Consider the following 72089-nt stretch of genomic DNA (forward strand, 5'->3'; position numbering starts at 1 on the left):
TGGCAAAACTAAACTTAAGAACTGGATGCATAGAAATAGCGCACATAGAACAGATCCACCACTTCCTAGATTTGCTTTAAATGAGAATGACAAATCTATAACAGTTCTATGTGAATTTGGTCAGGTGGACCAAAAAGTTACATATTGCAGATTTAAACAGACAGATTTTGATGGGGATTCTTTAAATTGCTTATTTATTATGCCTCCAGTGGAGCATAAGGGAGCCTCAAGCAAATCAATTATTATTAATATTATTCTGACAACTTTAATATTTGTTTTTGTTTTGTGCTTAAACATTTTTTTTTTTACTTTTACCCTTTTTCATCATATCCAGTCGGTAATTAGTCTTGTCCCATTGCTGCAACTCCCCTACGGACTCGGGAGAGGCGAAGGTCGAGAGCTATGCTTCCTCAGAAGCAGGCTGGGTTGTGTTTCGGAGGATGCATGGCTCTCGACCTTCGCCTCTCCTGCGTCTGTACGGGAGTTGCAGCGATAGGACAAGACTATATAAAAATATATAAATATAAAAATAACCATCAAGTGCTATGATGAAAGTGGCTCTCATGAGGACCGCCACAGGAAAGGAAGACACAGAGTTACTTCTGCTGCAGAGGATAAGTTCATTAGAGTTACCAGCCCCTCAGATTGTAGCCCAAAAAATTCTTCACAGAGTTCAAGTAACAGACACATCTCAACATCAACTGTTCAGAGGAGACTGCGTGAATCAGGTCTTCACGGTCAAATTGCTGCAAAGAAACCACTACTAAAGGACACCAATAATAAGAGACTTGCTTTGGCCAAGAAACCTGAGCAATGGACATTAGACCGGTGGAAATCTGATGAGTCCAAATTTGAGATTTTTGGTTCAAATCGCCGTGTCTTTGTGAGACGCAGAGTAGGTGAACGGATGATCTCTGCATGTGTGGTTTCCACCATGAAGCATGGAGGAAGTGGTGTGGGGGTGCTTTGCTGGTGACACTGTCTGTGATTTATTTAGAATTCAAGGCACACTTAACCAGCATGGCTACCACAGCCTTCTGCAGCAATACGCCATCCCATCTGGTTTGATAGTGGAACTATAATTTGTTTTTCAACCAAAACACACCTCCAGGCTGTGTAAGGGCTATTTGGCCAAGAAGGATATAGATGGAGTGCTGCATTAGATGACTTGGCCTCCACAATCACCTGACCTCGACCCAATTGAGATGGTTTGGGATGAGTTGGACTGCCTCACACAGGAAGCGGCGCAGGTCCTAATCCAGGCACTTGTCATCTCCCGTCTGGATTATTGCAACTCGCTGTTGGCTGGGCTCCCTGCCTGTGCCATTAAACCCCTACAACTCATCCAGAACGCCGCAGCCCGTCTGGTGTTCAACCTTCCCAAGTTCTCTCACGTCACCCCGCTCCTCCGCTCTCTCCACTGGCTTCCAGTCGAAGCTCGCATCCGCTACAAGACCATGGTGCTTGCCTACGGAGCTGTGAGGGGAACGGCACCTCCGTACCTTCAGGCTCTGATCAGGCCCTACACCCAAACGAGGGAACTCCGTTCATCCACCTCTGGCCTGCTCGCCTCCCTACCTCTGAGGAAGCACAGTTTCCGCTCAGCCCAGTCAAAACTGTTCGCTGCTCTGGCACCCCAATGGTGGAACAAGCTCCCTCACGACGCCAGGACAGCGGAGTCAATCACCACCTTCCGGAGACACCTGAAACCCCACCTCTTCAAGGAATACCTGGGATAGGATAAAGTAATCCTTCTAACCCCCCCCTTAAAAGATTTAGATGCACTATTGTAAAGTGGTTGTTCCACTGGATATTATAAGGTGAATTCACCAATTTGTAAGTCGCTCTGGATAAGAGCGTCTGCTAAATGACTAAAATGTAAAAATGTAAATGTAAAAAGCAGCCAACAAGTGCTCAGCATATGTGGGAACTCCTTCAAGACTGTAGGAAAAGCATTCCAGGTGAGTACCTCATGAAGCTGGTTGAGAGAATGCCATGAGTGTAGAAAGCTGGGGGCGCGAGAGCTCCATACAGGGCAGATCAACAGGTGCAACCAACGGATGGAGCAGGGGTGGCGAACTTGACGATGACTTGCGGGGAGTGGGTTTCGAAAAACAATTACCCTTTTTTTATTTTTATAAAAAATACATTTTTGCGGGGATATTATACCACCACCCAAAAGGGCACTTGAGACTAGAAGTGCATAGGGGCATGTGCTCTGCACAGGTAGCGCCCTATCTGTGCACATTCCTGTAGTCAAGTTCTCTAACAGGGTAATGTTTTCATTCTAGCCATATTATCTTTGGCTCTTTGCACAAATGCATTTATTTACTACAGGTTTGTGAAAAAACATAAAGTAAAATAAATGTATCTTTCTCACTGATCACAGTTCCCATTCCCACCCAGGTGTCAAATAAATACCATTCACGCTACTTGTATACAAAGTGGTTGTCGTAGAAGGTTAGTAGAGTATTTTCGCTAACCCAACCCTTTTCCTAACCGTAACGTCTGTCTCCTAACCTGCTATGTTAATTCTCCTAACTTGCTACAGCAAAAAGTCACTTCGGTATCGATGTGGCTTGAAAACAGTGGCTGCAGTCCAAACATGTTATTTTTACCCCCTCAGCCCTTGCACTATCCACTTTTCCTCAGGGGAATCCCCGTCAAAACGTGATGCAGTTTGATTACCATCTTAAGTGGAGGTCCAACCCACTAACGTTGCCCTCTTAGCCCTCAATTTACTTTGAGGGAGCGACTGAACAACTTTTGTCACTTGCGGGGTTGATATTGCAAACTCAATGCAAATTCAATGCAAACTGTAGTCACATGTCAAACTCTGGTGGCTGTGAAGTGTCACATGTAATCAAAAAGGCTACATTTTTGGCATGTCAGAAAAAAATAATTAAGCTAGCTTGCTAAAATGTAAATGCTGTTGAAGTCAGAAGTTTACATACACCTTAGCTAAATACATTTAAATTCAGTTTTTCCCAATTCCTGACATTTAATCCTAGTAAAAATTCCCTGTTTTAGGTCAGTTAGGATCACCACTTTATTTTAAGAATGTGAAATGTCAGAATAATAGTAGCGAATGAATTATTTCAGCTTTTATTTCTTTCATCACATTCCCAGTGGGTCACAAGTTTACATACACTCAATTAGTATTTCGTAGCATTGCCTTTAAATTGTTTAACTTGGGTCAAACGTTCCGGATAGCCTTCCACAAGCTTCCCTCAATAAGTTGGGTGAATTTTGGCCCATTCCTTCTGACAGAGCTGGTGTAACTGAGTCAGATTTGTAGGCCTCCTTGCTCGCACACACTTTTTCAGCTCTGCCCACACATTTTCAATAGGATTGAGGTCAAGGCTTTGTGATGGCCACTCCAATACCTTGATTTTGTTGTCCTTAAGCCATTTTGCCACAACTTTGGAAGTAGGCTTGGGGTCATTGTCCATTTGCGACCAAGCTTTAACTTCCTGACTGATGTGTTGAGATGTTGCTTCAATATATCCACATAATTTTCCTACCTCATGATGCCATCAATTTTGTGAAGTGCACCAGTCTCTCCTGCAGCAAAGCACACCCACAACATGATGCTGCCACCCCATGCTTCACGGTTGGGATGGTGTTTTTCGGCTTGCAAGCCTCCCCCTTTTTCCTCCAAACATAACAATGGTCATTATGGCCAAATAGTTCTATTTTTGTTTCCTCAGACCAGAGGACATTTCTCCAAAAAGTACGATCTTTGTCCCCACGTGCTGTTGCACACCGTAGTCTGGCTTTTTTTTTATGGTGGTTTTGGAGCAGTGGCTTCTTCCTTGCAGAGCGGCCTTTCGGGTTATGTCGATATTAGACTTGTTTTGCTGTGGATATAGATATTTTTGTACCTGTTTCCTCCAGCATCTTCAAAGGGTTCTTTGCTGTTGTTCTGGGATTGATTTGCACCAAAGTATGTTCATCTCTAGGAGACAGAACGCGTTTCCTTCCTGAGCGGTATCATGGCTCCACGGCCCCATGGTGTTTATACTTGCTTACTATTGTTTGTACAGATGAACGTGGTACCTTCAGGCGTTTGGAAATTGCTCCCAAGGATGAACCAGACTTGTGGATGTCTACAATTGTTTTTCTGAGGTCTTGGCTGATTTCTTTTGATTTTCCCATGATGTCAAGCAAAGAGGCACTGAGTTTGAAGGTAGGCCTTGAAATACATCCACAGGTACACCTCCGATTGACTCAAATGATGTCAATTAGCCTATCAGAAGCTTCTAGAGCCATGACATCATTTTGTGGAATTTTCCAAGCTGTTTAAAGGCACAGTCAACTTAGTGTATGTAAACTTCTGACCCACTGGAATTGTTATACAGTGAATTATAAGTGAAATAATCTGTCTGTAAACAATTGTTGAAAAAAATACTTGTATCATGCACAAAGTAGATGTCCCAACCGACTTGCCCAGCTATAGTTTGTTAACAAGACATTTGTGGAGTGGTTGAAAAACGAGTTTTAATGACTCCAACCTAAGTGTATGTAAACTTCCGACTTCAACTGTATATACATTGGCTGCATTCCAAACACTTTACAGACACCCCCTCTCCCCTCAAATTAAGTGGACACTTCTGATGACGCATCATGACGTCTAATGAGTATACACTTCAAATCAAATTCAAATAAAATGTTATTGGTCAAATGCACATGGTTAGCAGATGTTAATGTAGCGAAATGCTTGTGCTTCTAGTTCTGACAGTGCAGTAATATCTAACAAGTAATTTAACAATTTCCCCAACAACTACCTAATACACGCATATCTAAAGGGATGGATTAAGAATATGTATATATAAATATATGGATGAGCGATGGCCGAGCGGCATAGGCATGGTGCAATAGATGGTATAAGGTACAGTATATAAATATGAGATGAGTAATGTAAGATATATTAACATTATTAAAGTTGCATTGTTTAAAGTGACTAGTGATCCATTTATTAAAGTGGCCGGTGATATGAGTCTCTGTAGGCAGCAGCCTCTCTGAGTTAGTGATTGCTGTTTAGCAGTCTGATGGCCTTGAGATCGAAGCTGTTTTTGAGTCTCTCGGTCCTAGCTTTGAAGCACCTGTACTGACCTCGCCTTCTGGATGGTAATGGAGTGAACAGGCAGTGGCTCAGGTGGTTGTTGTCCTTGATGATCTTTTTGGCCTTCCTGTGACATCGGGTACTGTAGGTGTCTTGCAGGGCAGGTAGTTTGCCCCCGGTGATGCGTTGTGCAGACCGCACCACCCTCTGGAGAGCCTTGGAGTTGCCATACCAGGCGTTGATACAGTCCAACAGGATGCTCTCGATTGTGCATCTGTAAAAGTTTGTCAGGGTTTTAGGTGACAAGCCAAATTTCTTCAGCCTCCTGAGGTTGATGAGGCGCTTTTGCGCCTTCTTCACCACACTGTCTGTGTGGGTGGACCATTTCAGTTTGTCTGTGATGTGTATGCTGAGGAACTTAACTTTCCACCTTCTCCACTACTGTCCCTTCGATGTGGATAGGGGGGGTGCTCCCTCTGCTATTTCCTTTAGTCCACGTTCATCTCCTTTGTTTTGTTGATGTTGAGTGAGAGGTGGTTTTCCTGATACCACACTCCGAGTGCCTTCACCTCCTCCCTGTAGGCTGTCTTGTCATTGTTGGTAATCAAGCCCACTACTGTTGTGTCGTCTGCAAACTTGATGATTGAGTTGGAGGTGTGCGTGGCCATGCAGTCATGGGTGAACAGGGAGTACAGGAGGGGGCTGAGCATGCACCCTTGTGGAGCCCCAGTGTTGAGGGTCAGCGAAGTGGAGATGTTGTTTCCTACCTTCACCACCTGGGGGCATCCAGTCAGAAAGTCCAGGACCCTATTGCACAGGGCGGGGTTGAGACTCAGGGCCTCCAGCTTAATGAGCTTGGAGGGTACTATGGTGTTGAATGCTGAGCTGTAGTCAATTAACAGCATTCTTACATAGGTATTCCTCTTGTCCAGATGGGATAGGGCAGTGTGCAGTGTGATGGCGATTGCATCATCTGTGGACCTGTTGGAGCGGTATACAAACTGAAGTGGGTCTAGTGTGGCAGGTAAGGTGGAGGTGATATGATCCTTGACTAGTCTCTCAAAGCACTTCATGATGACAGAATTGAGTGCTACGGGCGGTAGTCATTTAGTTCAGTTATCTTTGCCTTCTTGGGTACAGGAACAATGGTGGCCATCTTGAAGCATGTGGGGACAGCAGACTGGGATAGGGAGCAATTGAATATGTCCGTAAATACACCAGCCAGCTGGTCTGCACATGCCCTGAGGATGCAGCTGGGTGGGGGGCAGGCCTTGTTAGCGGGCTGTGAAGATGGCACTGTATTAACCTCAAAGCGGGCAAAGCTGTTTAGTTTGTCTGGAAGCAAGACGTCGGTGTCCGTAACGTGGCTGGTTTTCTTTTTGTTGTCTGATTTCCTGTAGACCCTGCCACAAAGACCTTGCCACGTATTGGAATAAATGACCAAACTGTAAAACTAGCTAGTCAGCTATGGGTAACTGTAGCTAGCTACGTTAGCTTACTAGGTTCATTAATAGCTTTAGGTTGGTTGTTTTTAAGCTCAACTTCAAGATTTCCACCAAGGACGTTGCCTCTCCGATCATCACTCTCCCTTGCTTGTGCAAGGGACATTTGGGGTACACTCGGATGTGACAATGTAAAATGTAATTCAAGGGCTGAGGGTTTAGGGCCAATGGCTGCGTTTCAAACTCAAAGTAGACAGCCCTAAACCCTCATCCCTTGGGGCAATCCCCACGGATATATTTGTCGTCAGTACAAAATGTATTTTTATTTAACTCTTTTTTTTACCATGGAGGGTTGACTGAGAACACATTCTCATTTACAGCAACGATGTGGGGAATAGTTACAGGGGAGAGGAGGGGGAATGAATGACCCAATTGTAAACTGGGGATGATTATGTGACCATGATTAGCCAAGCAAGGGAAGTTTGCAACGTAAGCCCCTCAGCCCTCATTTTTTAATAGAGTTTGCGAGTGTACAATTATGTTCACTTCGGGGCCTGAAACACCCCATAATTCAATTTGCGATGATTGTACATCCCCTAAAAAAAGTCTGCCAAAACGGTAAACCTCAATGTCAATATGGAGTCAACATACAAGTGTGAGTAAAAACGAATGTAAATAAGTTAGAAATTGTGCTACTAATGCACAAACACGTCTCATAAAAGTAATGATGTTTTTGTTTGGTTAACGTTTGGAAATTGTATAAATAAAGTTTTTCCTTCTTCAGAAGTAGCTGGGCAGGCTAACTTTAGTTTTTTTTTATTTATTTTTTTAAGTTTGCACAAATCTTTATTTAACTTGCTGTAAATAACAGTAACATGCAAAACATAAACATAACATAACAGCCAGAGGGAATCCAAAGAAATTAGAGAAAAAAACAACAACTATTATATCAAATCAAATACAGACATATATCGAATACATTTTTTTGACATATTGTTTTGTATACGTTTTAAAGATTCTACGTACTGTTCCAAATCAGATAAAAAAATTAAGAAAAGGGGCTTTTTCTTCATAAATTTTGATTTATGGATAAAATATTTTCCTAATAAAATAAAGAGATTTATGACATACTCACGTTCAATTGTGGAATCAGTGTAGTAAAATAATATGTCAAACTTAGTAATATCAATGGTTGTATGCAATTTGCGGCTAAGATATAGTTTTACATCAGTCCAAAACACTTCACTATATAAACAATTACAGAATAAGTGTTCAATAGATTCAGTTTCTAGTTCACAAAAACTGCATTCACTGGTAACGTCAAATATATATTTAGAAATCAAGCTATTACACGGATAGCATCTATGGATTATCTTAAAGGAGATCTCCTTTACTTTATTGGTCACCATAAATCTGTGAGGCTAACTTTAGTTAGCTAATTAATTTGCTAGCTATCATACGTTAGGCGCATATTAATAATTATATAGTTAATATAAGTAGACATGCAATCATAATTGACTGTAGCACATATAAAGCACCCACAAGCTTCCGGTGGCTGAAAACACAATAATCGCGGGATGAACGAGTGACGAATTTCCGGGCAAGGGCGGTCCATTTAAAAATGTTCTTCCTCCCTCGCCCCTTGTCCTGCAAGTGTATACTCGTCAGACGTTATGGAACGTCACTAGAAGTGTCCACTTAATTTGAGGGCTGAGGGGATTGAGTGTGTCTTAAGTGTTTGGAATGCTGCCAGCGTTTCTCGTTTCTGTTGTTCTCGGTCAGCTTTTCACGTCTTAACCACGCCCGTCAACAATCACCCACAACAAAGATGGCGGCTTGCAGGGAGACGAGACGTAGCTGGAAAATTCACTGTGCATTTGCTGTGTTTATCTTGTTACAACTATTTCCTCTCGACTGCATTTCGGCACCGCTGGAACCCGAAAACGGTATGTTTAATATTCACCATGAAGTTGCCATGGAATATTTATGGTTTTATGTTGGGAGTAAGCTAGCTTAGCTAGCTTGCTCACAGTTCCAACACGACCAGCTTGTGCCGCCTAGTGACTTGCCAAGGTGTCAGATGACGAGGAACATATCAGACAATTCTCTCAGAAATAGAAGTTATTACGCGTTGAAAACAACTGGGAACTCAGAAATCTCTGACGAGCTCCGACTGGGAAAATCTGAATTCCAACTCGAACTACACTTATTTTCTCTGAATAAACATAATGTTATTTTAAAGTAAAAAAATTATGCACTACACATGAATTTAGTTTCAAAGTTAAAGTACTTCAAATATATATAAGGTCTGGGGTTACAATTGTACAAACCTATGATAGCATTGTAAGAATAGTTTTTTTTGGTTGACTAATTCTAGAGATTTGATTAAATATTGAATTTCAAGTAAAACTATATTGCATTTGGGGACAGATTTCATATACAATTTACGAGAGAATTAAGGAAGAATTCAGTCGTTTCATTTCAATAATAACATTACATCTTTCATTGTAAATACATGGGTCTTATTTTATCTTTGTTTAACCAGGTAGGCAAGTTGATTTGATATAGAAAATGTGTGGGAGAAACCAAGCTTTCTTCCATTCAATTTCAGTATATGCATTCTAGAAGAATTTCACTCTAGGAGAGATATTGTTCTTGGAGTTAAATTAATCTTAAGAATGTGTTATTACATTTCTTATCCAGCAGGGGGCAACCTAACAAATTGTGCATCTATCTTGAAATGTTCTTTCATTAAGTCCTCAAGGTATTGCTTTGCATGTAGAATTAAATTATTTAATGTACTGGAAGTTATGTTTAAGAACTTTCTATAAGAGTATTTCCTCCTTTATCAAATAAATCAAGGACAAATATAATATTACTTTCAAACCACTTAGGTAAGAATAAAGACTTGTTTTTAACAACAATATCTTTGTTGCACAGAAGTGCCTTGTGTGGGGAGAAGTTGTGGACATAATATAGTTTCCAGGTTAAAAGGGCATGTTCATCAAATTAGCACAGTTTGATGGGTAATTTTGCTGGAGAATAGTTGCATTTCCACAAATTGAAGACCACCCAATTTCATAAAAATGACAGGGAATGAAGTACCATATAGATTCAGAGCTAAGCATACATCCTTTTTATCCAGTTTACTTGAAAGGTATTGTTGTTATCAATTAAATCTAGCACTTCAAGCCCACCATCAGCTCTTTACTTTGATATTAGACGTACGTATTTTTATTTATTTTTTCCTTCAAAATAAAGTCTAGGAAAGTTTTGTTTATCCTTGCTGGTTTGATCAGCTCCAAATAGCGATAGAGCAGGGTAGACAATGTCACAGACCCTCTGCTTTGGACAATAAAATCCTTCCAATAAGAGGTCATGCAGGAATCAGTTATTAAAGAGGGATTTAGTTTTTTCATCTCTGAGACAATTTGAGATGATGGAAAATATGGGTTTTTGCCATGTGCACCCCTAAATATTTCATTTCTATCACTGGAATATTCTCAACAGATTGGTAATTTGAGTTATGTATGGATAATATTTCGCATTTATTGAAGTTAAGATCCAGAGCAGAAGATAATGATTTTATAATATTAAGTGCAATAGCAACTTGATCCTTGTCTTTTAGAAACAGAGCTGTATTGTCTGCTAATTTAGATTTGTATTTATTTTCCAAATATTGAAATTCCTTTTTAATTCAGGGTTGTTTAAAATGCTAGTATATAGTAATTCTACAACTAAAATGAAAAAGAGAGCTGAAATAGGGCAACCCTGAGTATTAAATATTTTAGATGTTTTACGATTAAGCAGAATCAAACTATTCATATCTTTTATAAAACCTATTGATAAGAGACAAAGCTAGTCCCGAAACCAGAAGTATACAACGTATGTTTTAGGAATTTGTGTTCAATTGTATCAAATGTTTACAAAATTCGAGGAATAAAATAATAGCCTTTGAGTCAATTGAATCAGCGTAATCAAGTCTAAAACTAACCTAATGTTACAGCTGATCTGGCGACCTTTCATGAAACACGTTTGGGTTTCATTAATGAGGTGGTTTAGGCCCATTTTTATGTCTTAGCATATGCAAACGTTTATAATATGTATTTAATAGGTCTCAAATTATCTATGAAAAGGGGATCTTTATCAGGTTTTGGTATTAAGGAAATAACCCCTTGTTTCATGGTAGTAATCATCGCCGCTAGACATTCTTGGAACATGTTGAATACTGGTCCCTCTAAATGTCCCCAACAGTGTAAATAAAATTCCACAGAAAGACCATCTGTTCCAGGTGCTTTGCCCTTCATAGATTTAAGAGCATCTCTAATCTATACTACAGAAAACTCATCTTCACATATGGACCTGAATAATTGGAACATGATCATGGACATGTTCCATAAAATGTTCACATTCTATTAAAATTTGATTTATACAGATTTTCATACAAAGAATACACAAAGCTAGAGATGATCTTGGGGGTCTTTACAAGGTATTGTCAATATGAGGTAGAAAGAGATTCTCTTCTAGTTCCTTTTTTCAAGAGCAAAAAATGAGCTTGTTTTTCTAACCCTCAACCCATTTTTAGCTCTTTAGCTAACGCAATGTACATTTGATCTGTTTCTTCCTCTGCTGTAAAGGTATCCCTTTCTAAAAGAACATTTCATTTATTAAGTGTAATGGTGATATCTTACTTTTTAAAATTTAAATATTTCTCAATTACTTTCAGGCTTTGGTTCTAAATAATTTGAAATAAGTCTATGATCAAGTTCTTTATGCTGTTAAAAACTGGATCATTTAGGAGTGAATAATTACGTTTCCGGAATCCTCGAATGCCACTGGATTTTTCAGAACATTCTAAATTCAATAATATCATTTCATCATCAGTCAAAAGAGCATGTTTGACTTCTTGTACATACTGTAAAAGTGGGGGAGAAATGAAACGGATACATTCTGGATCTGGCCATCATTGACCTATTACACCAGGTGTATTCCTTTAAGTTTGTGTTAAATAACCGCCATGCTTCAACCACTGTCAGTTTACTGCAAAATGAGGTGATGTTACTATTGAGATCTTTGAGCTAGTCTAGGTGGAAATCTATCTAAAGAGTTATGAGGTGTTTCATTAAGTCTCCAGCTATTATAAGCCATGTATTTGTATACTTGTTTTGCAGCTCACTAAGCTTATCAGCAAGATTCAAAAAGAAAGTCTTATTTGAGGTGTGAGAATCAAATATCATTTTGTTGGTCACATACACACATTTAGCAGATGTTATTGCGGGTGTTGCAAAATGCTTCTTCCTAGCTCCAACAGTGCAGTAATATCTAACAATTGTACACATTGCATATAATAAAACAAGCATTATTTAGATTGGAGATTAATATCTTCCATATTTGGACACACAAGACTTTGAAATATCACCTCCTAAATTTATGAAGCAATATCATAGTGCCAGCTGAGTGGTTAGACCCCTGACTAATAAATAGTATTTCCCCATTGGGATTTCCAAAAACTAGAATCTGAATCGCAGGAGTGAGTCTCCTGGAGTAGAATGAAATCAACATGTAGTGTTTTGTAAACCCCTGGCGTTTGGAGTTAGAATATTTAGTGCATTGAATTCAAAACGTTGCCTAACCTGACAAAAATAAGAAAACAAATACAGTGTAGCGACATGAATAACTAGTAAGCTAGGTAGTTAGTAAGGAAACCTGCGCTTAGAGAGAACTGGACTACCCTAAACCGAGGTAGTTGTGATCATTCCGATGAACCCGTATTCACATTTACCAACCTGGTGATATAAAACAGGGTGACTATAAAAATGACAATTGACTTATTACTCAAGTAATTTAGCTAATTCAACGTTTTCATTTGACTTAGAAAGAATAGGACGACATAGATTAAGTCAATGTAGCTATATACCTGAGCACAGTGTTTTCAAAACATTCAGTACACATGACATTCACTTGATGTCCTGGCAATCGATCTTCTTTCCATCAATAAATGCAGAAGGGCTGCTGAAAGATGCTCTCTTTCCTTCTTCTCTTGCATTTTTTTACCACCGGTCAACATTTTTCCCTTGCAGCAGCATCTTCTAGAGTGAGAGCCTCTTTGATGCGTAGTTTATTCTCCATGAGAAGCCTGGACTCCTTGGCTTCTTTCCGACAATACTGTAGATTCTCATTGTGAACCGCATGATGGTTGTCCGGAGATCTGTCATCCCTTCACTTTCCCAGGCAGTGCACCACGTCGATGATGTCCGGGAGCTTGTCTCGAATCCTGGGTGCTACTTTGCAGAGGATGTCGATGATAACGCTCCGTATGTTCTTCCCGTCTTGTTCTCACACCCCATGCAGTTTCAGGTTCCATCTCCGGCTGTGGCGCTGGACTTCCATGACATTCTGTCGCAGTTGGAATTCTGTCGCAGCTGGAGATTTCACCTGTTGCAGTTTCTGTATTTCAGCTTCCATTGTCAGTATTTTTTTCACTGTGGGTTGACACCTGATTGAGGAGCTGCTGCACAGTGGCTGAGAGAGACTCCATTGATTTGAAAATAGTCTCTTTTTTCAATAATGGCCAGTTTCTCAAAGATGGCCTTGATAATGTCAGGGTTGGCATAAGAATTTGACTGCCCTGTATTCGCTGTTAGCATCTGAGGGGGGCATACTACCTGCCCTCTAAGACACCTACCCCCCCCCCCCCCCCCGAGATCCCAGTTATTGTGAACACACTGAAGTCAGTTTCCAGTTGTTTTGAAGGCCGCATAATCTTTCATGCATTCTTAACAACTAACTAATCTGATTAATAGGTCGTAATATTTGATTTCAATCACTTTTTGACCTCAACCCTTATTTTAATGGACCTTTCCATTTCCCCATGGTAGAAGTGGGCAACGTGACTTTTTGGACCTGCGTGCCAAAACATTCAGATGGAGTTGCTGTAATGTATTTTTTAAAAAAAAATTTTTCAATGTTTTATTTAACTAGGCAAGCCAGTTAAGAACAAATTCTTATTTTCAATGACAGCCTAGGAACAGTGGGTTAACTGCCTTGTTCAGGGGCAGAACGACAGATTTTTACCTTGTCAGCTCGGGGATTCGATCTTGCAACCTTTCGGTTACTAGTCCAACGCTCTAACCACTAGGCTTCTTGCCGCCCTGTATGCTGGGAGTCGGGAAGCAAGTACAGGCAGAGAATAATTTGATAAATAAACAGACATGGATAAACACAAGCAGCATACAGACATGGAACGCAGAGTCAATAACGGCTAGGGAAAGAACTGACGGGAGGGACAGTTTTATATGGAAGGTAATCAGGCAGGTGATTGAGTCCAGGTGACAGGTGTGCGTAACAATGAGCAGTCTGACTACCTCGCGTGCCGGAGAGGGAGTATATGTGAGAGTTGCTCAATGTTGACCGTTTTGCATACCATGTAAAAGCTTGCAAACATTGTCAATTTATAAAAAAAATGTTTGGGCTTTAACATCAATTATCTAAACACATGAACATTTTTGTTGTAGCTTGGACCCTAATTTACATAATCTGAGGTTTATGTGCGTTGTGCCCACCATTGGTTAACACAGCATACTCTTGAATACAGGGTGGGTGTCATTTCAAAAATAGAAATATAATGCAGAGACTGTTCCTTCAGACCACTGCAATTTAGCTGGTACACGTTAAATTGAACATTTTAAATTACTACCACAAGGATGACCGTCGGCCCACCCACTGTTGAATGTCAAGTTAAATGGAAAGTCTCTTTATTTCTATTATTTGAATCTATTTCTTATGGAATATTGAAAGTGTATTTTAAAGGTAGACTCAGCGAAATGACGTTGCCATGAGCAGCACTGCAGATATTGCGATAAGCGAGATGCAAGACTTCGCAGATTGCTGAATGTGCACACAAAAAATGTCTCTGCTGTAACAGAAGTTTGATCTTGACATCTAGCCATTAATCTAGAAAGTTAGCAAACCAAATGCATAGCCGGAGCCCTGAGTTGGATATAGTTTATTTGACACATCTTAGATTTGTTATATTTAACATATAGCTAATAAGCATGCCGTAGCATGCAGCTCCTGCGAGGCGGGGTTGCCCCCAACCGCACCCCAAAAACAGAATTGATAATCATACTGTCGGTATTTCGAAATAGATCGTTTATACAGTATAACAGGGTGTCGTCCAAGCCTAGTTCATGGTTTTTTCAACCTCTCCTTGTCCCAGTCTTTAATCTCCACATGTCTTCATTCCTGTTCCCAATAACTATAATGCTTCATGCCACAATGACTACCGGCCTTTATCACTCACATCTATAATCATTAAGTGATTTTGAAAGGTTGGTTATGGCACACATCAACTCCATCATCCCAGACATCCTAGAACCACTCCAATTTGCATGCCGCCCCAACCGATCTATTGACAATGCAATCTCAATTCCACTCCACACTGCCTTCATCCACCTAGATAAGAGGAATACCTATGTGACAATCCCAGGCAGCCAGTGGCACCTTAATTGAGGAGGACAGGCTCATAGTAATGGCTGGAATGGAATAAAATTGAGCACGCCCCCATCCACACTGAAGGGGCTGCAGTGGAGCCGGTCAAGAGCTTCAAGTTCCTCGGTGTCAAATCACTAACGCGCACAGTTGTGAAGAAGGTGGAAAAGGTTTGGCGTGGGTCCTCAATTCCTGATGTTCTACAGCTGCACCATTTGAGAGCATCTTGACTTGCTGCATCACTGCTTATTATGGCAACAGCACCGCCCTAGATCGCGTGGTGCTACAGAGGTTGGTGCGGACAGGCCAGTACATTATCGGGGCTGAATTCCCTCCCATCCAGGACCTCTAAATCAGGTGGCGTGAAAGCAAGTCCCGGAAAATCGTTATACTCCAGCCACAGACTGTTCTCTTTGTTTCCGCACAGCAAGTGGTACTGGTGGATCAAGTCTGGGACCAACCCGTTCCGGAGCAGCTTCTATCCCAAAGTCATTAGACTGCTAAATAGCTAACAAAATGTCTACACTGACTGAGTTGGCCGTTTATTTTTGCACCGTCTCTATGCACACTCACCGGACTCTACACTGACACCACACACAACATGCACACATTTACACTGACTACACACACACACACTCCCATACAATCAACATATATGTTGCTGCTACTCGGTTTATCATATCCTGATGCCTAGTCACCTTACCCCTATACATACTACCTTTATCACTCCAGTATCCCTGCACATTGTAAATATGGTATTGGCACTGACCCTGTATATAGGCTAGCTTACTTCTCGTGTTCTTATTTCCTTTATTTCTCGTGTGTTTTTGTTCTACCTTTTTTATTTTTAGTGCTATATTGATTACTGCATTTTTGGGATTCGAGCTAGCAAGAAAGGGAATTCACTGTACTTGTGCACGTGCCATTAACTTGAATCCCAGCTACAGAGAGGTAGTTAGCTAGCTAGTAGCACAATGGATTAGTGTTTAGAATAGTCACTATAGATTACTCTCTTTGGTGTTGACAAGCTAGCCTGTGTGCGCCTTGAGGGTCCTGGACTCTAATTTCAGGTGTGAGAAAAAGAGGGACTGTCTGACCAGGTGTCCCTCACCATATATCTGAAATAATAAGCATCCGTGTCAGTGAAACAGTGTCACTGTTCTCTAAAATAAGAGGCTACACAAGGCTAGACATTTCCAACAAGGAAATTTCAACAAAAATATGACCTTATCTAAGGCAGGCCTATAGCTAGTTTTCTAAGTTTCTTACATTTTTTGGGGGGCGGGGGGTTCTGTCTGCACATGATTTTAATGTCTATGTTTGACTTGCCAATGCTGTATTAGAGATTGATATAAAGCTTGTCTTCATGGGAATACTTTATTTTTACATTTTATTTAACTAGGCAAATCAGTTAAGAACAAATTCTTATTTACAATGACGGCCAACCACCCCCCTAACCCGGACGACGCTGGGCCAATTGTGCGCCGCCCTATAGGACTCCCAATCACGGCTAGTTGTGACATCGCCTGGGAACAAACCAGGGTATGTGTGACGCCTCTAGCGCTGCAATGCAGTGCCTTAGATCGTTGCGCCACTCAGGAGGCCAGGAATACTTTTCCAATAGCCTCCTTTTCGCCTTCTGAAAGTGACTTACAAAAATCATATTTTGAGAAGAGATTGCATTTTGCACACTATCTCTGGCCTTATCGTCTCCTATAGCCAGTCTATGTTCCCTTTGTGTGCCATAGTCGAACTGTTCAGAGTTCCTCTTAGGAGCATTGCTTGATGCCACATTCAGGGAAAGCGAACCCATGTGGCCTGTTTTACAGGCATCCAAATTGACATTGCATGCTATCCAATATCCATAAGTGTTCTCTGAGAAATCTAACCATTCCCAACAGTAGCCCATACACTGTGTGAGGAGATGCTGGGATTGCCCCAGAGTTTCTTGAGTTACAGAAAGGTGCCATCTGAGGTGTCGTCCTACACTGGTGTTTAACGTGTGAGGAGAGCAGTATTTGTGATGTAGGAGAGATTGACAGACATTGCAAGAGGGAAGAAATCGTTAGACTTTGGGACATTTCAGTAGACAACATGTTGCGTATTATTGGGATGTCCCTCCCTTTACAAAGCCGACGGAGGATACTTTCCAGTCACTTACTAGTTAGAGGGTGTGTTTAGTCGCAAATGAATGTGTAACGCGGTCGTTGCGACAAAGGTCTCCCTTTTATTCAATGTTTATGCTGGCAGTAGCCTCAGGAATGAATACTCCCTTTCTTCATGGGGACTGCTAACTTAGGGGCTCAATTCCTCCGACTTTCCATGCCCAGCTTAACCCTCAGCTTGGACGACGCCTATAAAAGTCCCAGGAGTATAAAATCATGTTGACTCTGGTTGAATCGTGTCATTGATTGAGATGGAAGGTGCTAGAACAAACATCCCCCTCATTAGATGCCCGACTGAACATCTTGTACACTTAAACTGCATATAAATTAAGCTGGTATTTACTGTACACTGCACATTTTTACAGTGAAATGTATACTGAAACTCAGAGGGCAAAGAAACTAACGGTAGGTTATCTAATACAAAATCATTCAAAGTGATGGCGCAATGACAAACATTACAGGTCAGACGTAGAATGATAAGATGTGTGTATTGTGTAAAATTTGATTAGGCCTATCACTTGGCTACATTGTTCCACTAAAGGCTACAAAACGGTGAAAGCCCACGACTTGTTCTGAGAAGTGTGGAATGTGAACAAATGTTCAAATGAATGCGGTGATTGTTTTCAATTCCCATCTCTCTCATTTCCAGATTCAGTTGAGGTTCAACCACCTCTGAATCCAGGAGTTGTTGGTTCAGATCACTCCTTGCCTTTGGCAACCGCCAGCAAGGGTGCAGCAACAGCCGACAGCACTGGTACAACAGACAGCAAGGCAGACACAGTAACCAATGACAAAGCTAGAACATCTATTGAGGTTGACACAGCAGTCATTAAGGCTGTAACAGCAGACTTAAAGGATGCTGCTGCTACACCCAATGAGAGTGATACGCCTATCAAGGACGCTACCACACCTTTAGAAGATGCTACCACACCCATCAAGGATGCTACCACACCCATCAAGGATGCACCTATCGATGGCGTAACAGCATATGTCGCACCGGCCACCAAAGGGGAGGTTATAGCTGAATCCCCTGCCATTATTAATAAAAGTGGTGGCAAGGAAGCAGGACGGACTACTGAAGAACTACTTCCCAATCCCACTGATGCAGATGCTGCTGCCACCTTTACCATGGCTGCAGATCCAGCCATCAGCACCATCACATCCAAGCCCACAATGGAGAAACCAAGCTCTGCCTCCAACACCAAGCTTGTCAGTCGCATGAACCCTACAGAGGATGAGCAAGAGGACAATCTAGACTCCCAGGCAGAGACTGACGTGTACGACAGAGAAAATGAGGACGACGATGAGGACGGCGACTATGACCTGGGGCCAGCAGTTAAGGCGCCTCTGAACTTCAACGACGAGGACGACATCATGGTGGACGCAGACAATGACCCGGTGGTGCTCAGACCAGCAGATAATGCTGGGAAGATAGACGTGCATATGAAGGACACCAACATCTACACCATCCAGGATGAGGACTCGCACTTCTTCTTCCACTTGGTCATCCTGGCCTTCCTGGTGGCCATCGTATACGTCACCTACCACAACAAGAGGAAGGTAAGCAGAGGAAGAATACTTTATTAATCCATTCAAGACAGTTGTATTCTGTTGTACTCTTATCTTCAACAAAAATATAAATGCAACATGCATTTACTATGGATTTCACATGACTGGGAATACACATTTATTTTTATTTCACCTTTATTTAACCAGGTAGGCAAGTTGAGAACAAGTTCTCATTTACAACTGCAACCTGGCCAAGATAAAGCAAAGCAGTGTGACACAGACAACAACACAGAGTTACACATGGAGTAAACAATAAACAAGCCAATAACACAATAAACAAGTCAATGACACAGTAGAAAAAAGTCTATATACAGTGTGTGCAAAAGGCATGAGGTGGGCAATAAATAGGCCATAGGAGCGAATAATTCTAATTTAGCAGATTAACACTGGAGTGATAAATGAGCATATGATGATGTGCAAATAGAAATACTGGTGTGCAAAAGAGCAGAAAAGTAAATAAAATAAAAACAGTATGGTGATGAGGTAGGTAGATTGGGTGGGCAATTTACAGATGGACTATGTACAGCTGCAGCGATCGGTTTGCAGCTCAGGTAGCTGATGTTTAAAGTTGGTGAGGGAAATAAGTCTCCAACTTCAGCGAAAAGGAAGGAAAGGCGGCCAAATGAGGTGTTGGCTTTGGGGATGATCAGTGAGATATACCTGCTGGAACGTGTGCTACGGGTGGGTGTTATCGTGACCAGTGAACTGAGATAAGGCGGAGCTTTACCTAGCATAGACTTATAGATGACCTGGAGCCAGTGGGTCTGGCGACGAATATGTAGCGAGGGCCAGCCGACTAAAGCATACAGGTCGCAGTGGTGGGTGGTATAAGGTGATTTGGTAACAAAACGAATGACTGCATCCAGTTTGCTGAGTAGAGTAATGGAAGCTAATTTGTAGATGACATCGTCGAGGATCGGTAGGATAGTCAGTTTTACTAGGGTAAGTTTCACGGCGTTTATTGAAGGAGGCTTTGTTGTGAAATAGAAATCCGATTCTAGATTTAATTTTGGATTGGAGATGTTTAATATGAGTCTAGAAGGAGAGTTTACAGTCTAACCAAACACCTAGGTATTAATAGTTGTCCACATATTCTAGGTCGGAACCGTCCAGGGTGGTGATGCTAGCTGAGCGGGCAGGTGCGGGCAGCGAACGGTTGAAAAGCATGCATTTGGTTTTGCTAGCGTTTAAGAGCAGTTGGAGGCCACGTAAGGAGTGTTGTATAGCATTGAAGCTCATTTGGAGGTTTGTTAGCACAGTGTCCAAGGAAGGGCCAGAAGTATACAGAATGGTGTCGTCTGCGTAGAGGTAGATCAGGGAATCGCCCGCAGCAAGAGCGACATCATTGATATATACAGAGAAAAGAGTAGGCCTGAGAATTGAACCCTGTGGTACCCCCATAGACTGCCAGAGGTCCGGACAACATGCCCTCCGATTTGACACATTGAACTCTGTCTGCAAAGTAGTTGGTGAACCAGGCGAGGCAGTCATTAGAAAAACCAAGGCTAATGAGTCTGCTGATAAGAATACGGTGATTGACAGAGTCGAAAGCCTTGGCCAGGTCGATGAAGACGGCTGCACAGTACTGTCTTTTATTGATGGCGGTTATGATATCGTTTAGTACCTTGAGCGTGGCTGAGGTGCACCCATGACCGGCTCGGAAACCGGATTGCACAGTGGAGAAGGTACTGTGGGATTTGAAATGGTTAGTGATCTGTTTATTAACTTGGCTTTCGAAGACTTTAGATAGGCAGGGCAGGATGGAAATAGGTCTGTAACAGTTTGGATCTCTGGTGTCACCCCCTTTGAAGAGCGGGATGACCGCGGCAGCTTTCCAATCTTTAGGGATCTCGGACGATATGAAAGAGGTTGAGACTGACGTGTACATATGCATCTGTTGGGCACAGATACCTTAAAAAATAAAAAGGGTAGGGGCATAGATCAGAAACCCAGACAGTATCTGGTGTGACCACCATTTGCCTCATGCAGCGCAACATCTCCTTCACAGAGTAGATCAGGCTGTTGATTGTGGCCTATGGAATGTTGGCCCACTCCTATTCAATGGCTGTGCCAAGTTGCTTGATATTAGCGGGAACTGGTACCTGCTTTCGTACACGTCAATCCAGAGCATCTCAAACATGCTCATTGGGTGACATGTCTGGTGAGTATGCAGGCCATGGAAGATCTGGGACATTTTCAGCTTCCAGGATTTGTGTACATACCTTGCGACATGTACTGAGTTTTGTCCTCATCAATCTACACACAATACCCCATAATGACAAATCAAAAACAGGTTTAGACATTGTTGCAAATTTATAAAAAATTCAACTGAAATCACATTTACATGCGTATTCAGACCCTTTACTCAGTACTTTGTTGAAGCACCTTTAGCAGCGATTGCAGCCTAGAGTCTTCTTGGGTGTGACACTACAAGCTTGGCTCACCTGTATTTGGGGAGTTTCTGCAGATCCTCTCAAGCTCTCAGGTTGGATTGGGAGCGTCGCTGCACAGCTATTTCCATGTCTCTCCAGAAATGTTTGATCCGGTTTAAGTCCGGGCTCTGGCTGGGCCACTCAAGGACGTTCAGAGACCTTTTCTGAAGTCACTCCTGCGTTGTCTTGGCGGTGTGCTTAGGGTCGTTGTCCTGTTGGAAGGTGAAACTTTGCCCAGTCTGAGGTCCTGAGCGCTCTGGAGCAGGTTTTCATCAAGGACCTCTCTGTACTTTGCTCATCTTGGAGGCCACTGAACTTGGGGACCTTCAATGATGCAGTAATGTTTTGGTACCCTTCCCCAGCTCTACGGACACTTCCTTCGACCTCACGGCTTGGTTTTTGCTCTGACGTGCACTGTCAACTTTGGGACCTTATATAGATGTGTGTGTGCCTTTCCAAATCATGTCCAATCAATTGACTTTACCACAGGTGGACTCCAATCAAGTTGTAGAAACATCTCAAGGATGATCAATGGAAACGGGATGCACCTGAGCTCAGATTTGAGTCTGTCATTATGGGGTATTGTGTGTAGATTGATGAGGAAAAAATGGTATTTAATACATTTTAGAATAAGGCTGTAACGTAACAATGTGGAAAAAGTCAAGGAGTCTGAATACTTTCCGAGTGCATTTTCTACAATGCATATTAGGTTGGAGAGGCTGAAGCAGTGGGTAGCCACTTTGCTTAACCTGCAAAACGGCAGGAGATGTAAGGAGAAGCACTCTTATTATCTGTAGTAGGAAGGACCAAGCATGACTATTCTAAAACATATTTGGGTTGGTTTTCTTCAGTTAGGCTTTGTCTTGAAATGGTCACTTTACACACAAATTCCCACACTTATGATGATTATGTAGCCTCCTTTTGCAGTTGGCTTTGAGAGACTTCATTACCCTAATGGGTAGACAAGCCACATTTTTTTGTGTGGGGAATCCCCATTCATGCCTCTGTTTCTTTGTAAATCATCCTGATAGCGCTTAGTGCAGTTACTTTTTCATCTGTATGTATGAAGCATTTCAGAGTAGAAGTTCTAATTTCAGATCATTTTTACATTTACGTCATTTAGCAGACGCTCTTATCCAGAGCGACTTACACATTTTTGCCTTTTTAGAGTATGATTTCATGGACAGAGGGGGCCTGAGCCTAGATCAGCTCTGCAACTCTGAGACGCTTTATGAATACTGGTTCAGGTTACCATTTTAAAAAGGTTAAAGGTCAATTTGAATATTCCCCTCTCTCCAGATCTTCCTCCTGGCCCAGAGTCGGCGCTGGAGGGACGGCCTGTGCTCTCGCAACAATGTGGAGTACCATCGGCTGGACCAGAATGTCAACGACGCCATGCCTTCCCTCAAGATGACTCAAGATTACATTTTCTGAGCAGAGAAGGAATTTGAAAAGACTGAACTGAATTGAACAAACCTGTTTCCGGCTGCATTGTTGAAATGCTCGCTTGCCCCACTTCCTCTTGCTTCAGGACAATCCTGGGCAGGAGGGAGTTTGATGGTACTTCATCTCTGTAATCGACAGCCTACACGGTTTCAATGTTCATCCACGTACATCCACGTACATCCATATTACTCTTTGTTTTGTTAACCATACTCTGAGTTTGGAAATGACTTATTTTGGTGACAATTACACTGGTCTATATGAAAAACATTCTCACCATGTTTAAGCCTTACTGTCCTTCTACACTTAATATAGTTTTGCTCTCCTTTTCTTTTGCAGATAACACACACAGAACATTTTGATGTATAGATTGTCAGAATCAATATCAAGATAAATATGTTGTGATACTTTGCTTGTTAGTAACTAGTTTGCCTAGCAATGAATGACGGCTATTTGTAGTGATTAGCCACAAAGCATTTGTAGTTGTAGAAGTTAATACTGTAGGAATACAGCATACTACACCAGTGTTTCCCAAATCCTGTCTTCCAGTACCCCCCCAACATTACATATTTTTGTTGTGGCCCTGGACAAGCACACCTGGTCTCTACTTGTCAACTAATCAAGCCCTTGACAAGATGAATCGGGTGTTTTTTGTTGTTGTCCTGGGCTACAACAAAAATGTATTGTGTTGGGGGGGGTACTGGAGGACCGGAGTTGGAGAACTATACTACAAAATATAGACCTTAATAAAAATGATCATTTTTACAGCAATACTGACAATTATTTATGTTGTGGTTATTTCTTATGCTAAATCCATCCTCACTTGACTTTTATTGACATGACAGAACACACCACCACATTGTGATATGGTGGCAGTTATTCCCTGTAATTGTATTTTTCCATAATCTGGCATTTTACTGGTCTTATTAACACGTTTCCCAGATTGCTATACACTTATCCCAGGACTGGTCCTCCTTTCTATTTGTTCGGTCGTTCATTCTCCTCTTTTTATCAGAAATCTGCACTCTTCATGTGGCCTAATGTGCATGTAAAGCACCGAAGACACCGATTACCTTAGATCAATCAGCACTCTCTCCCTGCTCTGGGGACAGATGCATCCCAAATGGCACCCTATTCCTTATGTAGTGCACTACTTTTGACCAGAGCCCTTTGGCTCTGGTCAAAAGTAGTGTATTGTGTAGGGAATGGGTTACCATTTGTGACGTAGACTCAGTCTGGAGGAAACGATAACAACCACCGTCGCTCACTCGTCATTACCTTAACGAGTCTTCAGTTATAATGCCATTATCCTGTGACATGAATCCAGAATTATCAATTCTCATGCACTTGTCAATCGCTGTTAATTTTCCACTGTCTTTTCAGTACAGAGAAGAAGCATTAGCCTGAGTGCCAGTCTGTTTGTTCCAACTCGTTCACTCATTGTCATGACGAGCATGTTTGCCTTGACAATGAGCGATGGCATTGGAAAGGGCACAAAGGCTGCGTCTACACAAGCAGCCCAATTCTGATATTTTTTCCACTAATTGGTCTTTTCACCAATCACATCAGATCTTTTTCAGAGCTGATCTGATTTGTCAAAAGGCCAATCTTAATCAACAAAATATCAGATTTTGGCTTCCTGTGTAAACAGCCTAAATCTGGGACCAGGCTAAAGCATTGTAAATAGGTGGTGGATTTCAGCTCTGTCAGGAGCTGTGCGCACTCTGGTGTCACGACAATCGCTAAAGCATGGGAGGGAGATGTCATGCATGGAACAGAAATACGGTGTTGTGTAGCTTTCATATAGCATGTGGTGGATGAACACTGCATTTGCAATCAACTGTAGAGATTCTATAAAGCACAATTGTATATGGGTCCCTTTTTGTCTCTTGCTAATGCTTCATTTGCTATTAATAAATGTTAATCTGTTTTACATTTCTTGTAATTTAATTTATCTCCACAGCAGGTTGTAAGAGTCATCAAAAAGTTAGTTGTATTCATCGTGAAGAGAAATTAATGCTCTTTATTTTTACATTTCAGTCATTTAGCAGATGCTCTCACCCACATTGCAAGCGCCATGCTCTACTTACTGAGCCACACGGGAATTCATGTATTTGGAAATGAGCCTGTCATGACCACATAACTTTACAGTAACTGCTGAATCGTTCCATTGCTAAAGTTGTCTTGTATGATGACAGAAATACAGTGAGGGGAAAAAAGTATTTGATCCCCTGCTGATTTTGTACGTTTGCCCACTGACAAAGAAATGATCAGTCCATAATTTGAATGGTAGGTTTATTTGAACAGTGAGACAGAATAACAACAAAAAATCCTGAAAAACATGTAAAAAAAATTATACATTGATTTGCATTTTAATGAGGGAAATAAGTATTTGACCCCCTCTCAATCAGAAAGATTTCTGTCTCCCAGCTGTCTTTTATACAGGTAACGAGCTGAGATTAGGAGCACACTCTTAAAGGGAGTGCTCCTAATCTCAGCTTGTTACCTGTATAAAAGACATATGTCCACAGATGCAATTAATCAGATTCCAAACTCTCCACCATGGCCAAGACCAAAGAGCTCTCCAAGGATGTCAGGGACAAGATTGTAGACCTACAAGACCATCGCCAAGCAGCTTGGTGAGAAGGTGATAACAGTTGGTGCGATTATTCGCAAATGGAAGAAACACAAAAGAACTGTCAATCTCCCTCGGCCTGGGGCTCCATGCAAGATCTCACCTCGTGGAGTTGCAATGATCATGAGAATGGTGAAGAATCAGCCCAGAACTACACGGGAGGACCTTGTCAATGCTCTCAAGGCAGCTGGGACCATAGTCACCAAGAAAACAATTGGTAACACACTACGCCGTGAAGGACTGAAATTCTGCAGCGCCCGCAAGGTCCCCCTGCTCAAGAAAGCACATATACATGCCCGTCTGAAGTTTGCCAATGAACATCAATGATTCAGAGGACAACTGGGTGAAAGTGTTGTGGTCAGATGAGACCAAAATGGAGCTCTTTGGCATCAACTCAACTGGCCGTGTTTGGAGGAGGAGGAATGCTGACTATGACCCCAAGAACACCATCCCCACCATCAAACATGGAGGTGGAAACATTATGCTTTGGGGGTGTTTTTCTGCTAAGGGGACAGGACAACTTCACCGCATCAAAGGGACGATGGACGGGGCCATGTACCATCAAATCTTGGGTGAGAACCTCCTTCTCTCAGCCAGGGCATTGAAAATGGGTCGTGGATGGGTATTCCAGCATGACAATGACCCAAAACACACGGCCAAGGCAACAAAGGAGTGGCTCAAGAAGAAGCACATTAAGGTCCTGGAGTGGCCTAGCCAGTCTCCAGACCCTAATCCCATAGAAAATCTGTGGAGGGAGCTGAAGGTTCGAGTTGCCAAACGTCAGCCTCGAAACCTTAATGACTTGGAGAAGATCTGCAAAGAGGAGTGGGACAAAATCCCTCCTGAGATGTGTGCAAACCTTGTGGCCAACTACAAGAAATGTCTGACCTCTGATTGCCAACAAGGGTTTTGCCACCAAGTACTAAGTCATGTTTTGCAGAGGGGTCAAATACTTATTTCCCTCATTAAAATGCAAATCATTTTATAAAATTTTTGACATGTGTTTTTCTGGATTTTTTTGTTATTGTCTCTCACTGTTCAAATAAACCTACCATTAAAATTATAGACTGATCATTTCTTTGTCAGTGGGCAAATGTACAAAATCAGCAGGGGATCAAATACTTTTTTCCCTCACTGTGTACTTTGCTCTGAGTTATACCAGTCATATCTTTGTTGATTTATGCCAGCTCCCTAGTGAGTAATCCTAAACAGTGTCAATGGCAGGGGTGGGCAATTCCAGTCCTCAGTGGCCTGATTGGTGTTACAGTTTTGTGCCAGCTAACACACCTGACTCCAATAATCACCTAATCATGATCTTCAGTTTAGAATGCAATTTGATTAATCAGCTGTGTTTGGTAGGGATGTGTGACACCAATCAGGCCCTCAAGGACTGGAGTTGCCCACCCCAGGTCAATGGCATTGTGACCTTTCATGGTTCTGCATGGGGCTGCACTTAGCCTATTGGTTAGAGCACGTTTGTCAAACTCATTCCATGGAAGGCCTACTCTCTGCAGGTTTTTGCTCCTCCCTTGTACTTGATTGATGAATTAAGGTCACTGATTAGTAAGGAACTCCCCTCACCTTGTTGTCTATGTTTTAAATGAAGGAAAAATACAACAACCTGCAGCCATGGCCCAGCGTGGAATGAGTTTGACACCCCTGTGTTAGAGCATTGGGTTAGTAACCGAAAGGTTGCTGGTTGAGTACCTGAGCCAACAAGGTGAAAAACCTGTCTGTGCCCATGAGCAAGGCACCTATAGTAACCCTAATTTGTTCCAGGGGTCCCTTACTACTATGGCTGATCCTGTAAAACAACACACTGGATAGGTGCAGTGAAATGTATGTGATGATAAAACACATTCAAACATTTTTTACTAACTGAATGATGACATTACTGAGAGAGCTTGAAATGAGTTGGGTCCTGTGGGTAGGTCTTGAAGGACGTGAAGGGCCTGTTCTATAGAGAGACATAAGGCTGCAGTTGGTCACATCACCACTGGATGGCAGTAGAGACACAACTCAGTGATGAGCAGACGGTAAACAGCAACTACGCTTGAGAACATTCAGAAGGGCACTTCTGGGGAGCTTCCAGCTTGAGTAAAAGAAAAGAACTTGGTAACTGTTTTAGCTTGAATGGATATGCCTATCATCCTAAAACCTGGCAAGCACAGAGTAGGCTAATTAATAACCATGTAAGTAAGTAGAACGTACTTAATTATTTACATGGTTGAATTCATGAACCCCCAACGCTGTCATTTGAAGTGAAACCAAAGATTCCATTGCTTCACAAAAGCACATGATAGTGGGTAAATAAAAAAACAAATTGGCAAAGCGTTGACAATATGTAAACCCAAATCTGCAGTGATATTGATAACATGGGATGTCAAGGTCATGCAGGATGGTTGATTAAGGCTGATATTAGGCATTTTGGTTTTGTTATTTTGGCCTGCAGTCGGTAGGTGGGTGTTTCACCTACGGAGGGGGGGAGGGTGGGAGGGGAGGGGGGGCTTCCCATGCTGATAGGTCAATATATGGACTGGAAACCGGGGGGCAAGCCTCCCTCCGCAGATAGATAAAACAACTGGAATACAGCCAATGCTTATCAAAGCACACATATCAGATGTATATGTTCTGGCTGTTGCTTTATCTTCACAGGGAGGTCAAGGTGTGCCTCATTGACAAGCTAGCTCTGTGTCAGGGCCTGTCGGAGAAAGGTTGCTGTTGTAGGCAATAGTTAGGATATATTATATTTTCATAGGTGCTGTGTTTCTGGATGCAGGCCTTGCCTCAAAGTTATGTACCCAACTTATGTGCTCTTTGTCATGGCAAATGGCCCAGGAACATGAGGAAAACACAAAGAACAATGATTTAAGGGCCAGTACGCACCCCCCCCCCACGGTGCCAAATATATATATATATGTATCTCTCTCTCCAACAGTAACCAGATAATTGACTACAGAAATATGTGTTAGAATAACGCTATTGCATCAATGTTTGGTATCTATCAGAAACTTGTCCCCTGAGGAGAACTCTAATGCTATCTATATGGATGTATGGTCTCTGTGGTAACTTGTCAGTACAGGGTGAACTCTAAACTACTCTATTAAAATAAGCTTTATTGTCTTATTTGCATTAGGTCTCCTTTAGACCATTAGCTGCTGTGACATCCTGTGGAGATTGGGCCTGGCTGATCAGGTTACTGGAGCTTGGTATCGTTTGATGGGTCAATGGTGGTAGGTTTAGGTTTGAAAGTGTCACACCTTGTGTTATAAATGGAATGAAGTGCCTTTGTTCGGTCTCTTATCCTGTCCATGGAGAACGGTTGTATGATCACTATGGAAAACGGTTGTATGATCACCATGGAGAACGGTTGTATGATCACCATGGAGAACGGTTGTATGATCACTATGGAGAACGGTTGTATGATCACCATGGAGAACGGTTGTATGATCACCATGGAGAACGGTTGTATGATCACTATGGAGAACGGGTTGTATGATCACCATGGAGAGCGGTTGTATGATCACCATGGAGAACGGTTGTATGATCACCATGGAGAACGGTTGTAGGATCACTATGGCGAACGGTTGTATGATCACCATGGAGAACGGTTGTATGATCACTATGGAGAACGGTTGTATGATCACCATGGAGAACGGTTGTATGATCACCATGGAGAACGGTTGTATGATCACCATGGAGAACGGTTGTATGATCACCATGGAGAACGGTTGTAGGATCACCATGGCGAACGGTTGTATGATCACTATGGCGAACGGTTGTATGATCACCATGGAAAACGGTTGTATGATCACTATGGAGAACGGTTGTATGATCACTATGGAGAACGGTTGTGTGATCACCATGGAGAACGGTTGTGTGATCACCATGGAAAACGGTTGTATGATCACTATGGAAAACGGTTGTATGATCACCATGGAGAGCGGTTGTATGATAACTATGGAGAACGGTTGTATGATCACCATGGAGAACGGTTGTGTGATCACCATGGAGAACGGTTGTATGATCACCATGGAGAACGGTTGTATGATCACTATGGAGAACGGTTGTGTGATCACCATGGAGAACGGTTGTATGATCACCATGGAGAACGGTTGTATGATCACTATGGAGAACGGTTGTATGATCACCATGCAGAACGGTTGTGTGATCACCATGGAGAACGGTTGTGTGATCACCATGGAGAACGGTTGTGTGATCAATTCTCATTTCATATTAGGCATCTCTTTTTTTTCATGCTTTGGCTTGTAACTGTAAGATTTGTATGCCTAGATTGTGAATGCTATGCAACTTAAGCTTTATGCCTTGAATAATGTTATAATTCATTTTACAAAGTAATTAAATACACTTCCATTTTGCATTTACTTCTCATGACCATTTCTTGATCTTAGACAGCTAAACGCATAATACTTGATTGCACATGGTATCAAATGAAATCAGATAGTCAGGTTTATCAAATGTAGATGGTTAAACATTATTTGACACTACAAGGATATTTGTGGACCAACGTGTGAACGCAGGTGTCATACTTCATTTCTTTCTCCTTTACCAGTATATTTCCGCCGTATTTTCTTCATTTCGTCAAAATGTTGTTTCAATTCACAGAGCCATGTTTCCTAATGGATTCTTATTTTTGATTCAAATTATTTTTATTTAATGAGGCAAGTTAGTTAAGAACAAATTCTTATTTATAATGGCGGCCTACCCTGGCCAAACCCTAACCCAGACGACGCTGGGCCAATTGCCCGATGGGACTCCCAATCACAGCCGATTGTGATACAGCCTGGAATCAAACCAGGGTCTGTAGTGATGCCTCTAGCGCTGAGATGCAGTGCCTTAGACCGCTGCACCACTTGGGAGCCCATAGTGGATTTTCATATTGTGTGAGACTTTTTAAGACCTACTATTGGTTGATGTTCTTCAGGAAGTGGTATTTACCTTAATTTATGGAAAATTAACTTAGCAAGTATCCCTAACACAAAATGTGACAATTACCTTTTCATTGCTCAAGGGTATGCAGTAAGATGAATATCTCTCACCTCCTTCCTCTACCTTCTCTAATTACTTCACTTAGACTTTTAATTTCCTGTCCCTGTCCTAAACTAAAAGTCACCCGGGCGGCATAATCCACTCTGTCTAGAATGTCTAGTCCTATTTGCCTCGTTTGATTTGGGTGTGTTATTTTAATATTAACTATCGCTTTACTGTCCTGAGTTTTTGTCTGGGAATGGGGAAAGCCTATAGGGTACAGTGTTGACTCATGGATTTCCTCTTGTTGATAAACGCCACACATGTCTTCTTTGCTGTTATGAAGACTGCATGCCTTCTTCTCTGAGGGGCCCGTTTCCCTGGGGCCTCCCTCGCTTCTCTCATTATGTTGTCATCCTCCCCTTGAAAACTGCATGCCTTCTTCTCTGAGGGGCCCGTTTCCCTGGGGCCTCCCTCGCTTCTCTCATTATGTTGTCATCCTCCCCTTGAAGACTGCATGCCTTCTTCTCTGAGGGGCCCGTTCCCCTGGGGCCTCCCTCACTTCTCTCATTCTGTTGTCATCCTCCCCTTCATTACTCACTCCCCATCAAAGCACCTCCCTTCCTCTAAACCCCTCCTCATCATCCTCCTCCTCCTCTAACAAACTGTTAGCTCAGAGGCTGTGTCATTAGTTAGTTAAATTTAAGATGATCAAATGGTTAGATTATAACCCATCATGTGTTGAAAACCTGTCGCATGTCCTGTCTTCTTCAGAAGCTCTTACATATGAGCATCTCCTCTCCGTACTGTTAATAAGCGCGTTGGTCCGGATGCCTCCGGTTCTGCTCTCAGCGGATTGCTTAAACATTAATTGTGTGTGTGTGTTTCTGCCCGCCTCCAGCTACTGTACCATGCTAAGCCATACATCGTCTGTCCGCTTGGTTCTGTCAGACCTACTATGTTAGCTGCCTTAACTCCCTGATTTACTTCTCTCCTTCAGTCCTCTCAGGACAGTGTATTAGCTCCTTTCTCTCTCCTAGTTATCAGTCAGTCTATGCTGTCTGTCGACTCGGCTATTCAAAATCCTTGCTAATCTCTCTACCAGTGTCTGTCTTCAGAGAGTCCTGCAGGATCCATATATCTCTGTCTTTCACGTTGTATCTGTCTTCCTAGCTCCGTCCCAATCTCGGACTAACTTCTTCTCATGGTTTTATTTGCTACTTTTGATATTCCTTTCAGTCTCTGATGAGGTGCAGTTTCTTTCTAGGTATGTCTATGCATTAATTGGACCTTGTGAATATGAATTTGATTTAAGCTTTGGAGTGAGATTCATTCTTTCTCCCATTGTGTTCTTGTAAAAAACGGTTCACTGACACCCTCTACAGTTGTTCCTCAACATCTTGACCCTCCATTTTAAATGTATCAGATCACCTTGTGACAAGGCAGGTTGAATTTATTGGGGAGCCATGGCCTATGACTTCTTTCCAAACACACTGCTTTTCCCTTGTCAGTCACAAACTTTAGGAATTAGAAAACAAATTAGTAATTGAATATGATTTCTGTGGTCACAACAACATAGACATGCGTCACCATCTGTCCCCCAGGTAATAAAACACCTGAACAGTCTCAGGCATGACCACTGACTAGAATACTGGGCAATCTCAGCATTCTGAAGGAACATCATTAGGATTCCAGTCATTCCCTCTATGGACTTCCTTCTGGTTGATACAGCTCCTATAAAAAAAGAGGGAATCCATCTGAGCATGTGGGATGGAGGACCGTCGTCATGCCGACGTTGCCTAGGAACGATATATGGATGGAGGTGTGCAAAGGTCACACGCTGCAGCAGACATAAGAATGAAGTAAATTTAAATGTCAGACTCTGTAATGTTCCCTCTATTGAGCTGGTGCATATTCAGCAAAGGAGGCCCCATACACACCCTCCTCTCCTCCACACCCTCCTCTCCTCCACACCCTCCTCTCCTACACACCCTCCTCTCCTCCACACCCTCCTCTCCTCCACACCCTCCTCTCCTCCACACCCACACCCTCCTCTCCTCCACACCCACATCCTCCTCTCACCCCACATCCTCCTCTCACCCACAACCTCCTCTCCTCCACACCCTCCTCTCCTCCACACCCTCCTCTCCTCCACACCCACACCCTCCTCTCCTCCACACCCACATCCTCCTCTCACCCACACCCTCCTCTCCTCCACACCCACACCCTCCTCTCCTCCACACCCACATCCTCCTCTCACCCGCAACCTCCTCTCCTCCACACCCTCCTCTCCTCCACACCCTCCTCTCCTCCACACCCACACCCTCCTCTCCTCCACACCCACACCCTCCTCTCCTCCACACCCACATCCTCCTCTCACCCACAACCTCCTCCACACCCACACCCTCCTCTCCTCCACACCCACACCCTCCTCTCCTCCACGCCCACACCCTCCTCTCCTCCACACCCACACCCTCCTCTCCTCCACACCCACCTCTCCTCCACACCCACACCCTCCTCTCCTCCACACCCACACCCTCCTCTCCCCCACACCCTCCTCTCCTCTCCTCCACACCTACACCCTCCTCTTCCCCACACCCTCCTCTCCTCCACACCCACACCCTCCTCTCCTCCACACCCTCCTCTCCTCCACACCCACATCCTCCTCTCCTCCACACCCACACCCTCCTCTCCTCCACACCCTCCTCTCCTCCACACCCACACCCTCCTCTCCTCCACACCCTCCTCTCCTCCACACCCACATCCTCCTCTCCTCCACACCCACACCCTCCTCTCCTCCACACCCACACCCTCCTCTCACCCACACCCTCCTCTCCCCCACACCCACAACCTCCTCCACACCCACACCCTCCTCTCCTCCACACCCACACCCTCCTCTCCTCCACACCCACCTCTCCTCCACACCCACACCCTCCTCTCCCCCACACTCTCCTCTCCTCCACACCCACACCCTTCCCTCCCCCACACCCTCCTCTCCTCCACACCCACACCCTCCTCTCCTCCACACCCACACCCTCCTCTCCCCCACACCCTCATCTCCCCCACACCCACACCCTCCTCTCCTCCACACCCACACCCTCCTCTCCTCCACACCCACACCCTCCTCTCCTCCACACCCACACCCTCCTCTCCTCCACACCCACACTCTCCTCTCCCCCACACCCACACCCTCCTCTCCTCCACACCCACACCTTCCTCTACTCCACACCCACACCCTCCTCTCCTCCACACCCACACCCTCCTCTCCTCCACACCCACACCCTCCTCTCCTCCACACCCACACCCTCCTCTCCTCCACACCCACACCCTCCTCTCCTCCACATCCACACCCTCCACACCCATACCTTCCTTTCCTCCACACCCACATCCTCCTCTCCTCCACACCCTCCTCTCTTCCACATCCACACCCTCCACACCCATACCTTCCTTTCCTCCACACCCACACCCTCTCCTCTCCTCCACACCCTCCTCTCCTCCACACCCTCCTCTCCTCCACACCTTCCTTTCCTCCACACCCACACCCTCTCCTCTCCTCCACACCCTCCTCTCCTCCACACCCACACCCTCCTCTCCTCCACACCCACATCCTCCTCTCAACCACACCCTCCACTCCTCCACACCCACACCCTCCTCTCCTCCACACCCACATCCTCCTCTCACCCGCAACCTCCTCTCCTCCACACCCTCCTCTCCTCCACACCCTCCTCTCCTCCACACCCACACCCTCCTCACCTCCACACCCACATCCTCCTCTCCTCCACACCCACACCCTCCTCTCCTCCACACCCACCTCTCCTCCACACCCACACCCTCCTCTCCTCCACACCCACACCCTCCTCTCCCCCACACCCTCCTCTCCTCTCCTCCACACCTACACCCTCCTCTTCCCCACACCCTCCTCTCCTCCACACCCACACCCTCCTCTCCTCCACACCCACACCCTCCTCTCCTCCACACCCTCCTCTCCTCCACACCCACATCCTCCTCTCCTCCACACCCACACCCTCCTCTCCTCCACACCCTCCTCTCCTCCACACCCACACCCTCCTCTCCTCCACACCCTCCTCTCCTCCACACCCACACCCTCCTCTCCTCCACACCCACACCCTCCTCTCCTCCACACCCACACCCTCCTCTCACCCACAACCTCCTCTCCTCCACACCCACACGCTCCTCTCCCCCACACCCACAACCTCCTCCACACCCACACCCTCCTCTCCTCCACACCCACACCCTCCTCTCCTCCACACCCACCTCTCCTCCACACCCACACCCTCCTCTCCTCCACACCCACATCCTCCTCTCCCCCACACCCTCCTCTCCTCTCCTCCACACCCTCACCCTTCTCTCCCCCACACCCTCCTCTCCTCCACACCCACACCCTCCTCTCCTCCACACCCACACCCTCCTCTCCCCCACACCCACACCCTCATCTCCCCCACACCCACACCCTCCTCTCCTCCACACCCACACCCTCCTCTCCTCCACACCCTCCTCTTCTCTCCTCCACACCCACACCCTCCTCTCCTCCACACCCACACTCTCCTCTCCCCCACACCCACACCCTCCTCTCCTCCACACCCACACCCTCCTCTCCTCCACACCCACACCCTCCTCTCCCCCACACCCACACCCTCCTCTCCTCCACACCCACACCCTCCTCTCCTCCACATCCACACCCTCCACACCCATACCTTCCTTTCCTCCACACCCACACCCTCCTCTCCTCCACACCCTCCTCTCTTCCACATCCACACCCTCCACACCCATACCTTCCTTTCCTCCACACCCACACCCTCTCCTCTCCTCCACACCCTCCTCTCCTCCACACCCTCCTTTCCTCCACACCCTCCTCTCCTCCACATCCACATGCTCCACACCCATACCGTCCTTTCCTCCACACCCACACCTTCCTCCTTACTAACCGCAGGGCATTCTCTCATGTAACAGCATTTCTGCTGTGTTCCACTGTCACACAGATGACCTCTCCATCAGCTTTCATTGTGACAGCGAATACCAACACCTGAGTAAGCAAGAATTTAACTCATGACGGGTCAACGCAATGGTCCCAAATTATTACTTATATTAATATGTTACAGTTTATGGCCACTGACAGCTATGGAATCATTATATATACATATGCAGACAGCTAGGCAGGGGATTTTTTTGTCCTCAATGTTTCGGACTGAATTGCATTTTGGGAGCTCTTTAAAAAGGGAATCGGCTTGTTTGCCATGTGTTAAGTGAACTCTTGTGGCTTGCTGACATTATTTCTCGCTAGAAGAGATAAAGGTTATTAAATGTACTGTGACACCCAGCTGGTCAGAAAAGCTAAGATTCAGCTCTTGTTAACATTTTTTGAACCATGTGTGTATTGTAGGTGGACAGAGGTAGATCCTCAAAAAGCTGTACAGCTTGTGAATATACCAGGCGGTGTCAAAGGAAGGCCCTAAAAATTGACAAAGACTCCAGCCACCCAAGTCATGGACTGTTCTCTCTGTTATTGCATGGCAAGCGGTACCGGAGCGCCAAGTCTAGGTCCAAAAGGCTCCTTAACAGCTTCTGCCCCCAAGCCATAAGACTGCTGAACAGCTAATCAAATGGCTACCCGGACTATTTGCATTGACCCCGTTTTTTTTTTACGCTGCTGTTACTCACTGTTTATTATCTATTATCTATGCATAGCCACTCTACCCCACCTACATTTATATATTACCTCAATTACCTCCACTAACCTGTACCCCCTGTACATAGCCTCGTTATTGTTATTTTATTGTTGCTATTTTATTTTTTATTTTAGTATATTTAGTAAATATTTTTCTTAACTCTTATTTTTCATAAAACTGCATTGTTGGTTAAGGGTTGGTTAAGTAAGCATTTCACGGGTAATGTCTACATCTGTTGTATTCGGCGCATGTGACAAATAAAATTAGCGACTACAAGCAGCGACTGCAGCGACTGTTAGACTGATGCAAGAGTGTACTGTATGCCTGAGAGGAGGACTCCACTCTGCATTGTAGAGTGAGAGCAGATGCAGTCAGGGGGGGACGCCCTGGTCAGTCTAGACAGCCCTGGAACAGTGGGGCCCATTGATATGATTATGTAGCGGTGGTGGTGCTGTCAGTGGCTGGAGGAGAGAGCACCAGGGGGCACCGTTTGCTCTGAGCAGGCTGCATGGAACCCACCACAGGCCTTTTGCATTGCTTTAAATAATGAGTTCATTCATGTTGTACAATAGAGCTCCAGGGATCGAGGAAATTGCTTTTCAGAGAGAGAGAGAGAGAGAGAGAGAGAGAGAGAGAGAGAGAGAGAGAGAGAGAGAGAGAGAGAGAGAGAGAGAGAGAGAGAGAGAGAGAGAGAGAGAGAGAGAGAGAGAGAGAGAGAGAGAGAGAGAGAGAGAGAGAGAGAGAGAGAGAGAGAGAGAGAGAGAGAGAGAGAGAGAGAGAGAGAGAGAGAGAGAGAGAGAGAGAGAGATGAATGTGTTGATTGTGTACACTCAAAGGACTAACACTGAGAAAAAACAACAATTGAAGATTTTGACATGAACTTTACAGGACAAATAGTTTCTGAACACAATTTTGATTTCAGTGTAACTTTTCTTTATTTTTTCTTCAATAAGAACCACTGCTGTGTTAAAAGCAAACCCCCCTCCATCCCACCATCCAATCTCTGATATTGGTTTTCTGCTTCCTCTCCTCTAGCTGCGGTGATTACACCAAAGGTAAACCAAAGACATTCATCTAGCCTAGCTTTTAAGGTTTTTAATTGTTTACAATGTTTTTAATTGTAAAGCTGCTTTATACGTAGATGGTTGATCTATACATATTGATACAGATGCTGCTTTTATTATGGTGAAGAAGGCTTTGATACAGGAGTCTCTTCTCCTGTATCTCCTGCATCTACCTGTTGATGCTAAGGCAGAACTGTGTAATGATTTCTGTATGAAAAGCCCTCCCCTCCCTTGTCTCTTCACATGCAGCTCAGCTCCTAAAAGGCCATTATGAGAGCCTGGTGGGTTTCATCACTTAGGGAGCGATCCAATTGCAGCCTATTCCTTATGTAGTGCATTACTTTTGGCCAGGGCCCATAGGGCAACATGAATAGGACAAAGCCCCTGACTGTAGAAATTAAACGCCAGACCATGGAGACCCACTTCTCACAGATTCCACCTGATTGGTCTGTTGTTACTGGCCGTTTGTTGGAAGGTGTCAGAAATTTCAGAGCAGAGCACGTTGTCATGGCTTCCATTAATCCACTCACACAGCCTCCATGTCCAGTCCACATTCCATCAAACGATAAACGCTCGCCTCGCAAAGCCCCTTTGTGGTTGTCCTCAATAGCACTATTGTCTGCCAAAGTTGCCAATAAAATATGTTATTAAGTAAGTGCTGATGGAATCGATAGGGGTGGAGGAGGGTGGATTGGATTCTCTTCCCTGTTTTCAGAGGGCTTTACTTTTCCCTCCTTCAGTGACTGGCTGCTCTTGTGGTGTGTGGGGACAGGCATTACCTTAGACAGGTGCTCAACAGATGCTAACGAGAAAATAGACAACACAGTGGAGGACAGGATGCAGCCAGAGCTCTGTGAAGAGGAGGTAACCAGGGGGGATAGAGAATGAAGTGAGACATTAGGTTCATCAGGAAAGGTAAATTAAAGCCACTTAAATGGCGTTCTGTTAATGGTTTAAGACAGAGGATTAATCAAGGTGTTAGGGCATTACTGCTCATTACTGTAGAGCCTCCATGTATTGCACTGGGCTGGCAAGGCACAGCTCTAGGATGTTATGGGTTGCGTCCCAAATGGCATCCTATTCCCTATATTGTGTACTCTTTTGACCAGAGCCATATTGGCCATGGCCAAAAGTAGTGCGCTATAAAGGGAATAGGGTTCCATTTGGGACAAAACCATGGTGAACTGAAGCAGTAAAGTACCTAGCTAGTTGACTCTGTTATACCTTGAGTAGGAATATGTACATTTCGCAAATTAACACAAGCAGAGGTTTAGCTTTAAATCTAAATGAACACAACATGAATAACTAAGAATCAGATGTTCAAGATGCTATAAAAGGTGACCAAAACACACTGAATATTAACCCCGATACTAACTGCATTAGCTATCAATGTTATCCAATATCCAGACACCTCCACCATTCACCCAGTCCCTTCGGCTTCCAGATCACTTTCAAACCATGCAAACCATCCTCAAAACTACCATAAAACACAGTAAGTTAGGTATCACCAAGTAGCTTCTTTTTGAACACCTTCTTTGAAAAAACAACAGCTCTCACTATCTACCACTAACTCTCCTCACCCCCCACTCCTCGGCTCTGTCCATCCCTCAGACTTAATTATGGTGTGGAGCATGTGAAGCTGCTGCTGTCTGCCACAGCTCAGGCATGACAACGTGCTCTGCTCTGCCAGGTGTTGTCATAGAGGTGGCCCTCCATCTGTTCAGGGGACCCTGACAGCACAGCGCTACACAGCCCTGTGGAGCCTGTTAGTCAGCCTGGTCCTCCATGCTGTGTGGAGACAGAGGAGAGGACAGGAGGCAAAGAGTGACTGCGCTGTGGTACAGACACCAGGCTTAGCTACTGCCAAACCCTGCTGGGACTGCAGAGAGAGAGAAGCTACTATATAGGCTACTGTGTCTCTGTGTCTGTGAGCATGCCAGTATGAGTGTGTACTGTACTGTACACTGCATTATGTCTGTGAGTGAGAGGCCTATGCTATGACTCCAGACATGTAGAACACCTTTGGAGCAGTGGAGGCTCCTCAGAGGAGTAAGGGGAGAATCATTGTCCTCAGTGTGCTGAATTTCATTTTAAAAAAATGGTGAAACATTGACAAAGTTATCCTTTTTAGATAAAACTATACTAAATATATATTCACGTCACCAAATAATTAGTTAAAACATAATAAAGGTCTACAGTAGCCTCAACAGCACTCTGTAGGGTAGCACAATGGTGTAGCTGGAGAACAGTTAGTTTCCATCCTCGTCTGGGTACACTGACTTCAATACAAAACCTAGGTCCATAGTTCTCACCCCCTTCCATAGACATACACAGTAACTATGACAACTTCTGGAGTACGTCCTCTTTCCTGACAGAGCCCTTGCAGCATGAACTGACATGTTGTCCACCCAATCAAAGGTTCAGAGACTGAATCTAGTACTGAAAGTATAAGCTTCAACTAGCTAGCACTGCAGTGCATAAAATGTGAGTAGTTGACTCAAAGAAAGATAAAGAAAATTGTTGAACAATTTTGAACAAATACATTTCTTTAAAAATGAAGGAGAAGCGAGCGAGAGAGAGATAGAGAGCTATATTTAGTTGTATTTTTTTCCACTTTCACTTAGCTAGCGAATGCAGCGAGCTACTTTAGCCTACTCAAACACCCAGCTCAAACAGAGAGGGATGCTATGTTAGCTAGTTGGCTATGGCTATCCAACACTGGAACTCTTCCAAGTCAAGGTAAGTTTTTGGTTGTATTAATTTATTGCCACCGGGGTAGCTGTTAAACTGCTTGCTGACTGTACACTGTACTGCATTATTGTAGCGAGTTTACTAACATGTTAGTTCTAGTAGCTATGTTGACGTTAGCTAATATGGTGACAACGATGTAGGCTGTGCGTAGCAGTTAGCGGTTATGATATGAAGGTTTGGCTTGGAAAGTTTTTTTTGCCTGGTCACAGACTGATGTGTTGTGCACCGAAGTCCACAAGCAAAGGGAAAAGGTGAGAGTAGGAGAGCACGTAGATGCGAGAAGGAATTATACGAGGAAAATGTTCATGCTGTTTGTATGTGGCTGCTATGAAAGTGAACTGTGTTTGCGTGTGATAAGGGGTGTATTCATTCTGCTGATTCTGTTGAAAAAGTTTTTTAAATGGAACGAAACGGGGATAAACATACCTGAATTTGTCCAATTGAAACTCTCATTTACAACTATTGGACTAATGATTACACCCTAAATCAACTAGATGCAGGCAAGTGTGTGAAAGGCGGTATTGAATGTGTGTTGTGGCGGACAGCTACGATGGGTAGTTGTGAAGAGCCAATGGAAGGGGAGAGTGGTTTGGCGTTAGCTCTAACCAGTGTCTGTCACCTTGATTGCTCAAATTTTTCTCTCGACCTGTGCACCTACATTGTAAACTTTAATTCATAGGCTGTCATGATGGGTATAGGAAAAATTGGAGTATCATGTAGTAGCCTAAACCTATCGATGTTACATTAAACTGGGTGAAGGAATATGAATGACAGTCATCCAACATGCTGTAATAGAAATAAGGCCATGCTCATAAAAAAAAGAATCGTCCTCCCTCATCTTAATCGTCACTGCCCGCCATATCTCTGTAGGGTGTGTGTGTGTGTGTGTGTGTGTGTGTGTGTGTGTGTGTGTGTGTGTGTGTGTGTGTGTGTGTGTGTGTGTGTGTGTGTGTGCGTGTGCGTGTGACAGTCAGTCCTTCTCTAGCGTCTCTCTTTCTCTGTCAGGTGCTGTTCTAATGAGACGGTGGAGGGAAGGCTCGCACTCAGAAACAGCTGCTACATGTCACAGCCTGATGCAGAGATAAGAGCCCTACACTGCCGCCTCCTTCCCGCCTTTCATTCAGCCCTTCTATGAGGCACTGCCTCCTCCTCTCCTCCCTTCCCTCCCCTATCCCTGTCATCTTCTTTTCCCGTAGACAGAGTGGGATGAGATTGCAGTGATTAAACCATCAACATTAATTGAAATGACAGGTTGTTGTCTTCGACTGTTCATCATCCATTATTCATTGTGTGCGTTCCAAATGGCACTCTATTCTCTTAATAGTGCACTACTTTTGACTATATATAGGGAATAGGGTGCCATTTGGGAGGTAACCATTATTTTCAGTGTTGTGGCGGACAGCTACGATGGGTAGTTGTGAAGAGCCAATGGAAGGGGAGAGTGGTTTGGCGTTAGCTCTAACCAGTGTCTTGTCACCGAATATACTGTACCTCACAACTTAGCGACGTGTTTTAACGTGATTATCAGTTTAATCTCGTCATTGTCATTCTAGAGGTGGCTCTCATGTCCATTCTCGTCATGCTAAGAGAGATCCTAGTCACGAGAAGTCATGGAGCGAAGTGATACAGGTGGACATGCCTGCTGAAGCACGCCTGTGTTCAACATGTGTGGCAGAGTTAGCAAGTAAAGATGGAGATGTGTTTTATTGATGCCTAAATGAGGCTGTAGAGGAGCCTTTTTAAACAGAGGGAACATCCCCCTATGGATTAATGACAACCTCGGTGGTCACCTCATCTAGTTGGGTCCTGAACCCTGAGATGTATCGTTGCCTTGTGATGTCATGGAGTTGGGAAAGGCTGGCAGAATTCTGGAAGACTGCAAGCAGGAGGGAGTTTTTTCCCCCCCATCCACATCCCGGGATGGTTCACTTAGCAGGGGTGGGAGAGAGGAGGAGAGGACTAAAGAAAAGGAAGTGAAGAGTAGAAATGGTTTTAATTTTCTGCAGAGTTGTCTTTATCCATTAATCTGAGCGGAGGCTCTGATGCCTCATTATCCAACTGTGTGGTAATTCTATTAATGGACGGGCTGCGGTACGTGACAGCAGCAGTGCCAATTGTCTGAGTTTGGGGCCGGTGGCATTTATGAATCTAAATGCTAATTTTGAGAAAATGGGGGTCGATTTCGCCACTGAACAAAAGCGATATAGACAGACACACCACATACATAGTAAAATCACCAGTGTTAAATTTGCAGTGTCAAATGTGATTGAACAACATGCAGTGTCTAAGGACCCCTAGTGTCAGTGTTGATAACTGTAGTTAAATGCTATGTGTAATTTGTTACTCTAATTAGTGTAAGAAACATCATAACTCCACCCAGGTTGGATGGGGAGTGTTGCTGCACAGCTATTTTCAGGTCGGGTTCAAGTCGGGGCTCTGGCTGGGCCACTCAAGGACATTCAGAGTATTGTCCCGAAGCCACTCCTGCGTTGTCTTGGCTGTGTACTTAGGATCGTTGTCCTGTTGGAAGGTGAACCTTCGTCTCCTGTCTGAGGTCCTGAGCAATCTGGAGCAGGTTTTCATCAAGAATCTCTCTGTACTTTACTCCGTTCATCTTTCCCTTGATTCTCAATAGTCTCCCAGTCCCTGCCGCTGAAAAACATCCCCACAGCATGATGCTGCCACAACCATGCTTCACCGTAGGGATGGTACTAGGTTTCCTCCAGATGTGAGGCTTTGCATTCAGGCCAAAGAGTTCAATCTTGGTTTCATCAGACCAGAGCATCTTGTTTCTCATGGTCTGAGAGTCATTAGCTGCCTTTTGGCAAACTCCACGCGGGCTGTCATGTGCCTTTTACCGAGGAGTGGCTTCTGTCTGGCCACTCTACCATAATGGCCTGATTGGTGGAGTGATGCAGAGATGGTTGTGCTTCTGGAAGGTTTTTCCATCTCCACAGAGGAAATCTGGAGCTCTATTAGAGTGACCATCGGGTTCTTGATCACCTCCCTGATCAAGGCCCTTCTTCCCCGATTGCTCAGTTTGGCCAGGCGTCCAGCTCTAGGAAGAGTCTTGGTGGTTCCAAACTTTTTCCATTTAAGAATGATGGAGGCCTCTGTGTTCTTGGAGACCTTTAATGCTGAAGAAATGTTTTGGTACCCTTCCCCAGATCTGTGCCTCGACACAATCCTGTCTCGGAGCTCTACAGACAGTTCCTTTGACATCATGGCTTGGTTTTTGCTCTGACATGCATTGTCAACTGTGGGACCTTAAATAGACAGGTGTGTGCCTTTCCAAATCATGTCCAATCAATTGAATTTACCACAGGTGGACTCCAATCAGGTTGTGGAAACATCTCAAGGATGATCAATGGAAACAGGATGCACCTGAGCTCAATGTCGATTCTCATAGCAAAGGGTCTGAATACTTATGTAAATAAGGTATTTCTGTTTTGTTTTGTTTTAAATTGACAAAATATTCTAAAAACCTGTTTTCGCTTTGCCATTTATTGTATGTAGATTGATGAGGATTTTTTTTTTAGAATAAGACTGTAACGTAACAAAATGTGGAAAAAGTCAAGGGGTCTGAATACTTTCCGAATGCACCCTCATTGTTGCTTAATTTGAAATGGGCTGTTTAGACTATTTAATTACCTTCTTGTAAATTGAATTAGTTTACAGTACTGAACTAATTTGTCAGTTTCAGTGAAGTTGGTGGGAGGACAATTTGTGAATCACAAGGTTGGCCAACCGTGAGTCACAAATCAGTATTTGAATATTGTCTCATTCGGTTATGGTTATGGATTACATGTTCATGGTAACCTATCTTCAAAAACTCATCAACAGAACTTGACTTGTTTGAATACTTAAATCAATGTCTCTTTTTTTCTCTCTCCTCAGATCTAACAATGCTGATCAAGGGAAGTTGACTCACTGACTTGAGGCTGAGTGACTTCTTGAATGAAGATAAGCTTTTAAGTTGGCCATTAAAATTGAATTGTCTTTTACCACTGTAGTTGCAAAATATTAATTTCTCAGTTAAAGGGGAATTCCACTTTTCCTGTTTCTGTTGAGTCCGTATGGTTTCATATCGTTATGTGAGTTTCACAGACATCCTAATGTAATGTCAAAGGGGAACTTCACCCATTTGAAGTTTGGGTAGCCTTACTTTTATCTTTATATATATTATTTCTAATGTGCCATTAATCCATGTTTGAAAGATTTAACCTTAATATGCAAATATTGAGTTATAGGACGGTGGAAACAAAATATTTATTATTAGTGGGTTTGGAGTGTTTTATATACACATTTTCATAATGCATTCAGTCAATGGAAAGTGATGATTCAGCAAAAGTGAAACCAATTTTCAGAAATACAATATCAAAAAACTATTTGGGAAATCAACTACAAACACTGAAAGAGAGAACATAAAACATGTAAAAATGGGTTAACTTCCCATTTAACTGACGGTATAACAACAGAATTTCCTCTTGGGGATCAATCAATTATAAAATGCAAACATTTTACAGTTTTGTTATGGATCGCCGTTAAACTCTAACTCACATAGTAATGATTTTTTGAAACCATCTATAGAATGGACTGGAGAACATCGAACAGAACAATTGATTGTAATTCCCCCACTAATGGTTATTTGGAAATTACTTGTCTCTGCATTCCTGAAAGTTGACGTACCAGTCGCCAGCCAAATTAATGCAAAGCTGTATGATGAGTCGGGAACTGAAGTTGATGGAGAAATGTTTGAGGAGGTGCTGACACAGCCAAGTCCTGGTGTTTTCACAATCACACTGGACAATGATACTGATACTGGTATGTGTTGGTTTTTCACAGTAATAAAGTTAGAGGAGGGTTTAACTGTCGGCCTCTCTTTTGGAGCAGTCACTTTGTATAGGGCTGTGTTGCTTTCTCACATTCATTTGGAATATCTGTCTTTGTCAAAACCTTTACAATAATCAACCACTTTGTGTGACAGTATCTTCCCAGATGACTTCCTCCTTTGCCAGTTCCTTGTTGGAGATCTCGTCCATTGAGTCGGATAATACTGTCATTCTGAGCGATGATTGGAGCCCATCAAGAAAACGACAGAGAGCTGAGGATGAAGCTAAACATGTATGTTTCTGAGTGTAATGTAATAAGCATCTGTTTAGAATCATTAATTGCTAACCTCTCTTTCTCTTAACTTCTTTGGGATAGGGGGCAGTATTTTCACGGCCGGATAAAAAACGTACCCGATTTAATCTGGTTACTACTCCTGCCCAGAAACTAGAACATGCATATAATTAGTAGATTTGTATAGAAAACACTCTAACGTTTCTAAAACTGTTTGAATGGTGTCTGTGAGTATAACAGAACTCATATGGCAGGCCAAAACCTGAGAAGATTCCATACAGGAAGTGCCCTGTCTGACAATTTGTTGTCCTTCTGTTGCATCGACATTACAGCATCTGTGCTGTAACGTGACACTTTCTAAGGCTTCCATTGGCTCTCTAAAGCTGCCAGAAAGTGGAATGGGGTGTCTGCTGTCTCTGGGCAAAGTACAACAGCAGAGTTTGTAAGTGGTCAGCCTGGGGACAGTGAGACTGAGATGCTCGTTCACGAGACTTCTCCATTTTTTTTCTTTCAGCCTTTGAATGAATACAACGTTGCCCGGTTGGAATATTATCGCTATTTTACGAGAAAAATAGCATAAAAATTGATTTTAAAACAGCGTTTGACATGCTTATAAGTACGGTAATGGAATATTTTGAAATATTTTGTCACGAAATGCGCTCGCGCGTTACCCTTCGGATAGTGACCTGAACGCACGAACAAAACTGAGGTATTTGGATATAACTATGGATTATTTGGAACCAAAACAACATTTGTTGTTGAAGTAGAAGTCCTGGGAGTGCATTCTGACAAAGAACAGCAAAGGTAATCCAATTTTTCTAATAGTAATTCAGAGTTTAGTGAGCCCCATACTTGGTGGGTGTCAAATTAGCTAGCCCGTGATGGCCGAGCTATGTCAAATCAAATCAAATCAAATCAAATGTATTTATATATCCCTTCGTACATCAGCTGATATCTCAAAGTGCTGTACAGAAACCCAGCCTAAAACCCCAAACAGCAAGCAATGCATGTGAAAGAAGCACGGTGGCTAGGAAAAACTCCCTAGGAAGAACTCCCTAGAAAGGCCAAAAACCTAGGAAGAAACCTAGAGAGGAACCAGGCTATGAGGGGTGGCCAGTCCTCTTCTGGCTGTGCAGGGTGGATATTATAACAGAACATGGTCAAGATGTTAAAATGTTCATAAATGACCAGCATGGTCAAATAATAATAATCATAGTAGTTGTCGAGGGTGCAACAAGCACGTCCGGTGAACAGGTCAGGGTTCCATAGCCGCAGGCAGAACAGTTGAAACTGGAGCAGCAGCACGGCCAGGTGGACTGGGGACAGCAAGGAGTCATCATACCAGGTAGTCCTGAGGCATGGTCCTAGGGCTCAGGTCCTCCGAGAGAAAGACAGAAAGAGAGAATTAGAGAGAGCATATTTAAATTCACACAGGACACCGGATAAGACAAGAGAAATACTCCAGATGTAACAGACTGACACTAGCCCCCCGACACATAAACTACTGCAGCATAAATACTGGAGGCTGAGACAGGAGGGATCAGAAGACACTGTGGCCCCATCCGATGATACCCCCGGACAGGGCCAAACAGGCAGGATATAACCCCACCCACTTTGCCAAAGCACAGCCCCCACACCACTAGAGGGATGTCTCCAACCACCAACTTACCGTCCCAAGACAAGGCCGAGTATAGCCCACAACGATCTCCGCCATGGCACAACCCAAGGGGGGGCGCCAACCCAGACAGGAAGACCACGTCAGTGACTCAACCCACTCAAGTGACGCACCCCTCCCATGGACGGCATGGAAGAACACCAGTAAGCCAGTGACTCAGCCCCTGTAATAGGGTTAGAGGCAGAGAATCCCAGTGGAAAGAGGGGAACCGGCAAGGCAGAGACAGCAAGGGCGGTTCGTTGCTCCAGCCTTTCCGTTCACCTTCACACTCCTGGGCCAGACTATACTTAATCATAGGACCTACTGAAGAGATAAGTCTTCAGTAAAGACTTAAAGGTTGAGACTGAGTCTGCGTCTCTCACATTGGTAGGCAGACCATTCCATAAAAATGGAGCTCTATAGGAGAAAGCCCTAGCTCCAGCCGTTTGCTTAGAAATTCTAGGGACAATTAGGAGGCCTGCGTCTTGTGACCGTAGCGTACGTGTAGGTATGTACGGCAGGACCAAATCGGAAAGATAGGTAGGAGCAAGCCCATGTAATGCTTTGTAGGTTAGCAGTAAAACCTTGAAATCAGCCCTTGCCTTAACAGGAAGCCAGTGTAGGGAGGCTAGCACTGGAGTAATATGATCACATTTTCTGGTTTTAGTCAGGATTCTAGCAGCCGTATTTAGCACTAACTGAAGTTTGTTTAGTGCTTTATCCGGGTAGCCGGAAAGTAGAGCATTGCAGTAGTTCAGCCTAGAAGTAACAAAAGCATGGATTAATTTTTCTGCGTCATTTTTGGACAGAAAGTTTATGATTTTTGCAATGTTACGTAGATGGAAATAAGCTGTCCTTGAAACAGTCTTGATATGTTCTTCAAAAGAGAGATCAGGGTCCAGAGTAACGCCGAGGTCCTTCACAGTTTTATTTGAGACGACTGTACAACCATCCAGATTAATTGTCAGATTCAACAGAAGATCTCTTTGTTTCTTGGGACCTAGAACAAGCATCTCTGTTTTGTCCGAGTTTAAAAGTAGAACGTTTGCAGCCATCCACTTCTTTATGTCTGAAACACAGGCTTCTAGCGAGGGCAATTTTGGGGCTTCACCATGTTTCATTGAAATGTACAGGAGTGTGTCGTCCGCATAGCAGTGAAATTTAACATTATGTTTTCGAATGACATCCCCAAGAGGTAAAATATATAGTGAAAACAATAGTGGTCCTAAAACGGAACCTTGAGGAACACCGAAATTTACAATTGATTTGTCAGAGGACAAACCATTCACAGAGACAAACTGATATCGTTCCGACAGATAAGATCTAAACCAGGCCAGAACTTGTCCATGTAGACCAATTTAGGTTTCCAATCTCTCCAAAATAATGTGGTGATCGATGGTATCAAAAGCGGCACTAAGATCTAGGAGCACGAGGACAGATGCAGAGCCTCGGTCTGACGTCATTAAAAGGTCATTTACCACCTTCACAAGTGCAGTCTCAGTGCTATGATGGGGTCTAAAACCAGACTGAAGCGTTTCGTATACATTGTTTGTCTTTAGGAATGCAGTGAGTTGCTGTGCAACAGCTTTTTCTAAACATTTTGAGAGGAATGGAAGATTGGGTCAAGATTCGGCTTTTTCAAGAGAGGCTTTATTACTGCCACTTTTAGTGAGCTTGGTACACATCCGGTGGATAGAGAGCCGTTTATTATGTTCAACATAGGAGGGCCAAGCACAGGAAGCAGCTCTTTCAGTAGTTTAGTTGGAATAGGGTCCAGTATGCAGCTTGAGGGTTTGGAGGCCATGATTATTTTCATCATTGTGTCAAGAGATATAGTACTAAAACACTTTAGTATCTCCCTTGATCCTAGGTCCTGGCAGAGTTGTGTAGACTCAGGACAATGGAGCTTTGGAGGAATACTCAGATTTAAAGAGGAGTCCGTAATTTGCTTTCTAATGATCATGATCTTTTCCTCAAAGAAGTTCATAAATGTATTACTGCTGAAGTGAAAGCCATCCTCCATTTGCAAAGCCTGCTTTTTAGTTAGCTTTGCGACAGTATCAAAAATAAATTTCGGATTGTTCTTATTTTCCTCAATTAAGTTGGAAAAATAGGATGATCGAGCAGCAGTGAGGGCTCTTCGATACGGCACGGTACTGTCTTTCCAAGCTAGTCGGAAGACTTCCAGTTTGGTGTGGCGCCATTTCCGTTCCAATTTTCTGGAAGCTTGCTTCAGAGCTCGTGTATTTTCTGTATACCAGGGAGCTAGTTTCTTATGACAGATGTTTTTAATTTTAGGGGTGCAACTGCATCTAGGGTATTGCGCAAGGTTAAATTGAGTTCCTCGGTTAGGTGGTTAACTGATTTTTGTTCTCTGACGTCCTTGGGTAGGCAGAGGGAGTCTGGAAGGGCATCAAGGAATCTTTGGGTTGTCTGAGAATTTATAGCACGACTTTTAATGCTCCTTGGTTGGGGTCTGAGCAGATTATTTGTTGCGATTGCAAACGCAATAAAATGGTGGTCCGATAATCCAGGATTATGAGGAAAAACATTAAGATCCACAACATTTATTCCATGGGACAAAACTAGGTCCAGAGTATGACTGTGGCAGTGAGTAGTGAGTAGGTCCAGAGACATGTTGGACAAAACCCACTGAGTCGATGATGGCTCCGAAAGCCTTTTGGAGTGGGTCTGTGGACTTTTCCATGTGATTGTTAGTCACCAAAAATGTGAATATTATCTGCTATGACTACAAGATCCGATAGGAATTCAGGGAACTCAGTGAGGAACACTGCATATTCCAGGAGGCCTGTAAACAGTAGCTATAAAAAGTGAGTGAGTAGGCTGCATAGATTTCATGACTAGAAGCTCAAAAGACGAAAACGTCATTGTTTTTTTTTGTAAATTGAAATTTGCTATCGTAAATGTTAGCAACACCTCCGCCTTTGTCGGATGCACGGGGGGTATGGTCACTAGTGTAACCAGGGGGTGAGGCCTCATTTAACACAGTAAATTCATCAGGCTTAAGCCATGTTTCAGTCAGGCCAATCACATCAAGATTATGATCAGTGATTAGTTCATTGACTATAACTGCATTGGAAGTGAGGGATCTAACAATAAGTAACCCAATTTTGAGATGTGAGGTATCACAATCTCTTTCAATAATGGCAGGAATGGAGGAGGTCTTTATACTAGTGAGATTGCTAAAGCGAACACCGCCATTTTTAATTCTGCCCAACCTAGATCGAGGCACAGACACAGTCTCAATGGGGAAAGCTGAGCTGACTACGCTGACTGTGCTAGTGGCAGACTCCACTAAGCTGGCAGGCTGGCTAACAGCCTGCTGCCTGGCCTGCACCCTATTTCATTGTGGAGCTAGAGGAGTTAGAGCCCTGTCTATGTTCGTAGGTAAGATGAGAGCACCCCTCCAGCTAGGATGGAGTCCGTCACTCCTCAACAGGCCAGGCTTGGTCCTGTTTGTGGGTGAGTCCCAGAAAGAGGGCCAATTATCTACAAATTCTATCTTTTGGGAGGGGCAGAAAACAGTTTTCAACCAGCGATTGAGTTGTGAGACTCTGCTGTAGAGCTCATCACTCCCCCTAACTGGGAGGGGGCCAGAGACAATTAATTGATGCCGACACATCTTTCTAGCTGATTTACACGCTGAAGCTATGTTGCGCTTGGTGACCTCTGACTGTTTCATCCTAACATCGTTGGTGCCGACGTGGATAACAATATCTCTATACTCTCTACACTCGCCAGTTTTAGCTTTAGCCAGCACCGTCTTTAGATTAGCCTTAACGTCGGTAGCCCTGCCCCCTGGTAAACAGTGTATGATCGCTGGATGATTAGTTTTAAGTCTAATACTGCGGGTAATGGAGTCGCCAATGACTAGGGTTTTCAATTTGTCAGAGCTAATGGTGGGAGCAGTCGGCGTCTCAGACTCCACAACGGGAGGAGCAGAGACCAGAGAAGTCTCGGCCTCCGACTCCGACTCGCTTAATGGGGAGAACCGGTTGAAAGTTTCTGTCGGCTGAATAAGCGACACCGGTTGAGCATTCCTACAGCGTTTCCCTCCAGAAGCCATGAGAAAGTTGTCCGGCTGCGGGGACCATGCGAGGGGGTTTATACTAACGTTACTATCTGTACTTACTGGTGGCACAGACGCTGTTTCATCCTTTCCTACACTGAAATTGCCCTTGCCTAACGATTGCGTCTGAAGCTGGGCTTGCAGCACAGCTATCCTTGCCGTAAGGCGATTGTTCTCCTGTATATTATAAGTACAACGACTGCAATTAGAAGGCATCATGTTAATGTTACTTAGCTTCGGCTGTTTGAAGTCCTGACGAACCATGTCCAGATAAAACCTCCGGGGTGAAAAAAAAGTTGAATGAAAAAAGTAAAAATATACGGTAATGAAAAAGTAAAAACCGTCAGGTAGCAAAGTAAGATCGGCAACAAAACGCACAGCAGCGTAAACAAGTCTGCAAGTTGTGACCGGAAACAGGAAACAAGATGCACATATTTTCCAAAGGTAGCAGTATTTCAATCTTCTCACTGTACTCAGAATATTGCAAAATGTGCTTTCGCCTAAATGTTTTTGTATAGGCCACATTTTGCATGCATTTGGGTTTGTGTTACACATTTTGCAATTGTTGTCTGATTAGGAGTGTTAATATATGTGTTGATGGGACTTTTCCATTGTGTTAAGATGAGTGAATGTGTTCTCCTTTTCTTCAAGGAACATTATTTTGACCCTTAAACTGGAAATGGTTACTTGTCCTCTGAACCATCCAGAGGAATTCAGCTTCAGCTGAGAAATTACTATCTAGCCAGTCATTCAGTGTTGGCCCAGTAGCCGAGAAAGAGATTCCATCCCATCCAGATATTACTGTGATTGATGAAAAGTGTAGGGAAGCCATTTCCCTGATGAAGCATTCTTCTGATGAGGTCACCAACAAGCAGAAGATGAAGATGACATTTGAATACAGACGGAAGATGACTCATGACCCAAGTAAATACTGCGAGTTGCTGACTGAATTTCCACAATTCATGGCTATGAAGTGCCAGGTAAGCTCTTCAACATTTCAAACAAATTCACATTTCAAATTCAACATTTCAAACAACATCACCTTATCGGCATCCTCCCTTGAATCCAAAAATGGAGTTTGATTGCTTTGGCAGTTTTGTAACTATTGTGCCATTGTATTACCTTTTGCTCAGTATCTTTCTGTGTTTAGGATGAACAGTGACCTCTCCTCCATCCTCCTCTAGCTCCATTTGATTCCCCCTTCATCACAAGGCCGCAAAAGACCAGGCAAGGTGTCTGCCTCAAGCTGAGAAGCATCTCGTCATATTCAAAAACATTTGCATTGGTCTCCTATTCTGAGTACCTAGTGTCACAGTTTATTGAATCCAAGCCACTATACTATTGGTGAATTTGAAATAATGGTCGTGTTTCTTTTGTTGTTTTTGTCTTCAGGCAGGAACCAGTATGCAGAAACACATTGATGCTATTGCCCAAAGCAGTTACCCGTACCTCCTTGCTGTCAGGACCAAGAGGAGCAGCATCCATAGTTACTTCATCATCCTGGACAAGCAAGCTCTGCCATGAAACTCTACACCTTTTTTAAACTTTAGTTTAAACTCTCGTGCCTTTTTTAAACTTTAGTTTATTTGTTAAATATTGTCTTTACTCTTCTTGAACTGCAGTGTTGGTTAAGGGCTTGTAAGTAAGCATTTCACAGTAATGACTACAGTTGTTATATTCGGCGCATGTGACAAATAAAGTTTGATTTGATGAACTCTTCGATCTGATGCTGTGCAGCATTCGATCTGATGCTGCACAATATGTACACCTTCATACAGACAACTGTGTACAAGATAGATATTGGGAAGGTTGTAGAGAGTCCACGTGGTCCCGTGTGGCTCAGTTGATAGAGCATGGTGTTCGCAACACTAAGGTTGTGGGTTCGATTCCCACGGGGGACCAGTACGGAAGAAATGTATGCATTCACTACTGTAAGTCGCTCTGGATAAGAGCGTCTGCTAAATGACTAAAATGTAAATGTGTTGTAGAGCTTAGAGCTACATTCCTACACTGAAATATGGAGTTCAAATATGATTTGTTTTGTTTGTCATGCTAGTCTTTGGAGTTCCATCTAGTTGATTCATGGACTTTGCCCTGGTAAAACACTTATGCTGAAATGTGGTCAAACAGGTTGTCGTCATGTATTTGGTACTTTTTCAGGCTTAAAACTTCTTACGACACCGATTTTGACAATAGCCAGTGAAAAATCAGAGCGCCAAATTCAAAACCACAAATCTAATAATTTCAATTTCTCAAACATACGACTATTTTACACCATTTTAAAGATACACTTTTCCTGAATCCAACCACATTGTCCGATTTCAAAAAGGCTTTACAGCGAAAGCAAAACATTAGATTATGTTAGGACAGTACGTATACAAAAATAACCACACAGCCATTTTCCAAGCAAGGAGATGTGTCACCAAAACCAGAAAACCAGCTAAAATTATGCATTAACCTTTGACGATCTTCATCAGATGACACTCCTAGGACATCATGTTACACAATACATGCATTTTTTTGTTCGATCAAGTTGATATTTATATCCAAAAACAGCATTTTACATTGGCGAGTGATGTTCAGAAAATATTTTGCCTCCAATACTGCCGGTGAATCAGCTCAACAATTTACAAAAATACTCATCATAAATGTTGATAAAATATTAAACTGTTATTCAAAGAATTATAGATGAACATCTCCTTTATGCAACCGCTGTGACAGATTTCAAAAAAGCTTCACGGGGAAAGCACACTTTGCAATAATCTGAGTACTGTGCTCAGAAAAATACACCAGATACCCGATTTTGGAGTCATCTAAAATCATAAATAGCATTAGAAATATTCACTTACCTTTGATGATCTTCATCAGAAGGCACTTCCAGGAATCCCAGGTGCACAATAAATGTTGTTTTGTTCGATAAAGTCCATAATTTATGTCCAAATACCTCCTTATTGTTTGCGCGTTCAGTAAGCTACTCCAAATGAAGGAAGCGCGCGGAAAATTTCACCATGAAAAGTCAAAAAAAGTTATATTTACGCTCGTTGAAACATGTCAAACGTTGTAAAGCATCAATCTTTAGGGCCTTTTTAACGTAAAACTTCCATAATATTCCAACCGGACGATTCCAGTGTCTTGAAAAACGTTATGGAACACAGCTACCTCCTCACGTGAATGCGCGCCAATGAACTCATGTCATTTTCTGGGTCACCAACTTCCCCACCTTCTTGTTCGCTCTCTGTTCACTGCAAAAGGCTGAAAGAAGGTTCTAAAGACTGTTGACATGTAGTGGAAGCCTTAGGAAGTGCAAAATGAAACCTAAGTCACTGTGTGTTAGATAGGCAATGACTTGAAAAGATTCCAAGCATCAGATTTCCACTTCCTGGTTGGATTTTTCTCAGGTTTTTGCCTGCCATATGAGTTCTGTTATACTCACAGACATCATTCAAACAGTTTTACATTTACATTTAAGTCATTTAGCAGACGCTCTTATCCAGAGCGACTTACAAATTGGTGCATTCACCTAATGATATCCAGTGGAACAACCACTTTACAATAGTACATCTATATCTTTTTTTTTTTGGGGGGGGGGGGGGTAGAAGGATTACTTTATCCTATCCCAGGTATTCCTTAAAGAGGTGGGGTTTCAGGTGTCTCCGGAAGGTGGTGATTGACTCCGCTGTCCTGGCATCGTGAGGGAGCTTGTTCCACCATGCGGGTGCCAGAGCAGCGAACAGTTTTGACTGGGCTGAGCGGGAACTGTGCTTCCGCAGAGGTAGGGAGGCGAGCAGGCCAGAGGTGGATGAACGCAGTGCCCTTCTTTGGGTGTAGGGACTGATCAGAGCCTGAAGGTACGGAGGTGCCGTTCCCCTCACAGCTCCGTAGGCAAGCACCATGGTCTTGTAGCAGATGCGAGCTTCAACTGGAAGCCAGTGGAGTGTGCGGAGGAGCGGGGTGATGTCAGAGAACTTGGGAAGGTTGAACACCAGATGGGCTGCGGCGTTCTGGATGAGTTGTAGGGGTTTAATGGCACAGACAGGGAGCCCCGCCAGCAGCGAGTTGCAGTAATCCAGACGGGAGATGACAAGTGCCTGGATTAGGACCTGCGCCGCTTCCTGTGTAAGGCAGGGTCGTACTCTGCGAATGTTGTAGAGCATGAACCTACAGGATCAGGTCACCGCCTTGATGTTAGCGGAGAACGACAGGGTGTTGTCCAGGGTCATGCCAAGGCTCTTAGCACTCTGGGAGGAGGACACAATGGAGTTGTCAAACGTGATGGCGAGATCATGGAACGGGCAGTCCTTCCCCGGGAGGAAGAGCAGCTCCGTCTTGCCGAGGTTCAGCTTGAGGTGGTGATCCGTCATCCACACTGATATGTCTGCCAGACATGCAGAGATGCGATTCGCCACCTGGTTATCAGAAGGGGGAAAGGAGAAGATAAATTGTGTGTTGTCTGCATAGCAATGATAGGAGAGACCATGTGAGGATATGACAGAGCCAAGTGACTTGGTGTATAGCGAGAATAGGAGAGGGCCTAGAACTGAGCCCTGGGGGACACCAGTGGTGAGAGCACGTGGTGCGGAGACGGATTCACGCCACGCCACCTGGTAGGAGTGACCTGTCAGGTAGGACGCAATCCAAGAGTGAGCTGCGCCGGAGATGCCCAACTCGGAGAGGGTGGAGAGGAGGATCTGATGGTTCACAGTATCAAAGGCAGCAGATAGGTCTAGAAGGATGAGAGCAGAGGAGAGAGAGTTAGCTTTAGCAGTGCGGAGAGCCTCCGTGACACAGAGAAGAGCAGTCTCAGTTAAATGACCAGTTTTGAAACCTGACTGATTTGGATCAAGAAGGTAATTCTGAGAGAGATAGCAAGAGAGCTGGCCAAGGACGGCACGCTCAAGAGTTTTGGAGAGAAAAGAAAGAAGGGATACTGGTCTGTAGTTGTTGACATCGGAGGGATTGAGTGTAGGTTTTTTGAGAAGGGGTGCAACTCTCGCTCTCTTGAAGACGGAAGGGACGTAGCCAGCGGTCAAGGATGAGTTGATAAGCGAGGTGAGGTAGGGGAGAAGGTCTCTGGAAATGGTCTGGAGAAGAGAGGAGGGGATAGGGTCAAGCGGGCAGGTTGTTGGGCGGCCGGTCGTCACAAGTCGCAAGATTTCATCTGGAGAGAGAGGGGAGAAAGAGGTCAAAGCATAGGGTAGGGCAATGTGTGCAGGACCAGCGGTGTCGTTTGACTTAACAAACGAGGATCGGATGTCGTCAACCTTCTTTTCAAAATGGTTAACGAAGTCATCCGCAGTGAGGGGGGGGGGGGGGAGGATTCAGGAGGGAGGAGAAGGTGGCAAAGAGCTTCCTAGGGTTAGAGGCAGATGCTTGGAATTTAGAGTGGTAGAAAGTGGCTTTAGCAGCAGAAACAGAGGAAGAAAATGTAGAGAGGAGGGAGTGAAAAGATGCCAGGTCCGCAGGGAGGCTAGTTTTCCTCCATTTCCGCTCGGCTGCCCGGAGCCCTGTTCTGTGAGCTCGTGAGTCGTCAAGCCACGGAGCAGGAGGGGAGGACCGAGCCGGCCGGGAGGATAGGGGACATAGAGAGTCAAAGGAAGCAGAAAGGGGGGAGAGGAGGGTTGAGGAAGCAGAATCAGGAGATTGGTTGGAGAAAGATTGAGCAGAGGGAAGAGATGATAGGATGGAAGAGGAGAGAGTAGCAGGAGAGAGAGAGCGAAGGTTGCGACGGCGCAATACCATCTGAGTAGGGGCAGAGTGAGTAGTGTTGGAGGAGAGCGAGAGGGAAAAGGATACAAGGTAGTGGTCAGAGACTTGGAGGGGAGTTGCAGTGAGATTAGTAGAAGAACAGCATCTAGTAAAGATGAGGTCAAGCGTATTGCCTGCCTTGTGAGTAGGGGGGGACGGTGAGAGGGTGAGGCCAAAAGAGGAGAGGAGTGGAAAGAAGGAGGCAGAGAGAAATGAGTCAAAGGTAGACGTAGGGAGGTTAAAGTCACCCAGAACTGTGAGGGGTGAGCCATCCTCAGGAAAGGAACTTATCAAGGCGTCAAGCTCATTGATGAACTCTCCAAGGGAACCTGGAGGGCGATAAATGATAGGATGTTAAGCTTGAATGGGCTAGTGACTGTGACAGCATGGAATTCAAAGGAGGAGATAGACAGATGGATCAGGGGAGCAAGAGAGAATGTCCACTTGGGAGAGATGAGGATTCCAGTGCCACCACCCCGCTGACCAGATGCTCTCGGGGTATGCGAGAACACGTGGTCAGACGTGGAGAGAGCAGCAGGAGTAGCAGTGTTTTCTGTGGTAATCCATGTCAGCGCCAAGAAGTCGAGGGACTGGAGGGTAGCATAGGCTGAGATGAACTCTGCCTTGTTGGCCGCAGACCGGCAGTTCCAGAGGCTGCCGGAGACCTGGAACTCCACGTGGGTCGTGCGCGCTGGGACCACCACGTTAGAGTGGCGGCGGCCACGTGGTGTGAAGCGTTTGTGTGGCCTGTGCAGAGAGGAGAGAACAGGGATAGACAGACACATAGTTGACAGGCTACAGGAGAGGCTACGCTAATGCAAAGGAGATTGGAATGAAAATTAACTAAACAACTGGGGAAGCGAGAGAGCAGGGCCTCCCTCACTAACCATTCACTGAAACACTGAAACACTCAAATATAACTTTTCCAACTTCCACTTTAATTAGAAATTATAATTGATGTAAACTACAGTAAACTACTTCAGAGTGTTTTCTATCCAAATCTACTAATAATATGCATATCCTAGATTCTGAGTTTGAGTAGGAGGCAGTTTAATATAAACACGTGTTTCATCTGAAAGTGAAAATACTGCCCCCTACACGTAAGAAGTTAAGGAAACATAGTACACGAAGGACAAGAGGATGTTCTATTGAACACTGACATGGATGCCAATGTTGATAGTCAGCCAAGTGATACCTACAACTTCTTATGTCTTATATCCAACAAGAACATCCTTGATTTGTGTGCGGCAGCTATTGCACAACTGCAGGTGTAGGTCAGACAATTGTAAATAGTTCTGTATCTTCCATGGAAGAAGCCGTTATTGACATACAGGGTCAAGCTAAAGAGACAGCTCTGAAATGTATATATTCACAGCACACAGAAATGCTAGGCAAAATCCAGCAGTCTTTTCAGGATATTGAAAACCCTTTTACTTCATTTAATTCCGAATCAAAACTAAAAAAGTATTTTGCACAGAAATGGGAAACTGTTAACCCGGTGGAGAAAGTGCTTGGTGTTAGATTTGAGCATAGAAGAAACAAAACAACTGGAACTTATGATCAAGTATTTGTATCTTACAAGATTGCTTATGTTCCAATTCTTCAGACATTGCAGTACTTTTTTTTAACCTTTAACCTTTATTTAACTAGGCAAGTCAGTTAAGAACAAATTCTTATTTACAATGATGGCCTACACCGGCCAAACGCGGAGGACGTTGGGCCAATTGTGCGCCGCCCTATGGGACTCCTAATCACGGCCAGCCTGGATTCAAACCAGGGTGTCTGTAGTGACGCCTCTAGCACTGAGATGCAGTGCCTTAGAACACTGCGCCACTTGGGAGTCAAGTCACCCTTTCGAAGGAGTTTACTTGCCGTACTAAAGCCAATTGTAAGTGACCTGAAAGTGCTTAAGACTGAGGGAATTGAAGTTTCCATATTTAATGGTTGTGTTCATGGCAGTATTGTCCAAGTTACTGGTGATAATCTGGGTATACATTGCCTCTTTGGTTTTGTAGAATCATTTAGTGGCTGGTATTGTTGTCGTTTTGGCCTCACTGAGAAGGGGGATTTTCAAACTGTGTTCTGTGAAGATGACCGAAGTGTGATTTTGCAATCAAAAGGCATGCAATCAGACCATTGTCAAACTATACAGTCAAATCCAACACTACCTCATGTATACGGTGTGTAACACGCTTGTTTATTGAACTCTCTGCAGTACTTCAACACAGCTGACAACTGTTGATATTATGCACAGCATTTTAAAAGGAGTTGCACAGTTTGAGGTAAACTTGTGTTACACTATGTACAAGCAAACTCTGTGACTGACAAATACATTTCTGGTAGAATACAGTCATTTAACTATGGCTACACAGAGAGAAAGAATCGTCCACCTGCACTCAAATTGGATGATGAAAGCAATGCTTTGGGCCTAAATGCTATCCAATCTTGGTGTCTTCTTTGCAATATGCCTTTGATATTTGGTGATCTGGTTCAGAATGATGATTAAATACTTGCTACTGTTACTACTACAGATTGTGAATATTGTGTTTTCTCCAGCATTAACCGAGGGTATGATTATCTTTCTAAAACACTTCATTGCTGAGCATCATAGGCTCTTCAAGTATTTTTTTCCTAATAGGAATCTTTTGCCTGAACACCATTTCATGATACATTATCCTCTGTGTATAAGGAATATTGGGCTGATTCTTCACACATGGTGTATTCGTTATGAGGCGAAACACAACTTCTTTAAAACACAGCCAAAGAATTTCAAAAATATCACCATGACACTTGCCAAAAAGCACCAACATCACATGGCATATAAATGGGAATCTTTCAGCCAGGACAGCTTAGCCATAGGCCCAGGGAAGATGGTAGAGATCAATGACATGAAAGAAGGTCCTGAGATTAAAACTAGATTGAATGTCTCATCTCTGGTGCACACAAATGTTCTCTCAGTGAAATGGTTAAAGCACGAAGGTGCTGACTATCGTCTTGGCTTGATCGTATGTGTTGAAGGACATTGTTGTGAAAGATGAGCAAGTTCTATTGGTTAGCTCATCCCTTTAAACTCTTTGTTTTAACGACAATTTCCATGCATTTACAGTTTTATTGAAGCGAAGTGGGCTGTGTAAGGTCAATGACATTATGTGCTACAAACCATTTGATTTACAGATGGCTTATGGATCAAATTATGTTTGGTATGTGGTTCCATACTATCAGCTATTGCAACTTTGAGTAGGCTGCTTTATCGATGTAAACATGGTGTACAGTACATTTTGTTTTTGAACCAAAGATGTCCAACTCATCTACAACTTCTCTTGTTTTTTGTTTTATTCATCATTGTGTTACCTTGCTTTGAAGTGAAACCATGTCCAGTGCATGCTTATTTTTTAAATGTATTTATTGTATTTTATTGTTAAAATGAAAACATATTTTGTTCATAAAGTAACTCCCGAGTATTTACGCATTTCTATGAATATAAGTTAAATAGTTCTCCCTCCAAAAAATGGTAATTAAGGATGTTAAAAGCAGCTTTACTTTGCTGGAATGTTGGGTGGGTATACTGGTCATTACAAATATGAATGCAAGGGGAATGCTGATTGACTTGAGCGGATCCTCAGGAGTATTCCATCCATCATGACAAGCAGGTTTTTTTATGGTTTTAGAATTTTTCTCCAATTAATGCTTTGGCCATATACCAGTATTGAACAAGTCAACATCATTATTTGGGTATGAGTTAACAGAATATTAACTTTTAAAGGTAAGATATTCACTGGGCAGTTATTTCAAGTGGGACATTCCAGAATCCATGTCTCTTGACATGACCGAATTCCTTTGTTTTTATAGTACGTTCTAAGATTGTAACGCATACCTAATTTGATATTTGAAGCACATATTTTTGGGACATGATGCAATTTTTCTGTTTGATTAATTGTTATTTTGTAATTCCAGAAAGCATTGTTTTTACACTGGACAGAGTAACCAGAAATGTGTATGTTAACACTAATAAAGAGTTAACTCTAGATTAAACCTAGTGTTGAATATAAATTACACTGAGTGTTAATTCACCCTTAGTGTTACATTTTAGTGACACTAGCAAGTGTAATCTAGTGTAATTTTTTTACAATGCAGTGTGTTACATGATAACAAAAATGTAACACTATAATCAGAGCACTTTTTACACTCTAGAGTTGGACCATATGTTATCCGGGGTAGTGTTAAAATTAACTCTAAGTGTTGATTTAACATGGCAAAATGTACTGTGTCGACACATCACACAGACCCTAGCTGCTGTCTGTACCCACTGAAAGTCTATCCTATCTGCACCTATACCACTTTTTTTTTATCCGCTGTCGGAATAAGCTTTGGAGAGAGATTCAACTGCAATCGTGAAATGAGATTAAATTAATCTTTGGCGTGGCGAGACCGCTGTATGGTTTTAGTGTAAACAGTATTAAAACTAGACTCCCGTTTTTCGGCTCCATGGTTGTCGGGATAATTCCAACCCCTGTGGGTAGACTACCTGCCACAGAAGCTATCCTTTCCCCTACAGACAGAGAGATTACTATGATTGCTAATGTAGTATTTTGGACTGCCACACGCTGAGAGAGGAAAGTATCTCTATCAGAGAACCAGAGATGATTGTTCTCTATATAGTGCACTACTTTTTACCAGAGCCCTATGGGAATAGGGTGCCATTGGGGACTCAGCCATGTTCAGCCTTCATTTACATTCAACCTTTTTGCAAGACTTTTCAGCATGTGAATCTGACAGGAATCCAGACCTGTCTATTATAATCCACATGCATATGGCCTGTAATTAGAGACATTATGACTTGGTGAGGAGAACACACCTGCTCCAGCTCCCTCTTGTGTGTGTGTCTGTGTGTGTGTCTGTGTGTGTGTGTGTGTGAGTCACACACACAAGAGGGAGCTGGAGCAGGGAGAGGAAGGGCTGCCCTGTCTTTACCTCTTTCCCTCGACAGCAGTCAGCGTCAACTCTGTTTTCAGACAGGAGATGTGAGGGTGCTTTATCGCTGCGCTCACCCACACTTTCAAAGCAGCTCTGACGATAGTTGATACTTGCAAAAAGAAAGGGAGAGAAGCAGGGTGAAATTACAGCACTTTGATACCGATGACGAATTTTGGGACTTACCACTTGAAAAGGTTGCCTTTTTTAATCCTTCTCCAAGACTGAGGCAAGAGTTTTCCTTGATGTTCTTGTATTAAATATTGACAGCACAGAAACAAGACGGCAGCCAGGATAATAAAGAGCACTGGGAAGGATTTTCACTTTTATTAATCTCTCTCTTCTACCTGACCTCTGTAATGGCTGCAATCTTTTATTAATCTCTCTCTTCTACCTGACCTCTGTAATGGCTGCAATCTTTTATTAATCTCTCTCTTCTACCTGACCTCTGTAATGGCTGCAATCTTTTATTAATCTCTCTCTTCTACCTGACCTCTGTAATGGCTGCAATCTTTTATTAATCTCTCTCTTCTACCTGACCTCTGTAATGGCTGCAATCTTTTATTAATCTCTCTCTTCTACCTGACCTCTGTAATGGCTGCAATCTTTTATTAATCTCTCTCTTCTACCTGACCTCTGTAATGGCTGCAATCTTTTATTAATCTCTCTCTTCTACCTGACCTCTGTAATGGCTGCAATCTTTTATTAATCTCTCTCTTCTACCTGACCTCTGTAATGGCTGCAATCTTTTATTAATCTCTCTCTTCTACCTGACCTCTGTAATGGCTGCAATCTTTTATTAATCTCTCTCTTCTACCTGACCTCTGTAATGGCTGCAATCTTTTATTAATCTCTCTCTTCTACCTGACCTCTGTAATGGCTGCAATCTTTTATTAATCTCTCTCTTCTACCTGACCTCTGTAATGGCTGCAATCTTTTATTAATCTCTCTCTTCTACCTGACCTCTGTAATGGCTGCAATCTTTTATTAATCTCTCTCTTCTACCTGACCTCTGTAATGGCTGCAATCTTTTATTAATCTCTCTCTTCTACCTGACCTCTGTAATGGCTGCAATCTTTTATTAATCTCTCTCTTCTACCTGACCTCTGTAATGGCTGCAATCTTTTATTAATCTCTCTCTTCTACCTGACCTCTGTAATGGCTGCAATCTTTTATTAATCTCTCTCTTCTACCTGACCTCTGTAATGGCTGCAATCTTCCCACAGCAAATATGAGCTGGGGGCATGTCCAGCAGTGTTGAGTGAGAGAAAGGGTGGAGGGAGAGAGTGGAAGAGAAAGACAGAGGGGGGAAGAATGCCTTCCAGTTCTAGCTTCGGATATTTGTCTAATTTTTGCGAATGCCGAGGACTATGCGATATCAGTTTAAACACCACTAAGTGTTAATGACGTTAAAAACATGAAGCGAGAGCTACTGTATGACAGAAGCAGTTTTACACCAGTGTAAAGTGGAGGAAAAAGCAGCAACATCTCTGTCAGGGGACGAAGTGTTTGACTAGACAGTATCGCCGGGATCTTCATCTATATTCATCAATTCAAAAAAATATGATTTGAATTATGAATAATAACCCTCAGAATGGTAATTCAAAAATGACTTTGTGTCACTGACCATAAAACCAAACAGGCCATGTTTTAACTTATTAGATTAATTATCTTCACTACTTTGATGGCCAAGCATCAACAGACATGCACCTGAATATTCATCCATATTTGGGCAAAAAAATATTTGTCTTCGATGGAAGGTTTGATGATTTAATCATGATGGAAGGGAATATCTGACTGAATTCTAACATGGCAGTTTCTGTGTTTTTTCCCCGGTTCTTTTTAAAGCTAGAATCCTTAAAACAATAACAAAGATTTCTCTCCACCGCTATTTTGCTAAAAAGCTAAGGGATGAGGCTGGAGAAATGTAACCACTCAAATTCATAGACAGAAATATGGATGCAAGGCTTGATCATGAAAGGCTTGATCATCCCTGATATAGTTTTAACCATCTTTGGAGGCTACACAGTGTTTGTGTACATTTACATTGTTTACAAACATTGGAGTAAAACAAGCTTATATTATGGATTCTGATGGGGTACGACAGTTCAACTAAGCTAATGAGGCATTTCTATGTCATATTTAAGCAATAAGGCCCAGAAGGGTGTGGTATATGGCCAATATACCACAGCTAAGGGCTGTTCTTATGTACGACGCAACGCTGAGTGCCTGGATACAGCCCTTAGCCGTGGTTTATTGGCCATATACCACAAACTGACATCATGTCAGTGATTCTCTCGTTAACACAGGTGTGAGTGTTGATGAGGACAAGGCTGGAGATCACTCTGTCATGCTGATTGAGTTCGAATAATAGACTGGAAGCTTCCAAAGGAGGCTGGTGCTTGGAATCATTGTTCTTCCTCTGTCAACCATGGTTACCTACAAGGAAACACGTGCCGTCATCATTGCTTTGCACAAAAAGGGCTTCACAGGCAAGGATATTGCTGCTATTAAAATTGCACCTAAATCAACCATTTATCGGATCATCAAGAACTTCAAGGAGAGCGGTTCAATTGTTGTGAAGAAGGCTTCAGGGCACCCAAGAAAGTCCAGCAAACGCCAGGACCGTCTCCTAAAGTTGATTCAGCTGCGGGATCGAGGCACCACCAGTACAGAGCTTGGTCAGGAATGGCAGCAGGCAGGTGTTAGTGCATCTGCACACACAGTGAGGCGAATACTTTTGGAGGATGGCCTGGTGTCAAGAAGGGCAGCAAAGAAGCCACTTCTCTCCAGGAAAAACATCAGGGACAGACTGATATTCTGCAAAAGGTACAGGGATTGGACTGCTGAGGACTGGGGTAAAGTCATTTTCTCTGATGAATCCCCTTTCCGATTGTTTGGGGCATCTGGAAAAAGCTTGTCCGGAGAAGACAAGGTGAGCGCTACCATCAGTCCTGTGTCATGCCAACAGTAAAGCATCCTGAGACCATTCATGTGTGGGGTTGCGTCTCAGCCAAGGGAGTGGGCTCACTCACAATTTTGCCTAAGAACACAGCCATGAATAAAGAATGGTACCAACACATCCTCCGAGAGCAACTTCTCCCAACCATCCAGGAACAGTTTGGTGACGAACAATGCCTTTTCCAGCATGGTGGAGCACCTTGCCATAAGGCAAAAGTGATAACTAAGTGGCTCGGGGAACAAAACATCAATATTTTGGGTCCATGGCCAGGAAACTCCCCAGACCTTAATCCCATCGAGAACTTGTGGTCAACCCTCAAGAGCCGGGTGGACAAACAAAACCCCCCACAAATTCTGACAAACTCCAAGCATTGATTATGCAAGAATGGGCTGCCATCAGTCAGGATGTGGCCCAGAAGTTAATTGACAGCATGCCAGGGCGGATTGCAGAGGTCTTGAAAGAGAAGGGTCAACACTGCAAATATTGACTCTTTGCCTCAACTTCATGTAATTGTCAATAAAAGCCTTTGACACTTATGAAATGCTTGTAATTCTACTTCAGTATTCCATAGTAACATCTGACAAAAATATCTAAAGACACTGAGGCAGGAAACTTTGTGGAAATTAATATTTGTGTCATTCTCAAAACATTTGGCCACGACTGTATAAACTAAGGATTCTAGCTTTAAGGCTTCATCTTAAAATGCAGCCTATTCCCTATATAGCTCACTACTTTTGACCAGGGATAGCACACTATATAGGGAATCGGATGCCATTTGGGATGTATCCTGAGAGTGTTGAATTATGTGTGTGTGTTGTATGTGTCTGTATGAACACAAGGAGGGACTGGAGAAGCTACTTCTGGCTCCCAGGCTGCGTGACGTGATCGGGGAAGAGATGAGTACACTCAGGTGTTTTTACAAGCAGCACCAGGCAGGCAGGCCAGCATCGTCAAGGTAACTCACAGCTCTGTCACGTTGGCCACTGCTATATGGGTCCAGGCAGACATGGAGAGTTAGTTATGGGGTCCAGGGATCCTCTTCCTCTGGGTCTTTATGAGGCCGTCTTACTGTGCCACAGGATGAATGGCCCTCTATGACAGGGGCTGCAGGCAAGGTCTTCTCTTTTCATCAACTGGGCCGAAGCTTCTGGGGAACAGCAGCCTGTCTTTGCACACCCTCGTCTGGAACAGTCAGGGTGTGCAAACGATCACAGAAATTGTGTCCGTTGACTGCATTGAGTCAACTGGTGGGCTGTGTGGCTGAATAAGCTGGAGACTCAAGGCGCTCATTGATGTGCTACTCTCACTTGAACATTAAGGAGGCATGGAGAGGCAGCGAGAGATAGAGAGAGAGAGAGAGAGAGACAGTGAGAGAGGGAAAGAGAGTGACAGAGCGAGAGAGTACGAGAAATAAAGAGAGAGTGAAAGAGAGAGACAGTGAGAGAGAGAGTGACAGAGGGAAAGAGAGTGACAGAGCGAGAGAGTATGAGAAATAAAGAGAGAGTGAAAGAGAGAGACAGATACTGTCAGATAGAGTGTGAAGCAATTAGAGTGATGTCATCACTGCAAGAATCCACTGAGCCCGTGGCTGAATGGGAAGCAGTCTCCATGTCCTGCATTTCTTTGTCTGTCTGTCTCACTCTCTCTGTCTCTCTGTCTCTGCATCCCAGAGCAGCAGGCAGCTGCTCTGGGATGCAGGACCAGGAAGTGAGTTTCCTGACAGCTGCTTGAGTTCCCGCTCACATCCTCCCAGGACAGATTTGTGCGGCTTAGACCGTAAGTTTGCTAAATGAAGCCCTGAAGGACCATGAGCTTGCAGCAACAGCACTCCAAAGCAGCGAATAAAGCAGCCTTATCTCTCTCGGTTTGTAACACGGGTTCAGGGACGTTTTCTCTTTGTCACATTGGGAAGGGTATACCGGGTTGTGAAGGACAATGCTGGCATCTATTGTTTGACCGTAATTGTGAACAATATATCTACAATATTCTCATTATATTGAGTTCACAACTGCTCACAAATCTCAGACTGATGGATTATGTACATAGTACACAGCTGCTCTTTCCATGACACTGACCAGGTCAATGACCAGGTCACCTGTTAAATCCACTTCAATCAGTGTAGATGAAGGGGAGGAGACAGGTTAAAGAAGGATTTTTAAGCCTTGAGACAATTGAGACATGGATTGTGTATGTGTGCCATTCAGAGATTTAAGTGCCTTTGAACGGGGTATGGTAGTAGGTCCCAGGTGCACCGGTTTGTGTCAAGAACTGTAATTCTGCTGGGTTTTTAACGCTCAACAGTTTCCCGTGTGTATCAAGAATGGTCCAGCACCCAAAGGACATACAGTCAACTTGACACAACTGTGGGAAACATTGGAGTCAACATGGGCCGGCATCCCTGTGGAACGCTTTCGACACCTTGTAGAGTCCATGTCACAACAAATTGAGTCTGTTCTGAGGCTAGAAGTGGGGGAGCAACTCAATATTAGGAAGGTGTTCCTAATGTTTGGTAAACTCAGTGTAGAATATTTCACTGAAAAATACTGTTGTTTGTGAAAGTTATAGGATTCCTGGTCATAAGTCAGGACTTATTCCAGTGACATCATCAGTGGGTGTACTGTTTGTACATAACTCCATTGAGAGCAACTCAAACAACAGAGATAATGCAGGTAAGAAGATTGCCTGCTGCTGAAGTCTTCATCGCCATTCTTATCCTCCCAAGCAAATCAAACTGACTGATAGTGGTAATGACAAGGAGGATAATGTTGACAGAATAACATAACGGTAATCGTTCCTCCATCATGCTCGGCTGGCTTAATCGGCTGTCATGCATCTCACGCTCCAACTTTAAACACAAGTGGCACTTTATTGACATAATTGATATAAATAAAGAGCCCACGTGGCTCCTGACTCATATTACAGCCGCTCATTCTCCTTCTAATATTCCATTATCATTCCACCTCTCTGCTGCATTATTCATAGGGTGCCATCCCTGTAGGCAGAGAAAGAGAGCAAGCTGGGGGCGAGAGACAGGGAGAGAGGTGGAGAGAAACAGAGAGAAGGAGAGAATGAGAGAGAGAGAGAGAGAGAGAGAGAGAGAGAGAAGGAGAGAATGAAAGAGAAAGAGAGAGAGAGAGACAGAGAGAAGGAGAGAATGAGAGAGAGAGAGACAGAGAGAAGGAGAGAATGAAAGAGAAAGAGAGAGAGAGACAGAGAGAAGGAGAGAATGAAAGAGAAAGAGAGAGGAGAGAAAGAGTGACAGAGAGAGAGATAGAGAGAGAGGGAGGGTGTTTTTACTAAGCCAGACAGGGGAGACGATCAGGTTTGGCTCCGAATGAATGAATAAAAGAGATGCTGCCGTCAGTTCATCAATTGTTCCAAATTAGCGGAGCCTTCGTTTAACATATGTCTTCTTAAACTAGGAGGAGAAGGGGAGGGGTATATATCGTCATCTAAACGTACATTCCCCACCGTCTGCAGAGCGATGCACGATCCCCTCCACCAAGTGTGAGCAAGCTTGAGGAATCATGCCTCTACCCAAGTCGGGCTGAATATTCATCGTCCCGCATTTGCATATCCCACAGATGGCAAAAACAGATGCTCGTTGCGGCAAGTGTCAATTTTCAAGAATTTGCTTTCATGACAAAACAAATAAACTAATATGGAGGATGGAGCAGCTCCACTATTTCCCCTGGCAGCAGCAGCGTTTTTGGGGTGCCTTCGGCATTCTGGAATATGGAACGCACTGGAGCCAGAGACAGCTGTCACAGAAGAAACAGTGAGGGGTTAACATGTGTGTGTTTGTGTGTGTGTGCAGGCAGGATGCTGGGACTTCATATTCAAAATGCTTTTCACCATTTAAACATTACTGAAGGCTCTTAGTAAAGTGCCATTCTCACTTTATCCATTGTAGAGAGACACAAGAGGAAAATGAGAGAAAGAGATTCCATGTACCTTTTCTTCATCTCTTACAGAAAGTTCCACCATCCTAGGAGATGGGTGAAAATTGAAAATATTATTTATACTGAACAAAAATATAAACACAACTATTTTACTGAGTTACAGTTCTTTTAAGGAAATCAGTCTATTGAAATAAATAAATTAGGCCCTAATCTATGTATTTCACATGATGGGCAGGGGTACAGCCATGGATGGGCATGGTAGGGCATAGGCCCACTGCTGGGGAGCCAGGCCCAGCCAATCAGAATGTGTTTTTCCCCACAAAAGGGCTTTATTACAGGCATATACTCCTCAGTTTCATCAGCTGTCTGGGTGGCTGGTCTCAGAGGATCCCACAGCTGTGGAGATCCTGGGCTGGCGTGGTTACACGTGGTCTGCGGTTGTGAGGCCGGTTGGACGTACTGCCAAATTCTCTAAAATGGCGTTGGAGGCGGCTTATGGTAGAGAAATTAACATTCCATTATTTGGCAACAGCTCTGGTAGACATTCCTGAAGTCAGCATGCCAATTGCAAGCACCCTCAAAACTTCAGGAATCTATGGCATGGTGTTGTGTGCCAAAACTGCACATTTTAGAGTGGCCTTTTATTGTCCCCAGTCACATGGTGCACCTGTGTAATGATCATGCTGTTTAATCAGCTTCTTGATATGCCACACCTGTCAGGTGGATGGATTATCATGGCAAAGGTGAAATGCTCACTAACAGGGATGTGAACACATTTTTGCACAACATTTGAGAGAAATAAGCTTTTTGTACACATGAAAAATGTCTGGTATATTTTATTTCAGCTCATGAAACATGGGACCAACACTTCACATCTTGCATTTATATTTGTGTTCAGTATAAAAACAATAGATTTTTGGTAGTTCTATCACCTACAAAGTCCCAAGCCTTGTATGTTCTTCAATCCAAATGTGCTGATAGAATCAATGTAATGCTTGGACTGAGGTAAATATATATTTATTTATCACTGATATCCCATGAAATTGCTTTGGTTCAGTGACACAAAAGCAGATTGCAGTTTCAAGCATAAACAACAGTAGAACACCTAGCTAGATATCCTGCATTCACTGAACTGGGATGGTTATACCACATATTTCACTATTTTATCACTCTTTTATCACTCTTTTTAAATCGTGTGGCATTGAGAATGTTGTCAATGACAATGTGTACCCACCTACTCACAGTATTACATTCTAACCCTTTATCAGAGCTGTTGAGTGGCAGCCTGCTTACTGCTGGTTCTGACACACTGTGTCCAAGCAGATCCCAGGGTAGGTAAGGGTTAAACCACTGCAATGTAAGGGATGACTGGAATCGCTGGTTAAGTGTTTGGGCTGCGTACCAAATGGCACTCTATTAACTATGTAGTGTATTACTTTTGACCAGGGCCAGCTCTCTATCTATCCCTTTCTGCCATTCCCTGCCTTGTGTAGGGAATAGGGTGACATTTTGGACACAGACTTGGTGCTGGATTCAATCTGTATTGTCAAAGTACTGAGGAAGATCCGCATAAAAATGTGTCTCTCTCTCCCGTGCCTCGTAGTGCTGCAGAGCCATACCTAACAACATATCAGTCTCTCTGTTCTGATGTTGTCACGCCCTGACCTTAGAGATCTTATTTATTCTCTATGTTTGGTGAGGTCAGGGTGTGACTCGGGTGGGAATATCTATGTTTTCTATTTCTTTGTTTTGAGCTGAGTGTGGTTCCCAATCAGAGGAAGCTGTCTATCGTTGTCTCTGATTGGGAATCATACTTAGGCAGCCTGTTTTCCACCTGAGTTTTGTGGGAGGTTATTTTCTGTTTAGCGTATGTGCCTGATGGAACTGGGCGTTTTCCCCTTTTGTTATTTTGTTTGAGTGTTTCTTGAAAATAAATATCATGAACACTTACCACACTGTGCCTTGGTCTCCTTCATATGACAATCATTACAGATGTATTACCCCAGTCTCTCTGTTCTGATGTATTACCCCAGTCTCTCTGTTCTGATGTATTACCCCAGTCTCTCTGTTCTGATGTATTACCCCAGTCTCTCTGTTCTGATGTATTACCCCAGTCTCTCTGTTCTGATGTATTACCCCAGTCTCTCTGTTCTGATGTATTACCCCAGTCTCTCTGTTTTGATGTATTACCCCAGTCTCTCTGTTCTGATGTATTACCCCAGTCTCTCTGTTCTGATGTATTACCCCAGTCTCTCTGTTCTGATGTATTACCCCAGTCTCTCTGTTCTGATGTATTACCCCAGTCTCTCTGTTCTGATGTATTACCCCAGTCTCTCTGTTCTGATGTATTACCCCAGTCTCTCTGTTCTGATGTATTACCCCAGTCTCTCTGTTCTGATGTATTACCCCAGTCTCTCTGTTCTGATGTATTACCCCAGTCTCTCTGTTCTGATATATTACCCCAGTCTCTCTGTTCTGATATATTACCCCAGTCTCTCTGTTCATTTACATTTTAGTCATTTAGCAGACGCTCTTATCCAGAGCGACTTACAGTAGTGAATGCATACATTTCATACATTTAAAAAAAATACATCCGTACTGGCCCCCTGTGGGAAACGAACCCACAACCCTGGTGTTGCAAACACCATGCTCTACCAACTGAGCCACACGGGACCAAGTAGATCTGTTTTAATGTATTACCCCAGTTGATGTATTACACCAGTTGGCTCTTACTCTAACTCCCTCACTGACCACACCAGTTGGCTCTTACTCTAACTCCCTCACTGACCACACCAGTTGGCTCTTACTCTAACTCCCTCACTGACCACACCAGTTGGCTCTTACTCTAACTCCCTCACTGACCACACCAGTTGGCTCTTACTCTAACTCCCTCACTGACCACACCAGTTGGCTCTTACTCTAACTCCCTCACTGACCACACCAGTTGGCTCTTACTTTAACTCCCTCACTGACCACACCAGTTGGCTACTTTAACTCCCTCACTGACCACACCAGTTGGCTCTTACTCTAACTCCCTCACTGACCACACCAGTTGGCTACTTTAACTCCCTCACTGACCACACCAGTTGGCTCTTACTTTAACTCCCTCACTGACCACACCAGTTGGCTCTGGTTAAAAGTAGTACACTATGTAGGGAATAGGGTGCAAATTTCTCCCACATCTACCCTAAACCGTATGGAATCCTCCACTCTACAGACACAACACAGTCAGGGTGCCAGACTGTGAGAGCTTTAGTTAAACACCCTGATGTGTCCTTAACCCTGTGGAGGAATGCAGACTTTTCTGTTTTAATGAGGCCAGATTAACACTATGGAGATGCAACCAGAAGTTTGGTGTTTCTACCACAACAGTGTCGCTTACCCTAATGCACAGACACACACTCACTCACACACACACACACACATTTACATTACATTTAAGTCATTTAGCAGACGCTCTTATCCAGAGCGACTTACAAATTGGTGCATTCACCTTATGATATCCAGTGGAACAACCACTTTACAATAGTGCATCTAAATCTTTTAAGGGGGGGGGGGGGGGGTTAGAAGGATTACTTTATGCTATCCTAGGTATTCCTTAAAGAGGTGGGGTTTCAGGTGTCTCCGGAAGGTGGTGATTGACTCCGCTGTCCTGGCGTCGTGAGGGAGCTTGTTCCACCATTGGGGTGCCAGAGCAGCGGAGGAGCGGGGTGACGTGAGAGAACTTGGGAAGGTTGAACACCAGACGGGCTGCGGCGTTCTGGTGTTCACACACACACACACACACACACACACACACACACACCCTCTCAGAACCCTCTCACAGTCTGGCACACACACACACACACACACACACACACACACACACACACACACCCACACACACACACACACACACACACACCCTCT

The 72089-nt window shown here is 43.7% G+C and overlaps 1 protein-coding gene across 1 annotated transcript; it reads left to right on the plus strand.

The window, feature by feature from the left end:
* The first annotated feature begins 8114 nt into the window (after window positions 1–8114).
* LOC106603818 (uncharacterized) lies at window positions 8115–23256 on the plus strand. Its single transcript, XM_014197983.3, has 3 exons — window positions 8115–8453; window positions 17812–18722; window positions 22463–23256. Exons 1-3 carry the CDS (start codon window positions 8336–8338, stop codon window positions 22595–22597), a joined length of 1164 nt encoding a protein of 387 aa, XP_014053458.1. The 5' UTR covers window positions 8115–8335; the 3' UTR covers window positions 22598–23256.
* Window positions 23257–72089: the final 48833 nt, after the last annotated feature.

The sequence above is a fragment of the Salmo salar genome, chromosome 04 (genome assembly GCF_965601325.2).
Source record: "Salmo salar chromosome 04, fSalSal1, whole genome shotgun sequence".
Classification (NCBI taxonomy): Eukaryota; Metazoa; Chordata; class Actinopteri; order Salmoniformes; family Salmonidae; genus Salmo; species Salmo salar.

What these genes read in the sequence shown, in the direction of transcription:
- LOC106603818 (XM_014197983.3), top strand. Translation starts at nt 8,336, where the DNA reads ATGGCGGCTTGCAGGGAGACGAGACGTAGCTGGAAAATTCACTGTGCA. An exon ending in ACCGCTGGAACCCGAAAACG is followed by an intron (nt 8,454 to 17,811) that starts GTATGTTTAATA and finishes TCTCATTTCCAG; the next exon opens with ATTCAGTTGAGGTTCAACCA. An exon ending in CCTACCACAACAAGAGGAAG is followed by an intron (nt 18,723 to 22,462) that starts GTAAGCAGAGGA and finishes CCCTCTCTCCAG; the next exon opens with ATCTTCCTCCTGGCCCAGAG.